We start from the raw sequence: 72,089 nt of genomic DNA, 5'->3' as shown, positions 1-72,089 counted from the left end.
ACTTTCTTTTATTCCTTTAGAAAATAAGCACAATTTGGTACATATAATAATGAATTGGCATAAAAATTGAAGTTCTAAAGAACAAGCCAATAAGAACTCATTAGTAAATTCCAAAAATAGGTTTTCTAAGAGATACTCAAGAACATTCAACACATTATTCTCTCCTTTTGTCATTAAGTTAGAGGCTCTTAAGATCAACTGTTTGAATTGCAATTTGGTTCATGATTTATGCATAAGATATATTAACCAAATAACAAGCCTCAAGGTGTATCATAAAGATTTTCAGATTTAAATTTCAGATGATACATATTGGAGAGTATTAGGATCACTTTTCATTTAGTATTCTTTCTCTCTCCTTTAGTTATAGATTTATGTGATTAAGTTCCATAAGACCTCTCCTTCTGAAATTTTCTTTCTCCCCCTCAATTGATCATTCCATTTAAGAGTTTAGAATTTGAAGATAATGTTCAATAAATTTGTCAATCTCAAAAAAAAATATATTTTCTATAAGTTTCAGCGTATTTTCATAAGACTCAAGGTTTGAGATAAGACAACCTTTATAGAACTCATCTCAAGGTATAAACTTATAATTAAAGCAAGTCTTGCCATATAAGGAGGTTCATCAAAATCAATCCATAAAAATCAAGGTATGCATCAAATTAAAGTAATTTTTAAGATAAGATACTGAATATCTAAAGCTTCCCCTCAAAAGATGCATTCCTCTTTAATCATTCTTTTCTTTTGTTGAATTTCAGATTGTAATGACAAGTGTGAATAAAACTGAAATTCTATGATATCGAGAATGTAGAGTGATCTAGAATTATTCAAGATTTATAGCAATCACTCTTTTTAATCTTTCAAGAACAAGTTATGCTTCCTCTTAATTTTTGAGAAAATGTACTGAAATATTAATTAGAAAATGATTCATTTGAAGCTCAAATTCTTTCAAAAGCATTTACACATTTTTTTTTTTAAGAATTATTTGAGTGAGCTGAAATGTTTCTAGACTTAAGATCATTCACTCTTTTAATAATATATATATATATTTTGATGGAAGTCTTTAATAATATAGGAGAGAGAAAAACATATAGATGATCATTGAAGTATATATAGTTATAGAACTCAATTTCTTAATCATAGTTTTTCAGCAATGTATACATGAAGCACAATAAATCTTTTTAATATCAAAATAAAATCATATATTTAAAAATATTTGTTTGCAATTAAGTTCATTGAAAGACACATCATTTGGACCAATATTAGTACACTTTAAAGATAAGAGATGATATGTTTCGGATGCGTATCGGAGCAATCAACCAAGGCATCAAAATTAATTCTGTTTTTCTTACATTAAGAATTTATTTAGAAATCATATTGAGTTTAAGCTTTTATACAAAATCAGATTCTGAATTACATAAGGATTTTCAATAGAGGCTTTCAAAATCATAATTTGAGATATGTATCTTCCACATTGTAGCTCATCTTAAATCATTACGATTGAAAACACATATTTCAAGCATATAAGCGCATATTCAGAATATTTGTATTTATGTTGAGTTTTGGTATTGTTACGGGGGAACTAAGCCGCCATGCTCCACGTGACCGGCACGCGCGCCCATGAAGACTACGGCTGTCCTTTGATCCAGCAATCCGACCCCGAGTCGGACATCTTCGGCTCCACAGCCCGACCTCGAGTCGGCTGCCCTTCGATCCAGCAGTCCGGCCCCGAGTCGGACATCTTCGGCTTCGCAGCCCGACCCCGAGTCGGCTGCCCCTTAATCTAGCAATCCGACCCCAAGTCGGATATCCTCAGCACCGCAGCCCGACCCCGAGTCGGCTGCCCCCTGATCCAGCACTCCGACCCCGAGTCGGAGATCTCTTGATAACGACAGGCTGCTTCCCAGAGGCACGCCGAGGCCTCCTGCTCCACTACTCCCTGCAACGGCTGTATCCGATGCTGTTCCACGATCTCCTGTATCAGCCGTACAAAGCGGAACTCCACTACGCCCTGTCATGGCCGTACCTAGCGCTGCTCCACGACGCCCTGTAACGGCCATGTCAGTGGCCACTCCATCGCGCCCCACGATGACAAACCCCCCTGAGAGACCCCCCAGCCAGGTATATATGCGGCTGGGGAGAGAAGGGGGGAAGTAAGCAATATCTTCCAGAGCACTCTCTTGCTTGCTATTATCATCTCTCCTCCTCCTCCAATCTCCTCTGACTTGATCGTCGGAGGGCCCCCGCTACCCCAGTGGTGGTGCGAGGCTTGCTCGCAGGTTTTCCGGTGGAAGGTGGAGCGTAACCAACACCAACCAAGACAACTCAGACGGAACCCCGTTCACACCGTTGTGCCAATCGTTCTCGGTTTGGACCACCAGCAACAGTTGGCGCTAGAGGAAGGGACGAATCTTAGAACGATCGTAATGGCACGGCGAGGTGGTCGTGGAGCTTCCAATGCTTCCGGTCGCGGAGCCTCTCGCGCCTCCGGCCGAGAGGCTGCTGCGTCCCCAACGCACTCTCAGCAGCACTCCACCGCCCCTTCTCCCATTCAGACGGTCGAAGCTGCTCAGTTCGACCAGCTAGCCCAGCAGGTTCGCACCCTCGCGGAGGCAGTGCAGAATCTGCAGGGTGTGATCTCTCGGGTACCGCAACGGGCTCAAGAGCCGCTGCCCCCCGAGCACTCGCCTCTTCCTCACAACCCGCGCTCCTTCCTCTCCCATGGAGAGGAGCGCCGGCGCGAGGAGGATTCTCGAGTGCGGTCCATTCTGCCAGGACCTTCTCATCGGAGCTGTGCGGGGTACGAGAGGCGGACCCGGGCGCGTTCTCAGACACCCCAGTCCTCGAGGGGCCCGCACTCCAGTCGGTCCCCCTCGCGCCGCTCCTTGTCCCCCACCCACCGGTCGCGCTCCCTGGACCGGCGGGTGGACGATCTCCACAGACAACTCCAGGTCCTGAAGGGCCACTCCAAAGATCCCTTCGCTGACTTGGAGATCTCCTCCCAGCCGGCGCTTGCCTCGAGGATCCTGCGGACCCCGAACCCGCCGGGGTTCAAAATGCCGGCGATCGAACCCTACGACGGGGCGGCGGACCCGCGGGACCACGTGGAGAGTTTCAGGACTCTTATGCTCCTCCATGGAGCATCGGATCCGCTCCTCTGCAAGGCCTTCCCGGCGACCCTCCGTGGCCCGGCAAGGGCATGGTTCGCCGGCCTGGAGGCTAACTCCATCCAGTCCTTCGACCAGTTCACCCGCTTCTTCATCAGCCATTTCGCCGTCGGTAGCAGGCGGCGACTGGTCTCCGACTCCCTCTTTGATATCCGGCAAAACGAGGGAGAAAGCCTGCGGGATTATCTCACCCGCTTCAACAAGGCTACACTGGAGGTCCGGAACCTGAGCCAGGAAGTGGCTCTCTCAGCCCTGAAGCGTGGCTTCCGGAAGGGCAGACTCACCTTCTCCCTGGACAAACGCCTGCCGCGGAGCTTCCCGGAGCTGTTATCTCGGGCAAACCAGTATGCAGACGCCGAGGAGGCAGCATCCCACCGGAACAAGGAGGCCGCCGAGGCCCCTCTAAAGCCCGGGAAGAAAAGGCGAAAAGAGGCACCCCAGAGGAGGAGCCCGACGCCTCAACGCCGGCGCAGAAGCCCGTCACCAGCAAGGAACCACGGCGCCACACGCCCTCGTTCTCCGCACCGACGCTTCAACCGGTACACCCCACTCCTGGCCCCCCGGGCCCAGATCCTCATGGAGGTCAAGGGGCGGGAGGACCTCCCGGTCCCGAGGCAGATGAAGAAGATCCCTGGGAGGAGGCCTTCTCGGGCGTACTGTGAGTACCACCGAGACCACAGCCACGATACCGAAGACTGCTTCCAGCTTCGGGACGAGATCGAGGCTCTCATTCGCCGAGGGCGTCTCGGTCGATATGTAAACGACCGACGTCCCCCGGCAGACCCGCGTCCGGCCGACCCGGCCCCTCAGGAGCCTCGGGAGCAGAATCGACCCGTTGCGGGAGTGATCCACACCATCACTGGGGGCTGCTCTCGGCCCGTGAGGAACGCAGGGGGCTCGGCGGAAGCATCAGGAGTGGCCGTCGCGAAGAGGCAGCGGGTCGGAAATGTAATCACTTTTTGTGATGAAGATGTAAAGGGGGTTCAGACTCCCCACGATGACGCCATGGTGATCTCTCTCACTATGGCGAACTATGATGTAAGGCGTGTTCTTGTGGATAGTGGAAGCTCAGCTGATATTTTGTATTATGAGGCCTTCCAAAAGATGAGCTTGTCCCGACAATTGTTGCACAAAACATCCACCCCCCTCATAGGATTCACTGGAGACGCTATCTCGGCCGAAGGTGTCATTGAGCTGCCTGTGACTGCGGGCGTTGCACCCGCAGAAGCCACGGTGCGACTCGGGTTCTTGGTCGTCCGTGTCCCCTCGGCCTACAACGCTATCCTCGGACGACCCGGACTGAACGCCCTTCGCGCGGTGGTTTCTACCTACCATTTGCTCATGCGATTCCCCACGGCGGCCGGGATTGGAGAGGTCCGAGGTGACCAACCAACCGCACGGCAGTGTTTCCTAGCAACTCTCAAAGGGAAGAAGCCCATGGAGGCCCTAAGCGTCGAGTCCCTTGACGCCAGAGACGAAGTGGCCTTGCGGCACGGTGAGCCGGCCGAGGGCGTAATCGAAGTTCCCCTCGAAGAAGGCCGCCCGGACCGCACGGTCCGGGTCGGAGCCAACCTCGACTTGGAAGCTCGGCTCCGGTTAGTGGAATTCCTCCGAGCCAATGCTGATGTGTTTGCCTGGTCGGCGGCCGATGTACCTGGGATCGACCCGGAGGTCATTTCTCACGCCCTCAACGTCGACCCGACCCACCGACCAGTAAAGCAAAAGAAGAGACACTGTGCCCCGGATCGGATCCGGGTGGTCGACCAGGAGGTAGACAAACTCTTGGAGGCAGGTTTCATAAGGGAAGTGAGCTACCCCGAGTGGCTGGCAAACGTCGTACTTGTCCGGAAGGCGAGCGGGAAGTGGAGGATGTGCGTCGACTACACCGACCTGAACAAGGCGTGCCCCAAGGATAGCTTTCCGCTCCCGCGAATAGACCAACTGGTCGACGCGACTTTCGGATATCAGCTGCTGTCTTTCATGGACGCCTTCTCCGGCTACAACCAAATAATGATGGCTCCACAGGACGAGGAGAAAACGGCCTTCATAACAGACAGGGGGCTGTACTGTTACAAGGTAATGCCCTTCGGTCTGAAGAACGCTGGCGCTACTTACCAGCGCCTCGTCAATAAAATCTTCAAGGAGCAGATCGGCCGGAACATGGAGGTGTACGTGGACGATATGCTGGTAAAGAGCCGCCATGCGGATCAGCACATTGCGGATCTGGAGGAGACCTTCGCCACCTTGCGGAAGTTTCGTATGAAGCTAAACCCAGCGAAGTGCGCCTTTGGTGCATCGGCCGGGAGGTTCCTCGGCTTCATTGTCAACCAGCGGGGGATCGAGGCCAACCCGGACAAAATCAAGGCCATCCAAGATACGTCCCCTCCGACCAAAGTGAAGGAGGTTCAGGAGCTCGCTGGGAGGGTCGCCGCGCTCGGACGATTTGTGGCAAAATCGGCCGAATGCTGCCAACCGTTCTTCAAGGTGTTGAAGCGCCCGAAAGACTTCCTCTGGACGGCTGAATGTCAAGTGGCGTTCGACCAGCTCAAGGAGTACATGGCGTCTCCTCCCCTGCTGTCCAAGCCGCAAGAGGGGGAGATGCTCTACCTTTACCTGGCGGTCTCCCCAACCGCAGTCAGCGCAGTACTGGTTCGGGAAGAGGCAAAACTTCAGAAGCCCGTGTACTACACCAGCCGAGTCCTCCGGGATGCCGAGACGCGGTACACGAAGGCTGAAAAGATCGCCTTCGCGCTGCTGACTGCGACCAGGAGGCTTCGCCCCTATTTCCAGGCTCATTCTGTCACCCTTTTGACCGATCAACCACTGCGGCAGATCCTCAGCAATCCTGAGAATGCGGGACGGCTGGTGAAGTGGGCAGTAGAACTTGGTGAGTTCGACATCCGCTACCAGCCCCGGCCCGCCATCAAGGCCCAGGTGCTCGCGGACTTTCTCGCTGAGTGCACTGTGCAGGAGGCGGAACCTAGGCCGCCGGAAACACCCAGCCTCGATCTCCCGATCTGGACGCTCCACATTGACGGGTCGTCGAACCCTGAAGGTGGAGGGGCTGGGCTGGTCCTTACCAATCCCGATGGAGTGATAGCCGAGTATGCCTTGAGGTTCGGATTTCCAGTGACCAACAATGAGGCGGAGTACGAGGCCCTAGTCACGGGACTCAAACTCGCCAAGGGGCTCGGCATCCGGCGTCTGAAGGTCTTCACCGACTCCCAGCTGGTGGTCGGGCAGGTTCGAGGGGAGTTCGAGGCACGGAGCCCGACCATGCAGAGCTACGTCCGGAAGGTGCAAGCACTCATTCCCGACCTCGGCAGTATTGACATTCAGCAGGTCCCAAGGAGCGAAAATGCTAGGGCCGACAGGTTGTCCCGCTTGGTGGGCGCTGAGGCACACAACCTGTCAAGGGCGATATACCTGGAGACCCTAGATACCCCGAGCATCGGCGAGGCTGAAGCGGTAATGGCAATTGATCCGAAACCATCTTGGATGGACCCGCTTGTAGCTTACCTCGCCGAAGGGATCCTCCCCGAAGATGAAGATCAAGCTCGGCGACTTGTTATGAAGTCCGCCCACTACGTACTCTACGAAGGGAGGCTGTATCGGACCTCGTTCACCGCCCCCCTCTTAAGGTGCCTCCGCCCTTCGGAAGCGGCTTACGCCCTCAGCGAAGTCCACGAAGGCATCTGCGGATCGCACCTGGGGGCTAGGTCCCTGGCACATAAGATCATGAGGCAAGGCTACTATTGGCCGACCTTATTGGAAGACTCAAAGGATCACGTACGGAAATGCGACGCCTGCCAGCGCCACGCCAACATCCAGAGAGTCCCCTCTGTTCCCTTGGCGCCAATCACCGCCCCCTGGCCCTTTGCACAGTGGGGAATGGATATCCTCGGACCATTCCCCATCGCTTCGGCCCAGCGGAAATTTTTGATTGTCGCCATCGACTACTTCACCAAGTGGGTGGAGGCAGAGCCACTGGCCACCATCACGGAGGCGCAAGTCCGGAAGTTCGTAAAGAAGAACATCATTGTCCGATTTGGGGTACCTCGGGTCCTCATCTCGGATAACGGTCGACAGTTTGATAACAAGCATTTCCGAGACTTCTGCGAGGAGTTCGGGATCGAACATCGGTTCACGTCCGTGTCGCATCCCCAAACCAACGGCGAGGCCGAGGTCACAAATCGGACAATCCTCCAAGGTATCAAAGCGCGGATCGGACGGACGGGGCAAGCTTGGGTCGAGGAACTCGAGAATGTCCTTTGGGCGTATCGGACCACGCATCGGACTCCTACCGGGGAGACGCCTTTCAGCCTAACCTATGGCACGGAAGCCGTTGTCCCCGTAGAGCTCGGACTTCCCTCACCTCGGGTAGCCGCACACCGACCCGAGGCCAACTCGGAGCAACTCCGAGGGAACCTGGATCTCTTGGAAGAAGCAAGGGAAATGGCGCAGGTTCGGATGGCAATGTATCAGCGGAGGGTGGCCCGATATTACAACTCCAAAGTCCGACCGAAGCTTTTCAGAATTGGAGATCTGGTACTGAGGCGAGCTAAGGCATCTCAACCTACGGAAGGTGGGAAGCTAGCGCCGAATTGGGAAGGCCCGTATAAAGTTCGTTGGGTAAACCGACCTGGCTCCTACCAGTTGGAAGCCCTAGATGGCCGAGAAATTCCAAGGGGCTGGAATTCCGCTAACCTGCGGATGTATTACCAGTAGAACAACAAGGCCAGAAAGACAATTTGAAAAGGTGCAACACTTTTCATTTCAATAATTTCTGGTTACAATGGCATGCTCGTGTGATTACAAGGAATTCCCAGAGGGGAATTAGGGAGTAAAGAAAGCAAAGAAGAGGTGGAGAATCCGTGGAGCTGAGGACCGAGGATCCCAAACCCTCAACCCAAAGCAGCTGCAATCCCACCGGAAGTGGGTGCTTCTAACCGGAGGCGCCATCCAGCACCTCACCAAAAAGACGAGGAGCCGCCGCAGAAGAAGCTCCCGCTGCCCCCAGGGGAACGCCGCCTCCAAAGGATATTCCCATCCTCCCCAGTGGTAGGAAAGAGAAGGAATACGAGGGGAAAGAGCATATGGAGGCGCGGTCCCGGACTGAGCGTCTGGTGCAGAGCTCGATCGGGAGGCTGAACTTCAAGGAGGGGAGATGTGATCCCGGATGAAACGCCTAGAGCGGAGTTCCGCCGGAAAGATCCTCCTTGTTGATCCCAGATGAAACGGCTAGTTGGCTGAAGTCGCAAGGGGAGCGTCTCCCCTTTCCTTCAACAGGAGTCTCTCAGTCATATGCCAAGGAGGAGGTCCGCGATCCATGGCAACCTGAACAGCTCCGGCTCGGCAAACTCCATCGTACCTGCACCTGTATTTATAGCCAAACTGCGGCCCCCTGGTCGTTCCGATGCGGGTGGCTCCAATAAATGCAGGCGCATTGAAACCGGAGCCGTTCCGGCTCCCGAGGCGTATCTCCCCGCGATTTCCTAAGCGTCATTCTCCTTAAACCGCATTCTTTGTGCAGGACAATCCGGGTGTCATGTACCCCTAGGTCCACATATCTCCGCTCGCGCCCAGGCCGTATCCTCCTCGAAGAACCCGCGTGTCGCGGCCGCTCAGCTAACACTCCTCGCAAGCAGCAGCTGGCGATCCGATTTCCCAGGTAACGCATTAATTAGCGTTTAATGCCCTTCTCGTGTTCCCCCAGGCAACGCTTAGAGAAAAGGAGAAACATGATCGCGGCTGGCCACGGAGAAACCCCGTCGGGCAGCGAGCGACAAGCGCACGACCAGCGAGCGGAATTTCCCGAGGCTCGGCCCTCGGATGCCTGGCTAGCCCGATGATCGTCCCGGGAGCAGACTAGCCGGAAGCCCCGACCGGTCGCCTCGGCTTGCGCCAGCCTTGGCCGACCAACGAGTGGAATGTCCCGAGGCTCGGCCCTCGGATGCCAGGCTAACCCGATGATCATCCCGGGAGCAGACTAGCCTGAAGCCCCGACCGGTCGCCTCGGCTCGCGCCAGCCTTGGCCGACCAACGAGCGGAAGGTCCCGAGGCTCGGCCCTCGGATGCCAGGCTAACCCGATGACCATCCCGGGAGCAGACTAGCCTGAAGCCCCGACCGGTCGCCTCGGCTTGCGCCAGCCTTGGCCGACCAACGAGCGGAATTTCCTGAGGCTTGACGGCCCTCGGATGCCTGGCTAGCCCGATGATCATCCCGGGAGCAGACTAGCCGGAAGCCCCGACCGGTCGCCTCGGCTTGCGCCAGCCTTGGCCGACCAACGAGTGGAATGTCCCGAGGCTCGGCCCTCGGATGCCAGGCTAACCCGATGATCATCCCGGGAGCAGACTAGCCTGAAGCCCCGACCGGTCGCCTCGGCTCGCGCCAGCCTTGGCCGACCAACGAGCGGAATGTCCCGAGGCTCGGCCCTCGGATGCCAGGCTAACCCGATGATCATCCCGGGAGCAGACTAGCCTGAAGCCCCGACCGGTCGCCTCGGCTCGCGCCAGCCTTGGCCGACCAACGAGCGGAATGTCCCGAGGCTCGGCCCTCGGATGCCAGGCTAACCCGATGATCATCCCGGGAGCAGACTAGCCTGAAGCCCCGACCGGTCGCCTCGGCTCGCGCCAGCCTTGGCCGACCAACGAGTGGAATTTCCTGAGGCTTGACAACCCTCGGATGCCAGGCTAACCCGATGATCATCCCGGGAGCAGACTAGCCTGAAGCCCCGACCGGTCGCCTCAGCTCGCGCCAGCCTTGGCCGACCAACGAGTGGAATTTCCTGAGGCTTGACAACCCTCGGATGCCAGGCTAACCCGACGATCATCCCGGGAGCAGACTAGCCTGAAGCCCCGACCGGTCGCCTCGGCTTGCGCCAGCCTTGGCCGACCAACGAGCGGAATTTCCTAAGGCTTGACGGACCTCGGATGCCTGGCTAGCCCGATGATCATCCCGGGAGCAGACTAGCCGGAAGCCCCGACCGGTCGCCTCGGCTTGCGCCAGCCTTGGCCGACCAACGAGTGGAAGGTCCCGAGGCTCGGCCCTCGGATGCCAGGCTAACCCGATGACCATCCCAGGAGCAGACTAGCCTGAAGCCCCGACCGGTCGCCTCGGCTTGCGCCAGCCTTGGCCGACCAACGAGCGGAATTTCCTGAGGCTTGACAACCCTCGGATGCCAGGCTAACCCGATGACCATCCCGGGAGCAGACTAGCCTGAAGCCCCGACCGGTCGCCTCGGCTTGCGCCAGCCTTGGCCGACCAACGAGCGGAATTTCCTGAGACTTGACAACCCTCGGATGCCAGGCTAACCCGACGATCATCCCGGGAGCAGACTAGCCGGAAGCCCCGACCGGTCGCCTCGGCTTGCGCCAGCCTTGGCCGACCAACGAGCGGAATTTCCTGAGGCTTGACGGCCCTCGGATGCCAGGCTAACCCGATGACCATCCCGGGAGCAGACTAGCCTGAAGCCCCGACCAGTTGCCTCGGCATGCGCCAGCCTTGGTCGACCAACGAGTGGAATTTCCTGAGGCCTAACCCTCGGATGCCTGGCTTGGCGCCGGAAGAATTTCCTGAGGCCTAACCCTCGGATGCCTGGCTTAGCGCCGGAAGAATTTCCCGAGGCCTAACCCTCGGATGCCTGGCTTAGCGCCGGAAGAATTTCCTGAGGCCTGACAACCCTCGGATGCCTGGCTTAGCGCCGGAAGAGTTTCCTGAGGCCTAACCCTCGGATGCCTGGCTTAGCGCCGGAAGAATTTCCTGAGGCCTAACCCTCGGATGCCTGGCTTAGCGCCGGAAGAGTTTCCTGAGGCCTAACCCTCGGATGCCTGGCTTAGCGCCGGAAGAATTTCCTGAGGCCTAACCCTCGGATGCCTGGCTTAGCGCCGGAAGAGTTTCCTGAGGCCTAACCCTCGGATGCCTGGCTTAGCGCCGGAAGAATTTCCTGAGGCCTAACTCTCGGATGCCTGGCTTAGCGCCGGAAGAGTTTCCTGAGGCCTAACCCTCGGATGCCTGGCTTAGCGCCGGAAGAATTTCCCGAGGCCCAACCCTCGGATGCCTGGCTTAGCGCCGGAAAAGTTTCCTGAGGCCTAACCCTCGGATGCCTGGCCTAGCGCCGGAAGAATTTCGGGAGCCAGGAGTCAGCAAGACGCTACCGAGAGTTAAAAGAAAAAGAAGGACGAAGGCGAGATGAAGAAACATTCAACTTGCATTAATTTTCATTGTTTCAGGGCCGAGGCCCATACAATTTGGCAAAACCCCGGTATACAAAAAAAAAAGAGAAGACAACGAAAGGTACAAGAGGTCAGCTTGGAGGAACTCCCGGGTCGGGAACGTCGGGCTCGTCCGCAGGAGGTAGGGAAGCAGCAGGAGAACCAGCAGGCAATGGCGCCGGAGAGGAGTCGAGAAGGGAAATCTCGCTCAGGTCAACTTCGGGGTACTTAGCCGACACCCTTGCCAGGCCCTCCTCGAAGCCTAAGATAAAGGCTTCGGCCCCCGCGTCCGACGCATCACGGACAAACTCGTCGGACTGACGATAGGTCTGTACTGCCTCCGACATATCATGAGCGAACTCGGCGGACTGACGATAAGCCTCTACCGCCTGACGCCCGATTTCCGCACTCCTCTCGGCCAGCGCCGCCTCTGCCCGCTCCATAATCTGGGCTTTCGCCTCCAAGACCTTCGCCACAATCCGGCCTTCCGCCTCGGTGGAGACCCTCAGCAGCTCAGCCCGAGCCTCCTTGTGCTTCGCTTCGGCAGCAATGCGAGCAGCCTCAGCCTCCGTCAGGCGCGAATGAAGCTCCTGATCGCTCGCACGGGACTTCTCCAAGGCCGACTCCAATTCGCCCAGCTTAGCTTCAAGAGACCGGATTCGGTTGCGGGCGTTGTCGGCTGACCGCTGGGCCTTCTCCCACCTCTCCCGGTAGTCGGCAGCCTTCCGGGACTGCTTCTCGGCCCGCTCATCCGCCTTCTTGACCTCGCCCTCGAGACCCGAGGCAACCTTGAGCTGCTCCTGAGCCTCCAACAGTTGCTTCTCGAGGGCAGCAAAGCCGAGTGCCCGCTCTTCGGCCTCCCGGAGCCTCGCCTCGAAGTCCCCGGTCGTCCTGCCTGCCACAGCCTGGCCTCCCTTTTCCACTGCTTTCAGCCGGTCCTCGGCCTTCGCCAGAAGCCCCGCCTGTTCCTTGTAGCACTCCTCCAGACGGATCATGTACTGGGCGAGCTAAGAAATAGGAAAAATAAGGGAGTCAGGCGGAGAACAACAGAGCCAATAAATGGTGAAAAGCGGCCAGAAGAACACTCACCGACATGAGACAGACACAGCTGGCAGCCCCAACGTCAGAGACCTCCAACTCCCGGACCCGCCGACGGTCCTTCTCCAGCAGCACTGTTTCGATGAGATTTCGGGCGCCATCGGTAGTGAAGGCAGACCCCGATTTCTCCCCAGAGCCGGACGGTGGTTCTGCAGCCTTACCCCTATCCATCGCCTGGGGAAGAGTCCGGCCGATCGCACTCGGGGCGGGGGTCACCCCAGGAATTGATAGGGTCCCGCTCGGTCGGGGCCTCGGCGCGTCCCTCCTCGAGTCATCAGGAGCCGACCGAGTCGAAGGCCGGGTCGGGGACCGATCACGCCCGACCCGTCCGTCTCGGGCAGGCTCGGATGATACCTCCGGAGTAGCGGCAATCTTACCACCGGAGGGCTGATGCAGCGTCAGCTGCCGGTCCGTGCCCACGACGTCTCCCTGATCGGTGGGCCCGGACTCGTCGGTCGGCGTCGGAGGCACCTCCTTACGGGACTTCTTCGCCGGTGGGGCCCCGCTCGGAAGAGCTCGTTTCCTCCTCTGGGCTGCTTCCAGCAGGGACGCCCTACCAACAGCCTTTGTCTTCACCGACCGCATGACGTCGTCGATCTCTGCAAAAAGGACGGGATAGTCGGAGACGGAGAAACCAAAGGAAAGAACGGGACGAAAGAAGGGAAAAAGTCAAGAAAGAATCGGTGGCGGACTCACGGTCGGTGGGGACCGAGCTCAGACCGACATTCACCAAAGTATCCTCGGAAATAAGGCGGGCCACCGGGGGGAGCTGGCCCTCGGCAACCAACCCCTTCAAGGCGGCCAAGCCATCGGACTCCTCCCTTGACAGTCTCGATAGGCCGATCGGAGACTTCATCGGGGTCTCCCAGGTCGCCCTGATTTCCCAAGAGGGATCTGCATCAACAAAAAAGAAGCGCTCCTTCCATTTGTGAATGGAGGTAGGAGCCTCCTTGACAAGGCCGCATCCTCGCCGCGCTGCGAAGCACCACCACCCTTTGTCCTGGGGGTGGCCGCTCAGGCTGTAGAACTCCCAAAAAACATTCAGGGTGGCGGGGATCTCGTGCATACGGCAGAGAACCTGGAAGACCGTCAGGGCCCGCCACGAGTTCGGCACCAGTTGCGTCGGTGCCACTCTTAAACCCCGTAGCACCTGCATGACCAAGTCCGAGGGGGGAAAGCGGAACCCGGCCTGGAGAATGCCCTCATTGATGGCGATCTTCCCTGGAGGAGGATGGGACATCCTCTCCTCAGGCCCCGGGAGCATGGCGTTGCAGGCCTCGGGAAGGTGGTACCGAGCCACGAGTCTGTCTAAGTCTGTGGCGACCAGCTCCGACTTAATTTGGTCTGCTCTCACTTCGCCCATTCCTAATGGCCAATAAACCTACGGTCAGGACGGGGACAGGAAGGGGAGAAAGACCGGAGCGACTGGAGTACACTAGTATAAGAGGGGAAAGTATGGAGAGCCCTAAGTAGAAGAATGGGGAAAACTCACCTGAAAAGAGGTAAGAACGGCTCCGAGAGCGCCAAAGGAGAAACAAGTGAACAGTCCGACGGCAGCAACAGCAGCGCAAAGGGGAAACTTGAAAATATCTGTAAAGAAGAAGACGGACGGGGAAAGGCCCCCGATTAAATAGGCGGAAAGGCAAGTGACGCCTCGATGACGCCAGAGGACGCCTGGCTGCCGAAGGGTCGCTCGCGCCCCAAAGGCGAATCGACACCATTAGGGAAGGATGTCCGCCGAAATCCTCAGACTGCCAGGTCGGCAATAACCGCCATACGCCATAAAAAGGGCGGGGAGCTCGAAGCGCGCGCGCCTCTCCGAGGAACGGCGGCAATCCCGAAACATCACTCCCTTCACCTGTTCCCCTTCTGGTTCCAGGCTCGGAAGTGGGGGGCTACTGTTACGGGGAAAATAAGCCGCCATGCCCCACGTGACCGGCACGCGCGCCCAGGAAGACTACGGCTGCCCTTTGATCCAGCAATCCGACCCCGAGTCGGACATCCTCGGCTCCGCAGCCCGACCCCGAGTCGGCTGCCCTTTGATCCAGCAATCCGACCCCGAGTCGGACACCCTCGGCTCCGCAGCCCGACCCCGAGTCGGCTGCCCCTTGATCCAGCGCTCCGACCCCGAGTCGGAGATCTCCTGATAACGACAGGCTATTCCCCAGAGGCACGCCGGGCCTCCTGCTCCACTACTCCCTGCAACGGCTGTATCCGATGCTGCTCCACGATCTCCTGCATCAGCCGTACAAAGCGGAGCCCCACTATGCCCTGACGTGGCCGTACCCGGTGCTGCTCCACGACGCCCTGTAACGGCCATGTCAGTGGCCACACCATCGTGCCCCACGATAACGAACCCCCCTGAGAGACCCCCCCGGTCAGGTATATATGCGGCTGGGGGGAGAAAGGGGGGGAGGTGAGCAATATCTCCCAGAGCACTCTCTTACTTGCGATTATCACCTCTCCTCCTCCTCCAATCTCCTCTGACTTGACCGTCGGAGGGCCATCACCACCCTGGTGGTGGTGCAAGGCTTGTTTGCAGGTTTCTTGGCGGAAGGTGGAGCGCAACCAACACCAACCAAGACAACTCAGACGGAACCCCGTTCACACCGCAGTGCCAATCGTTCTCGGTTTGGACCACCAGCAACAAAAATCAAATCAGATATTTGATTATTAATGAGAGATCGATTTATGCAGGAGATCCATTCACCAATGCATAAAATTAATCCATAAATCTAGATAAAATAATAATTATATATGAAGGATTCTAATCCTAGCATGGAGGCTCTGATACCAATTGTTAAATATAAAAATAATAATATGCTAAGATTTAGAATCACATAATTACCGTATTCAAATTTGAGAGATATACCTGCGGAAGACATATTGAATACGATCTTCAATCACCCGGAATAATAGCGGCTGAATCTTCCCTTCCTTGCTCCTCACAAAAGATAGCCGTCAATGGGGTAGGCTATGAACCACATGGAGAGAAAAGGGGGACCTAGCCTATATATAGGAAACATAGAGGAGCCTTCCCATTAAAGACTCCAAAATTCTAATTGGATTTCCTGGCCTACATACCAAAAGTACCACAATAAATATGACTCAATCCTATACATCCAAGGTGCACCAAAGCCCATAAAACAAAATGATCACACATCATATTGGGCTTAACCATAGTACCATTTTGAGCCATACGTCTCATCCGTTTTATAAAACAAAAATACGCAATCAGTGTTAGCTCATATTTTGAAATTATTCTAACACAAGCATTTAATTGTCCCATCTAGTGTTGGGAATCCATGGCAGCACAAGATGATCAAAAATTATGGTGCAATGGAGATTTTCTTCGCATCAGTATCATCTTCTACTCCCAGTTCATGACTTAATGGAGCCTGGTTGCTCAACAACTCCAAAGTACACGGATGCCATTCTCAATAGACGTCGAATGATTAGCAATAGCTAGAAGTGAAAACACATCCAATTCCAGCAAGGTTCCAAGTATTTATTCTCGGACAACATTATTCGGCAGGCTAGGTTATAATTAACAGCCTTTCCCTATCAAAAAATGTGACGATTCACCATTCTATTCACCATTAAATTTCCAGTCTGATGCGCCTGATGAACGTCCTTACACGCTTTATCATGCTAAGCCCTGTGGATCGCGCCAATCTCCTCTTGGACTCCTCTGATAAGGAATGGAGCGATGCTTTCTTAGCTGGAGGTAGTGAGCTCATATTCTTTCTTACCTCTTGCATGCCTGGATTGGCTGAATAATGATTGTTCTATTTAGATGTTAGCTATCTATTTGTTGTTTATTGTGGACTCCTAAAAATGCTACTTGAGGTAATAATGAGATAGATCTATCTCTAGAATCCTTGGCAAACTGGTAGAATGTTTGAATTGAGATATGAAGGTTTGGGTTCAAACCTTCGTCGTCGACGGTCACAATTCAGTTCCACCAGACTTAGGCAATATATTGACTGCTGATCTATGTGGTGTAACTCATAAGTTTTGAACTTTCTATTACATATCCGTTAAAATCAGTATTTGTGTGTTTCTGCTTGAGCCGTACGAGATGAAATTCTCAAATTTAGTTTAGGCTCAGCCCCTTTCTTGTACCAAACAAAACAAAAAAAAAGAAGCATGCTTTCAGCAAAGAGTTGCCTGTCAATTTGTCGGTTAATAGCTTGCTTGGGTGGGCCTCACTCAGAACGCATCCCGGAACTCACTTCCGACACAAGCTGGACCTCACTTTCATCTCAAGCCCAAGTCCAATTCCAGGCCCAATAATTTTAAGCGACCCGATATTTGTTCCTTGCATGTCCCAACTGCCATCAATTCTAATTCTAAAATCCTAGCAGTCGGGATACAACCATAAGCATTGACGTGTGGTGTATGAATAAACGCTGGCTTAGCCTGAAGTACTTACGACCTGGCCGCCAAGATTGAACTGTCCTAGTTTTCAAAATAGGCCGACCTGTTTGGTGGCACAGTTAATGCTTTACAAAATAGGCCGACCTGTTTGACCATCCTATTTGATGATTGGATCAATAGTACTGTTGATCTTCGTGGGGATTTTGGACTCTTTATAGAACATAACTATTTGACAGCAGCCCTCAGATAATGCTCTTATTGCCCAGAAGTTCATGTATGATCTTGGCAGAGCGTCGAGTAGGAGGAGTCTGATGGGGGTCAAGCTTGATATGGAGAGGGCATATGACAGGATGAGATGGGATTTTGTTCAGCAGTCCTTGCAGGGGTTTGGATTTTCCGAGGTATGGATCAGATGGGTCATGGGATGTATTAGAGGCCCTTCCTTTGCCATTTTGGTAAATGGAACGCCGTCACGGTATTTTGTGTCCTCTGGTGGGTTGCGTCAGGGTTGCCCCCTCTCCCCATTACTGTTTATTATATGTGCAGATGCGCTTTCCAGGACCTTGCGGCATGCAGTGACCACCCAGGAGCTGGAGGTTTATAGGCCTGTGCCGGAGGCGACACCGATTTCTCATCTACTATTTGCGGATGATTGTCTTCTGTTAGCCCATGCGACTAGTCAGGCAGCAGGGATCATCTGGACGATCTTGCGGGATTATTGTTCTATGTCTGATCAGCAATTTGTTTTAGCCCGAAGACCAAACCAGAGGTGAAGACTGCTATACAGGAGATTTTGGGGGTGGGAGAGCAGGAGGGCACGTTAAGGTATTTGGGAGTCCCGATCTCTGGTCAGCGTCTGCGCAGCAGTGATTGCACCTCTCTTGAGATCAGTATCCGGCACAGGCTGGAGGGGTGGCAGATACATTCTCTTTCCATGATGGGCAGGATTATACTGGTACGGTCAGTTCTTTCCTCTATCCCAATTTACCTATTATTTAACTCTCTTAAACCGGTAGCGACAGTTAGGAATATTGAGAAGATCTTCAGGGATTTTATTTGGGGGAGGTCTGGAAGCAGAGGGGGCATCCATCTTATGGCTTGGGAGGTTGTATGTCAGCCGACGAGATATGGTGGTTTGGGTATGCAGTCTTTGGTGGCGAGGCGGGAGGTTCTAGCTGCACGACATGCTGCTAGAGTGGTGTTGGAGCCTGATGGCATGTGGTCTTCACTTATGAGGGCCAAGTATGGCGATCCAGTGCCGGGTGCCCGGTCCGGGCGGCGCCACTCACCGATCTGGAGGGAGATTTGTGCTAGAGCAGGTTTGGTGCTTCCGGCGATTAGATGGGCCATTGGTGATGGTCGATCTGTTGATGTGTTGGAGGACCGGTGGGTGACGGAGCAGCCTATGAGTAGACTTCCGATTACAGCGGATACATCGAGGTTAGCCGGTCTCAGGGTCAGTGACTTGATGGAGCCGGAGGGGGACCGCTGGAGGGTGGAGATGATTAGGGAGGTTTTCGGGGAGCAGCTGGCGGAGAGGATCCTGATCCTACCTATTTTTGCCCAGGGAGGGTCGGATAGATTAGTCTGGATGCCGACAGGGCGATCGCGGGTGTGAGCCAGGGATATCCATACATTATTGAGCCGGGAGCCAGCACGGCAGATAGAGGGAGGATGGATCTGGAGGATGCGGATTCACCCGCGTGTGGCGCTCTTCATCTGGAAGGTAGCGTGGGGCTGCCTACCGACCAGGAGCTTACTGACACGGCGAGGGGTGAGGATCACTCAGTATTGTGACGAGTGTACGGAGACGGAGGAGACGATGGATCATGTTCTTTTGCAGTGCCCCAGAGCTAGGGGCATTTGGAGCCGATCGCCCACATTGCTACCCCATTCAGTTGAGTCGACACAGGATTTGATTCAGTGGTTGAGAGTGGCTATGCGGCGGCCGAGCACGGCTGAGGCCGGGATCCGGGGGGCATATTTGGCTTACTCCATCTGGCTGGATAGGAATGCCGGCATTTTTGAGGGTAGACGGTCACCCCCGCGGCTGGTGATGGACAGAGCCATGCGTCTTGCTAGGGAGGTCTCTACCACTGCTATCACTTTCACTTCTGAGATGGCCAGGGACACCTGGGGTACTTCTTCTGCTGTCACAGCGCCCAGGTTCGCCCTAGTCTCTTGGGTACCCCCACCCCTTGGTTATCTCAAAGTGAATTTTGATGGTAGTAGGTCGGCAGACGGGGTGTCAGGAGGAGTTGGCTTTGTTATCAGGGACCATCTCGGCAGTTTGATAGCAGCCGGTGGCCGCCGTGCACCGGGATTTACCGTAGTTGGTGCAGAGTTGCGGGCAGCCTGGGAGGGGATATCCTATGCGAGGCGGGTACTACGTGCTGAGCATATTTGCCTAGAGGGAGACTCCTCTGTGGTGATAGAGTGGATTCGGGGAGTGGACAGACATGGGGATGATCATCCTCTCATCCGTGAGATTCGGAGATTGGCTCAGGAGTCGAGCGTCTTCCAGGCTTCACATGTTTTTCGGGAGGCGAACAGTGCAGCAGACTGGGTCGCCTCTTATGCGGCTCAGCACTCCGGAGAGGTCATTTGGACTTCGTTAGGAGATACTTCCTCTACGTTGCACTCTTTACTTTATTTTGATTTGGCTGGATGTACTCATCTTAGAGTTATATAAATTACCGTTTTCATAAAAAAAAAAAAAACAAAAAAAAAAAAAAAAAAAACAAAAAAAAAAAACAAAGGCGCGATTTCCGTTTAGATAATTTTGTTGTCCAGAAATTTCTTGGATGCATTTATAAGTGGTATTTGTCAAGTGGAGGATGTGTTTTACTGAGATGCACAAACTTTGATTTATGTGCCGTCCGATCAACCTCTACGTAAAATACCACCAGATGTCACGCGGTTCACAAATGCTGCCAAAGCAAACTCGCATCTTGAAACCAATTAACATTAATATGAGGAGAGTGCTTGGGCGACAACCGTAGTATTACCGTTCGTGAATCGATCATTCAAGCTGAGACACGTCACATCCATAGCAAAGCCACGTCTTGAAGGGCGTACCGGACAAAAGGGATGGAGCCAGATGCGGTGCTGCCGGCGATAACGTTATGCAGCTGGATTCCTAAGTGGTCTTATTTGCACCACATGTTTTCGCGCAAATATCGATGAGGATCACCCAAGATGGGCTTTTGGCAGGTACGGTCCATTTCTTAAGAAGGCTCGTGGTACACGCCCGTTCAAAAATTCCCGATCAAAATTTCATCTTTCTATTAAATAGATTAAAATTCTTAATCCGCATTCAACCAATTCATTAAACAGATAATTCATTCCCATTCACATAATAGATCAAATTAGATTAAACAAATTAAACAGATTAGACAGATTTTTAATAGATTAAATAGATTGAAACAGAGTTGGATTAAATAGTAAAAAACTAGTTAGGCAGGCTTCATCAATTGAATTAAATACAGATTGGAATAAAAATTCACCAATCGAATTTTACCTGTTTATTAAATAGATCAAAATTTTAAATCTAAATCTGGCCTATTTATTAAACCGATAATCCAATCCAATCCATATAACTTATTACTATATATATCAAATTTGGTTAAACAAGTTAAATAGAATAAACGAGTTAGATAGATTTTTAATAAATTAAATAAATTTAACAAATTTAGCGGATTAAATTAAACAAGCTAGAAACTAGTTAAGCAGACTTCAAACAGATAGATCAACCTAGTTATTAAATAGATCAAAATAAGTTAGATAGATCAAAAATTAAAATTTAAATTTAATTTATTTAATAAATAGATTTAGATAAATTGATTCATTTAAGATTCAAATTTCTTTATATCAAACCTAAATTTATTTAAAACAGATCGTTTATGGATTGAATCGCATATATTGCCAACCCTGCTTTTTAATACCGTCGGTCTTGCGCCGGAAACATCTCCATCCACTGTTGGAATTGGCTGTCTCTGTCGGTGCATGGTGCCAAGATGGGCCCACGTCCCGTCCTATCAGCTTGCCCACTGCTGTCGGAATCCATGGACCTAATTTACTAATCCGGACCCCACCAAGAGTTAGCGGAGAGGATCCGGATTCCGGAACTCTCTCTCGGACACCCACGAATATAAATTTTTTTTTTTTATGTACCAAAAAAAAATAATTCTTATTTTTATTGATAAAAAGTTCCCAAGGAGCAACCATACAACAAGCACAGCAAGGGCCAAAACAACATGAACCAACACTGCCAAACCATTTCAAAGCAAAAAAAATAAAACACTGCCAAACCATTAATAGTAAATAATATTTTTAGGCAATTTAACATTTCGCCACTTTGGCCGATCCCTTACGTACGTCCCAAACGAAAACGACACCGCACGCGATCACGGCGCTCTGCTGCACTTCCAGCGGCCGACGACCTCCATCAACGCCGAGTGAGACGAGCCCCCCTCCCTCAGCGCCGCCGCTGCACTCTCCTTTGCCGCCGCCGTTCTCTCCGTCAGCTCCCTTCCCCCCTCCGACTCCATCAGCCATCTCACCTTCGCCTCCACCTCCTCCGCCGTCACCAACTCCTTGTCGTACCCCTCCACCGCCACCGCCAGCCTCATCTCCTCCTCTAAGAAAACTTTGTTCATCCACTGCTCCGCGTACACTGGCCACCCGATCATCGGAATTCCGGCCATGATCGCCTCCAGCACCGAGTTCCACCCGCAGTGAGTCACGAAACCGCCCACCGCCTCGTGGCTCAGCACATCCACCTGAGGCGCCCATGACTTCACCACGAGTCCCCGGCTTTTCGTCCGGTTTAGAAACCCGTCGGGCAACAACACGTCCAGGTCCGGCTCGGGCGGCGGGGCGAACTTCTTCGCCGGGTCGTGACTCGGTGGGCTCCGGACGACCCACAGGAACCGCTGCCCGCTACGCTCCAACCCGGTGGCCATTTCCCTGAGCTGCTCCGCTGAGAAGAGCCCGAGACTCCCGAAGCATAGGAACACAACGCTTCGCTTGGGCTGGGTGCCGAGCCACGAGAGACACTCCTCTCTGCCCCGTTTGCCCCGGCCCTCGGTAGCTATGAGAGGACCGATGGGGTAGATGGGTGGCGTCGGCCGGCCGTCAGTGAGGCAGAGGCCGGCGGAGATGGCTTCGATGGCTCTCGGCTCGAGGGAAGCGAAGGTGTTGATGAGGATCCCCTGGGAGTCGGGTAACCGGCCGGACATGTAGAGGAAGCCCTCGTAGGCCTCGTCGTCCCTGTCGAGCATGGGGACCGGCATGTGGTTCGCAGGCAGCGGCGGGAGGCCGGGGATGTGGAGAGGGGAGCGGCCGAGGTCTTTGAAGCTGGAGGAGGAGGCAGAGTGGAGCGCCGGGAAGTGGAAGAAAGTGGCGAGGACGGCAGCACCGGAGGTGAAGAAGATGTAGGCGGGGAGGCCGAGATCGGCAGCGACGTCTAGGGCGTGGACGCAGAAGAAGTCGACAACGAGGGCGCGGGGAGAGGGGGAGAGGGAAAGGAGGAAGCGGCGGAGATTAGGGTTGGAGAGGCGGAGGAGGTCGAAGGCGAGGGCCTCGAGGTTGGGGGAGGGGTTGGGAGGGAGGGCGACCGGGGGAAGGCGGTGGAATGCGAGGGCGGGTAGGGCGGCGGAGACGGCGGCGATGAAGGGGGCGGTGTCGCCAGTTTTATAGGGGGCGTCGACGATGAGGACGGTGACGGCGAGGCCCTGGCGAAGGAAGAGCTTGCCCAGCTCCACCATTGACACCAGGTGGCCCATCCCCGGCGACGGGTACAGCACCACCGACTCCTTTGGCCCTTCCGCTACTGTCCCCATTTTGGCCTCGTTCCCTCCGGACTCTCTCTCTCTCTCTCCCCCCGCCCCCATTACAGAACCCCCGCTTCTTTATTTAGCGAACCAACGGAAGCACCAGCCTCAACATTATAAAACGAAGACAGCTTCCTTTTTTGCGGTAGATAAAAAACAAAGAACATTTGCAGCTACGAGTTGGACGAGGGACAAAGTCGGTTTAGCTACCCTCAGTGACAAGGCAGATGCTTGGTTTGGGGTTTAGAAAATGGAAATGAATGTCTTCAATCAAGCGTAGTAAGTCTTCCAAAAAATATTTATTTTATAATCGATTCATGGAAAATAGGATTACCTTCCATACAAATTTAGTGTACCTAAGATGCTTTCACCTCGGCATAAAATGTAAGCGATGGATGGTACTGCTTTACAAATGTAAGACAAGATTGCTTCCATGCACATGATTCCAGTATTAAAATGTGTTTTCAAATGTTTCAACATGTGATCTAGGGATTAGTCGCACCTGATTCAAGCTACAAACTAATTCAAATATACACAATACCACTTTTCAATGAAGCCAAGGGGACAAGATCCACCAACCCTGCGATGGACCAATTTAATTAGAAAAGAATGAGAAAGATAAAGAAGAAAGAGTAGGAAAAAAGAGCCGGAAGACATTCTGTTTGCGTTGCTTTCTAATTGAACTAATCCATAGTTTAGATGATGGGTTTGATCCATCTATTAATTTTTTCCTACCACCATCTTTCTACATAATTGATGTTGAGTCTTTGGAAGAGAGACCATGTGTTGGTACCTAATTAGCTGTGCAAGCCTTGCTAGAGCGAGTGACAAGTACAATCCTTAATAGTCCATGCGCCATGCAAATAAGAGCCATAAGGGCATTGATGCGGATAATATTGAACATTTTAACCTCAATTTGAACTATCCTCCATGACTTCGGCCATAACCGAGATGCCACTTTGCACAAAGCGATAAACACCAGTAATTATATCAACGCTACAGTTAGTATATGATCAGCGCGATTGCCGCTGCATGCTACTGGTGCAGAATGGTGGCCACGTTGTTGATGTGCAGCCGACAGTTACTGAAAGTTAACCCTAGGTTCTTCGGTGTTTAGCATGCTGAATTTTTTTTTAAAAACCATGGCTGAACCTGATCGAGTTGCCTACGTACCCCTTCATAAGGGGGATCAAGCCATACATAGTTCTTTTTAAGTTTCAAAAAACGCAGCGGAAAAATCGAATCAAACAATTTAATTCGTGCATACGTATAAGATCAAACCTAGAAATTAGCATTGTAAGAACACATGGGATTATGCCGGAATCGTTTAAACAATTATGCCAAAACTTTATGCATAATTAACTATCAGATCTGAAAGTTAAACACTCTATTCTGATTAATCTTCGAATATCCATCGAATGGATTCTGGAGATATCTCCATGAGGAGCCCCAAAGGAGGATAAAACCTCGGAGAATCGGACCTAGACCTTGACACCAAAATAAAAGATTAATGTAGGATTAATACCTTTTATGATAGATGAAACTTGTGGATCTGATCCTTGACTTCGCAGCCACGCACATGAATGACCTCTACGAGAAGTACACGCGAAGTTTCTGGAGAGATCCAATCCTGCGGAAGTGCTAGCTTGCGTAGAATTTCTTGAAGCTGAAATTTGATCTTTCCAACGCTATCAACTTTTAATCCGCCTTCCTGGAAGAACTTAGAGGAGATGTTTAGAGGGATTGAAGAAGACTTAGATCTAATCTAAAGACTCTTATCAGGGATTCCTAACACTAATGGCGTGAAGGACTTAGTGGAAGATCAAATGGCGAGTTGGAAGATGAACTAGTTTCTTCTTCCTTTCCTTTTTTCCTTTCTTTTTTTTTCTTTTTTCTCTCTTTTTTCCTTAAATTCGACCGCCATCTGATAACCCCCTCTTATACTCTAACTCCACTCCTCTTCACACGCCAACCACCAGGATTTTGTGGAGTTAAGTTATGTTTTGAATTCAAAATTCAAAACATAGCTTCATGCGCCAACACATGATGAAGGATTGATCTAATCTGAACCATTCATCACTTCCCTCTTTCAATTTTGAAATTTCCATGCCCCTAATCAGATTAGAGGGTCACGTGATGATTTTATGGTGATTAAATTCGAAATTCAAGCTAAATTAGAAGTGAAATAAAGATAAGGATGACATATGCCATGAAGAGAGAAAATTTGATCTTATCCAATTCTTTTCATGAATTTATCTCTCCATGTCACCCCATCTGATGATGAAAGAAGTCCCTGATGTTGCCAAGTGTCCCATAGCGCTATTAAATAAATTAAATTAATTTTTAATCACATTAAAAATCAATTTATGGCGCCATGCATGGATATGTGACATGTGGACTTCGAGATCAGAACGGTTTCAGATCAAACCCATTTAGTTTAATTAAATCCTAACAATTAGGATGGTCCAATTACCTTGGGTTGAACCTAATTCAATTTGGTCAATCCCTAATTAAGCACAAATTTAATCTAATTTAATTTGGTCAACCTAAGCCCTCTTTATTCAAACCTAATCCAATCAGGTCAAAAATCTTGATTGAGCCCAAAATTGAATCTAATTCAATTTGGCTCATCCTTAGTCCAATTACTCAATCCAATTGAGTTCATTAACAATCTAATTACTAATTAATCCTTCAATAATTACTTTAATTATTTTATAAGATAATTTGCCAATCGAATTGACCAAATTACCCCTGAATGATTCTTAATCATTCATCAGCCTTCTTGATCAATCAGGAATCTTCTATGCGTGTGACCTCATAGGTTCGAACCTAAGCCGGTAGTATAGGAACGACTTCCTACACTAATCGATGTAACCATCTAGCAATGGTACCCGATGTTTGGATAGGCCGAATATATGCGAAACAAATATTCTGGAATCCTAGACTATGGTTACTGTATAATTCAATCCCTTTGACTTCTAATGCCAGGACGACTTAGGGCTCACTGTCAACTCTATAATTAGTACATCCATTATGTGATTAACTTTAGATATCCCGTGACTCCTCACTTGGATTACCCTGGTCAAAGTTTTGCTAAATTAATCACAAGACATTATCTCTTGTTTCTAAGAGGGGTCAATTCCATCTTAATTCACAACTAACTACGCAAATACTTGACTGCACCCAGTGACCTTCCGTTACTGAATTAGAAATCCAGGTTGTCCGGTACCAAAGTACAGTGAGTTGCTTGCTAGTAACAGGTTGCGGTCTCAGGTCAGAGGGCCAAAAGAATGCTCACACAAGTCTCACAAATGTATGAGCTTAGTAAAATCTTCATATAAATCTTCATTAGTAGAACCAAAAATGATGTCATCAATGTATACTTTGAGCAAATAAGATATCACAAATTTTTCTTTTTGATGCATAGATTTATCATTATTACTTTCTATCAAAAAGGTTACTCAAAACTTTTATATCATGCTTTTGGTGCTTGTTCCAAATCACATATTGCTTTATCATATTTGTAATGAGTGTTTTTAAATAAGGTGATTATTTTACATAGATTTTTTTTAATAAAATAACCACATAGGAGTGTATTCTACACATTCATTTGACAGAATATAAAGCTCATAAAGCAAGCAAATGATAATGGTGATCTTTACTTCTAATCATGCAAGAATTTCATCAAGATCTATTTTATCCTTTTTTTAATTGAATCTTTTAATAGTCACCAATTTTTCTTCATTAAGTGCATTTCTGAAAAAGTCAATTTAGTTCTAACAAGTTTTCAGATTTTATCAGCAAGATTTCAAATTCTATCTCTTTTAAAAATGATTTAGTTTAACTTGACCAATTATAATCTTGTTCATTCTTCTTAAGGTATTTTAGTTTTAGATTGTTATATGTAAGCAAAAAGATTAACCATATAAATATATAATCTGATTTTAGTGGCTTGATGAAAGATCATTAGTCTCATAAAAAATAAAATTGATATTTCTACAACTAGGATCTTTTCATTGAATATTCTATATGCATTGCTTGATGAATGATACCCAAAGATAGGAGTATCTTTATCAGATTTGGCATTATTTTCATAAGAATATATCAAGCATAACATATACGACTGAAAAATATGAAAGATATGCAATAGTTTATTTTCTATTTTTCAGAAGATCAAAAAAAGTTTTCATCAAAAATAGATCTAATAGAAACCATATGTATGACAAGCAATGATGATAGCTTTTAACAAAAATCATTTAAGTAGATGACTATCATACAACATTGTCTTTTTTATTTCTTCAAGGATTCTATTAACCTTATTATACTTATGGTGTTCTTGGTGCAGAAACAATTGTATTCAATATTATTTTCTGTGCACAACTTAATAAGAAATTGATTTTCAAAACTATGCCATGATACCTTTTTATTTTCATAGTTTGCAAACCTTTTTCATTTGAACCCTTTTTGTGAGTTTGTGCCAATGTAGAAAATATTTCAATTTAAGTGCCAAGAACAAAGCCAATGTAAGCTTTTGAAAACTTAATGATGGAAACAACATCTTTAGATTTAGAAATTGATTTTTGTTTGTTTTCTTAGTTAACATGCGTAGCAAACTTTGACTTTGCAAAAATTAATCTAAGTAAGCTAATGACAAGGTCTTTTGAAATTAGGTTCATACTATCATAAGTTAATTTTATATGCCAATAAAACATTCTTTGATATTAGTATTTATAATGCATATTTTTTTTAAGAGCATATTAAGTACATATTCTTATGTCTATGATCAATAGAAGATAATGCCTTGGATAAGAACTCTCAATCAAGCATATAGAAAATTCATAGAGTTATTCTAGGAGAATTAATTTACCAATTATCCATCTATAAGTAAAGCATAATATAAAAAGATGGAGTGATTTGGATATCTTTTCTTTTCATACCAAAAGTATCACTTATATCACAAAAATGATTAAAACTTGCAAATTATGTTTTAATCAACTAATAAAATAATTTCAATATGAGAGGATGCAAGAATTACTTATTTTATTATTTTTTTATTTTAATCACTCTTCTTAATTATATTTTAAATTCAATTCTTTAACACGTGTCTAGAGCACTCATTGTTCAGATAACATCTTTTATTAGAACCTTGGATAGCTAGACACATCTGTTGAAAAATAATCATATTTTCAACTTAGGAACCCAAGCTCTTTTGGGTCCTTGCAGGTTAGCTATAATTGATCCTTTTGGAATCCATATTTTCTTGATAACTATTTTGTTTATTAGTTTGCAGGTTTTAGGATTACAAGGAATGTATTTCTGCATACTCTTGTTAAATTTAACAAACATAGATTTAATATAAGTAGATGATGAATTTTTAATTTTCTGTTTTTGTTCATTAGGTTCATCAGATTTTTGAAAAACTATTTTAGGATGATCAGTGGAGGATTTAACACATGTGTTATTAAAAAATTTTTGTGTGTACCTAGGTTGATATCCTAATTCAGCCTTTTCAAATTCAACTCTTTGATTATTTATCATTAAGTTCAGTTTTTTAGAGATGATAGTAAATTTTTCAACTATAGGCTTAAGTTCGTTAACTTCTTTAGTTAACCTTTCATTGTCTTCTAAAAGCAATTCATTATTTTTCTGAATCTTCTCATGACTTTCAGCAAAAGATAGATTTTTCTGATTTAGTTCTTTATTTTCTTTAATTAAGATTTCAGTTATATTAGTCAGTTTTAGTTTGTCATTTATTAGGATTTGATTTTCATTCTTCAAGTTTTTGTTCCTACAAATAAGTTTCTTATGTTCTAAATACAAATCAGAAAAGGCATCATGAAGTTCATCAAATGTAAAATTATTTTCAGTTTCAGCATGTACCTCATATATATCATCTTCATGTGCCATTAAGCATGAATTTGCAATATGATGCTGCTCTTCTTCTACACATGATGTTTCAAATTTGTTAGTGCATTCATATTTAACTTCAAGCATATTCCATATTTTCTTAGCAGTTGTGCAATAAGATATGCAATTAAGTTCACTATCATCTAATGCACAAAATAGAACATTCATGGCTTTTGCATTTTACTGAGCCATTTTTTTATCATGATTAGTGCCTACGTGTGGCCCATTGACTATGATACTCCATAAATCGTAGTCATGTGCTTGAATAAAAATGCGCATGCGTGCTTTCCAATGTGTGTAGTTTATGCCATTAAATAGTGGAGGTGTATCAATTAATTGTCCTTCTCCTATAAAACTATCTATTTGAGTTGTCATGATCTTTGGCTCTTGATCGTGAGATCAATAATTAATCTTAGAGTACTTGCTCCGATACCATTTGTTGCCCAAGATGATAACCCAAGAAGTAGGGTGAATTGGATTTTCTAAAAATTGTGTTTCCTAATTTTTTACTTTAAATTGAATGCAGCGGAATGATAAGATGTTACTTACTTAAGCTCTAGGCAATTACAAGTTATGTAGTGATAAATTAAGCTAGAGCAATTATACTATGGCTTTAGGGCGCAATTGATTCTAAATTAACTTATAGTTGTATGATCAATTTAATCTATGTGAATGGTAAGAATAGAGTGAAAGCTAAGCAAGTTCTAAACAATCTCTTATAATCAATTAGGAAATAAAGCTAGAGATATTACACAGTCAAGTATGTATGTAAGGCATGAAACGCAAGAAATAAGGCATCACAAACACAAAGATGTATAGTGGTTCAGTGCACCCCAGCACCTACATCCACTTCCCAAGACCTCTTGGGAATTTCACTATAATCCCTCAGATTACAGCCGGTTGTTTTACAAGCTCACAATCCAATTTATTGTTTTGCGAGATCACAACGAACTCGGTCGGTTTTCACAGGCTCACCGACTAGAACCAACCGATTATTTTCACGGGCTCACAATCCAACTGAGTTGGTTTTCCCCAAAGGCTCACCAACCACAACCTTACAACGATTATTTTCCGGGTTCACAATCAACCCAGTTGGTTTTTCCAAAGGCTCACCAACCACAACCTTACAACGTTGGTTTTATACTTGGCTCACCAACAAACCTTAACCCCTTGATTCAATCCCTTGATTGAATCAAGTTACAAGATATTAGAACAAGAGTTTAAAGCAAATACAAGCTTCTTAAACAAGCATATATAGCAATATAAACAAATAGAGTAAAGAGAAGAAGCCTTCAAACAAGTTTTGTAGATGAAGGAACTCGGCTTCTTCTTTACTTGACCCTCTTCTGATTTCACACGAGGTAGAGGATCACTGAGGCAGCACACAGTTGGAGAGGAAGCCTTGGGATTCACTCGGATGCTCTTCTTCACTCTCTTTTGTTTTAAATGGCCCTTTTGTGCTTTTGGGAGTTTTCTCTAGAAATCCCTTTGAAATCTCTTCCCTATGTGTTCTCTCCCACTTCCTTAACTTCTTCCCTAGCTCTCTCCTTGATTTTATAGCTTTGGATGGCGTGGGAATAAAAATCTAGCCGTTAGAGATAAAAATAGAGCCATTGTGCACAGTCTGTACCTTCTGACAATATATCTGTTGGGGTCGGAGTCGACTCGCTCGATCTGGAGTCGACTCGGCTGTTGCTGGAGTCGACTCATGCTTTACTGGAGACGACTCACCAACTGTTGAAAATTTGAATTAAAGTGCTTTCACGACCTGGAGTCGACTCGGGCCAGATCTGGAGTCGACTCGGCAGTTGTCTGGAGATGACTTGGCACTGTTGAGGACGACTTGTTCTCAGGATTTCAGAGATCAAATTTTTCTTTGTTCTTTCGAGTCGACTCGGATCATCTTGGAGTCGACTCGGCTCTCAGAGCCCGAAAACTGATCCTCTGTCTTTCAAGTAGAACTGTCTCGGAGTCGACTCGCACTTTCTTGGAGTCGACTCGGCTGACTTGGGGTCGACTCATTCACAGTGTTACTCTTTGATCTTCTGTCTCTCAATCTGCTTTCCTCTGAGAGTCGACTCTTGCATGCTTAGGAGTCGACTCGCCAAACTTCGGAGTCGACTCGTAGTCTTCTGGAGTCGGCTCGGTTGCAGGGTCTAAAAATCAGGATTCTGTCTTTCTTCTGTTACCCTTTGAAGTCGATTCAAAAACGTGGGGAGTCGACTCGGCTCACATCGGAGTCGACTCGAAGTTTCCAGGAGTCGACTCGAGGACTATTCTTTTGAATTTTTTTTTAGAATTTGCTCCTCTAGCTTGAATACTTTAAACTTGAAACTTGGGCCAATGAAGTGTGGCTTTCTTCCAACTCTTCTTGAGAGCTTTTGAGGCCTTCTTGTGTTTTTCCAACTTGCTATGTTCCTTGCAAAACAAATTATCTTTCTTCTTGCAACACAAACATTAGTATTTATACTGCAAGATTTTGTGATCATCAAAATCAATCTTTAAATCAATCTTTGGGTCATCAACTACACGCCACAAGCAAGCTCTGGCTGCGCGCCACTCCCACTCATGATGGGAACGGGCCATACCTCTGCCACCTAAGTGCTTCTACAGGGATTATAAAAAATCCCAACAGGTAACGCCTAAGGGACTTTTGGCTAGACCAACTAAGTTCTACACTAACTTGAGCGTCGGAGGGCCCTTATCGGAAACACTGGCGAGGCTTTGTGCAGGTACATCGCTGATCGCAGGAGGCGGCTTTCATCCTCTTCTTCCACACTCCGACAGCTCCTCCAACTCCTCCGGCGTGGTCACCCTCAGGCCAGATTTGAACCACAACATTTTTGACGCTAGAGGAAGGGACCGAGTCATGATCATGAGGTTAAGGAGTCATGAAGCTCCAAACGCATCGAGCAGCCGGGTATCAGAGCCCGGTCACTCTCTTCAAAGTCCACCCCCTGCAGCGCCCGCACTAGCGGACCAGATCCCTCAGTTCCAGCCAGAGCAGTTTTACCTGCTCACTCAGCAAGTCCAAGCTCTTACCGCGGCTGTTGAAAGCCTTCAGCCGGTAGGAGCCTCATCACTCGTCGAGCTCGACAGAAAAGTCGAGGAAGTGCGGCGACAAGTCCAGAAGTCCTGGGATCAAGTTGCGGAGCGCCACATGGAGCGCCACCGATCGAGAAGCAGATCCCCCCGGAGGTCCGGTAAATATGCCCCCCTTGGTTTTGCGGAGTACACTTCCCTCACGTCCTCCTAGATAGAGATCCTTATGGAAATTGAGGGTCGTGGCTACCTCCGACCTCCACCGAAAATACGACCGTCAGGGTCGCAGAAACGCTCAGACAGATACTGCCGCTTCCACAAAGACCACGGTCATGACACGGAGGCTGTTACCAGCTTCGTGATAAGATTAAAGCGATTGTCCACCAAGGCCTGCTGAGTCGGTTTGTCCGTGGTCAAGTCGACGAAATGGAGCTTGACGGACAGAGCCCGGAGCCACCCAACAGGCCCGACGACAATTGCCCCAGCACGGGCACCATCAATACTGCCCCTCCGCATCCCGCACATTAGCGGCTTCTTGATTTTGGAGGGCAGGGACGAGGCTGCACCCCCATTAGTCTGGGTCCGACAATTCGGGATGTAAGCTACAACCCCCGGACGGGACCTTAGCCCCTCTAGGTCAGGGTTCTTAAATTTTAGAATGTGTCAATTAATAAAGTTACCTTTTGGGATTTCCCCAAGGCGTCGACGGAACTCTCTAATGGGCTCGACGCTCTCCGGTTGCCCCCGCAACACAAGTTATATATTGACAATCTATCAACAAAGTCATCCCTTGAGCTCGGCTCGGGATGCCCTATAGCATCGATTGAGAGCCAAAAGGCCTCGCAACTGCAGGTCAATTCAGTGAACTCATTCATCTAATAAGCACCCACATCTTTATATTAATATCTCCACACAAGTGATTGTGAGATCAATCACCCTCTGCATCGAGCATACATAAGATGTGTCAGTCTTTTCAGTAATAGTGATCCCCGACTCAATGTACCAACGACTGAAAATACTTAAGATTAGAGTTTTAGAATTTTAGGTCTCACTAGTATGATCTCATCATATCCCTAAAACCATTGCCCTAATCTAAGGGGTTCATCACAAATATAATTAACGGCGTATGATGAAACACAATGCCTTTATTCATAATTAAATATCATGTACATGATTTGAAAAATCAAAAGAAAATTCTTCGCAATACATATTGCGAATGGCTTGTAGGGCATCTATTCTTTCAGTCTCCCACTTGCACTAAAGCCAATTGCCTTTATATTTCATCTCCATACAATCGAGGTGGCGATCGAACTGCTGCTGTGGTAGAGCTTTAGGAAATGGGTCTGCTAGGTTGTTTTTTGTGTCTACTCGTTCAATGACTATGTCTTGTCTCTCGACAATCTCTCGAACGAGGTGGAAGCGTCTTAGAATGTGCTTGGATTTGTGATGAGATCTTGGTTCCTTCGCTTGAGCAATAGCTCCAGTGTTATCACAATAAACTGGAACTGGTCCAGCAATCTCAGGAACTACTTCCAACTCAGAGATGAACTTCTTCATCTAGACAGCTTCTTTAGCGGCTTTACTCACAGCAATGTATTTTGCCTCAGTAGTTGAGTCAGCTACAGTTTGCTGTTTGGAACTCTTCCAGCTCACTGCACCACCATTTAGGGTAAAGACATACTCTGAAGTGGTTTGCTATTATCTGGGTCTGACTGAAAACTAGAATCAGAAAATTTTTCTAGTTTCAACTCAAAACCTCCATAAACTAGAAAAATATCTTTAGTCCTTCTCAAGTACTTAAGAATATTTTTCACAGCTATCCAATGCCCCTGGATTAGCCTGGAATCTACTTGTTATGCCTAAGACATAAGCAACATCAAGCCTGGTACATAGCATAGCATACATAATCGATCCTACCGCCGAAGCATAGGGAATAGAATTCATTCTATTCCTCTTTTCAGATGTCTTAGGAGACATCTTCTTAGAGAGACGTATGCCATGACCCATAGGCAAGTAACCTCTTTTGCTTGCTTCCATGCTGAATCTTTTCAACACATGATCTATGTACCTAGACTGGGACAAGCCTAGCATCCTTTTAGATCTATCTCTATAGATATTTATACCAAGTATATAGGATATTTCTTCTAAGTCTTTCATGAAAAAGCTTTTTGATAGCCAAATCTTGACCGATTGTAACATAAGAATGTCATTTTCTATAATTAGTATGTCATCTACATACAATATTAAGAAGACAATGACACTCCCACTAGTCTTCTTATACATACATGGTTCATTCACATTTTTGATAAAACCAAACTCTTTGACTGTTGTATCAAAACGGATGTTCCAACTCCTCGATGCTTACTTTAATCCATAAATGGATCTCTTTAGCTTGTATACTTGATTTACTCTTCTACTTGAGACAAATCCTTCTGGCTGTGTCATGTAAACCTCTTCCTTAAGATAACTATTAAGGAAGGCGGTTTTGACATCCATTTGCCAGATTTCATAATCATAGTATGCAGTTATTGCAAGCAAAATCCAAATAGATTTAAACATGGCAACTGGTGAAAAAGTTTCATCGTAGTCAATTCTTTGCTTTTGCCTGAAACCTTTTGCTACCAGTCTAACCTTGTAAGTTTCTACTTGGCCATCTGCTCCAATCTTTTTCTTATAGATCCATTTGTAACCTATAGGGTTCACACCCTCAGGTGCATCAATCAAAGTCCATACTTGGTTGGTATACATAGAGTCTATTTCGGATTTCATGGCCTCTAGCCATTTGTCAGAGTCACTACTCATGACAGCTTCCGAATAGGTCAGAGGATCATCGTTCTCAACGATGTGGGCTTTATCATTCTCAATGATAAACCCATACCTCTTATATGTATTTCGCACTCTATCTGACCTTCGGAGAGGAGATGTGTGTTGTGGTTGTACTTCATCAATGGGTACATCTGGTTGAGGAATATCTTGTATATCTATTTGTAGTTCTTGAACTTCTTCAAGTTTAATTCTTCTATCCTTGCACTTTTCAAGGAAAAACTCTTTCTCCATGAAAGTGGCATGCCTACCTACAAAGATCTTTTGTTCGGTAAGTTAATAGAAGATGTATCCTATACTATCTTTAGGATAACCTACAAAAATACACTTATCTGATCTAGCACTTAGCTTGTGTCCAAAATTTCTTTTAACATAAGCTTGACAGCCCCATATTTTAAGATACTTAAGATTTGGCTTCTTTCCTCTCCATATCTCATATGGAGTGCTAGGTACAGACTTAGAAGGTACCCTGTTTAATATTAGTGCACCAGTCTCTAGGACAAAACCCTAGAATGAAATAGGAAGATCCGTAAAGCACATTATGGACCGGAGGTATCCGTTCGGCTACACCATTTAATTGTGGCGTATACGGAGGTGTTCATTCAGAGAGAATATCATTTTCTTTAAGATGATTTAAAAATTCACTAGAAAGGTATTCACCTCCTCGATCAGATCGAAGAATTTTAATACGCTTTCCAATTTGTTTTTCAACCATACTTTGATACTTTTTAAACTTATCAAAGGCTTCGAATTTATGTTTCATAAGATACACATATCCAAACCTTGATAAATCATCAGTGAATGTGATGAAATAAGAGTATCCACCTCTAGCAGGAGTTGTCATAAGACCATATACATCTGTATGCACAAGTCCTAATAACTCACTTGCCCTTTCTCCATGTCCAGTGAATAGAGACTTGGTCATTTTACCCATAAGACAATATTCACAAGTTCCTAATGATTCAAAATCATAAGGATCAAAGAACTTTTCTTTGTATAACTTGTGGATTCTTGACTCATTAATATGACCTAGTCGGCAATGCCAAAGGAGGGTATTATTTACCTCTTCTCTCTTTTTTTTATTAATTTCATCAATATGATAGATTTTGTCATTAAGTGATAAAACTAGAAGACCATTTTCCATAATACCATTACAAAGATGTTTATTAGAAAAAGAAATAGAGCTACCATTGCCCTTTCCATTAATTTCAAATCATTTCTTTAACAACAAAGGAATGAAAATTACATTTCTAATAATCTTGGGCATATAATAACAATTTTCTAATTTTAGGAACTCTTCCGAAGGCAATTCCAAGTAGTAGGTTCCAACAGCTTCAGCTTGGATGGACTCTCCTCCAGCGCCATAAAGCTCGAAGTCACCTTTCTTCAAACTTCTATTTTTCTGTAGTCTATGCAAAGATTTGCAAAATTGAGAACCACAGCCGGTATCCAATACCCATGAATTTGAATTTGAAGAACTTAATGACAAATTGGCATGTAACATAAACATACCTTTTGATGCAACTCTTGCATCAGGCTTTACAGTTGCAAGAAAACTCTTGCAATTTCTCTTCTAGTGGCCTTCCTTGCCGCAATGGAAACAGGTACTTGATCCGGAGATTTTCTTTCCTTTCTTCTTCTTGATGCTACTCATAGGGTTCAACTTTTTCTTAGAATCCTTATTGCCTGATTTCTTCCTTGGGCCCTTATAAACAAGAAGGATCGGACCCTTTTCCTTCTTGATATGGGTCTCAGCTGTCTTTAACATATTTAACAGCTTAGGCAGGAAGGCGTTCAGCTTGTTCATGTAAAAATTCACAACAAACTGAGAGAATGATTCAGGTAGTGATTGCAGGATCAAATTCTGACTAAGCTCACTGTCCATAGCAAAACCTAACTGACTTAATCTGGTGTTCAAGTCTGTAACCATAAGAACATGGTTTTGCACTGGAGTTCCTTCATTCATTCTAGCATGGAACAACTGCTTGGATATCTTATATCTAGCAGTCCTGCTTTGCTTTCCATACAACTCTTTTAAATTTAGAAGTATGGATAGAGTGTCCATGCTTTTATGTTGCCTTTGTAACTCATTACTCATAGAGGCAAGCATCATACATTTGACAGTCAAACTGTCATTCTTCCACATCTTATGTGTGGCAACCTCCTCTTCAATAGCATTATCTCCTATATCTCCAAGATCAGGGGTTTCAAGTATATAGAAAATTTTCTCCTGAGTGAGTACAATTTTTAGATTCCTCAACCAGTCCACATAGTTTGGACCGGTCAACTTATTGGCATCTAAGATGCTTCTTAGTGAAAGTTAAGAAGCCATTTAATGCAGGATGATTCTACATAAACAAGAACAAAACTAACATAAGCAGACTAATTATGATGACATATATACAATTAGACAATGATTTTATCTAATTGTTGCTCCTACTATTTTATCGAATATCATAGCCCTCTCCTATGATAAACGAGAAAACCTAATTTTTCTTAGTAGGATTGAGATCCTAATTCATCATAAAAGCCTTGTAGTTGCACAACAAACCTTTATGAGTTCAGAGGTAGGAAACTCTTTCCAATTGCATCTCATGCAATTCTCAACTTTATCCTGTCCTCTTAAAATACTTATAGCATTGTGGTTACACAATAAATTATAATATTTTAGTTAAGTCAAACTCTTCATTTTCATATAGTCATATTCGAATAATATTATCCTTGTGGTTGCACAACAAAGCAACATATTAAAATATGCCATAAGCATCTCTATGCACCAAGACAATATAACATCAGCCCCTATTGCAAGCCTTGTGGTCGCACAACAAACTAGCATGGATCGTGACATAATAATGTCGAGGCATGAAGGAAGGCTAAGATTAGTGTTTTATCAACAGTAAGCTTATCCATAATAGGCAATCAAATAATTGGCCAGGTAAGCAGGTGGGAGGCTTCCCTTACTCAGAGAGTAAGATCCTAATTAGATAACCATCTTTAGTGCTTTCCTAGACACCAATTAGATTAATTATTCTAGAATGAGTCAACTCAAAGTTTTTCAATACTGACTTAATATAATTTTTATTGAGGGCATACTAGTTTCATGCACATTCTATAATTGCAACATTTTTAACATGTTAATGTATATGCCATAATAAACTATATATCTATCTCAGAGCATATATAAATCATAACTAATTGATTGAATCAATTAACATGCTTCAACATATCTTCATATGAAAAATTCAGATCATGACATTTTATCATATATCATATCATATATGAATCATACAATTTAGAATTTCTATAAATATGTGACATTACTATCTCATAGTAAATTAACAATCATACATCATGCATAATCATTTGATTGAATCAATTAAGGGTGGCTCTGATACCACTGTAGGGTTTTATCATGTCATAAGGGGCAGGAAGCTAGAGATTTTAAAAATTTCTTAATAAAGTCCCTACATGAAATCCTATTAAGCCAAGATTATCGTAATGGTAACAATCAAAAATATAATATAAATACAGAAATAGAAGAATACCTCTAATGCTAATCCAATGTGCATAATTTTTACTAGGTGCCCAAATGTTCACCCTCCAACGTTGATCCACACGAAAACTTGATTCAAGACTATAGCTCCAAAGACTTTGATTCTTGATGCAGAATTCTTCTAAAGAACTCTAATGGCTTGCTTTCCTTCCTTTCTATTTTTCTTTCACCTTCTAAAATCACTTCTAATCCTTTTGTCCTAAAGAAGGCCACCTTGTTTTGGCTTAGGACACACTAGATGTAATGCTAGAAAGAAAAAAACTGATGTAAGAAGAAAGGGATAAGAGGATACAGTGAGTTGGGATGGAATGAAACCCGGGAGTAGAGTTGGGTCACGGGTTTCTGGCCCGCGGGCCGAGCCCGGCACGGCCCGCTTCGGGCCTGGGCTGGCACGACCCATAAGGGCCTGGGCCGGGCTGGCCCGCGGGCCTGGCCCGGTCCGGGCCTGGGCCGGGCCAGGCACGGCCCGTCTCCATAAAAATTAATGCTTCATAAATTTTTTTAATAAATTAATACATATTGAAAACTAAGGATTTATTAATATAAAGCCACCTTAATGGTGGGGGGTTTGGCATAGACCCCTACCAGTTTATTAATTTAAATTAAAATGGTACATGAAGGAAGGTTTGGACCTTGGTCTGACCTCCAGAATACAATAAGAAAGGGCCGAGGTTTGGATCTTGGTCTGACCTCCAAAATACAATAAAAATGTACAATTATAAAAAATTAAGAAATCTTACTAATCATCAGTGATTCAGTGAATCAGTATTCACTCTTCAGTAGTGTTTGTATCATCATCATCAGAGGATGTTGTATTATGTCTACCTTTATCTTGAAGTCTTGCCTCAGCATCCAACCAATCTTTGAAGCAGAGAAGCATCTCCACCATTTCGCCCGTCATCCTACTTCTCTTTTCGTCAAGAACACGCCGACCTGCACTAAAAGCGGATTCCGATGCTACCGTGGACATCGGCACAGCTAAAATATCGCGTGCAATTGCAGACATAACAGGATATTGATTTCTAACACTCTTCCACTAAGATAATACATCTAGATTCTCTATTTGATTTTCATCATATGTAGACTGTAGATCATTTCGTAAATAAAATTCTAGTTCACTACTTAAAGATGAAGAAGATGAAGATAAACTTGAAGCATGTGTGTGTTTTCTCTGTGCAATGAATGAAAAAATAGATGACGAACGAGAACTACTAGAAGAAGAAATAGAGGTTTGTACGGAAAATCTAGATCCACGAATTTTTTCATCATATATAGCATAAATATCATAAAGAAGTTGTTTTACCTCATTTTTAGCAGGTTCAGGATCTTGATTCATATTTTCACAGTATGCATCAAGTAAAATTAGCACGCCATTTAATTTAACTCTAGGATCAAATACAGCAGCTAAGTTATGCATAGGACATATCTTGTCCCAATACTCATTCCATTTAGATTCCATTAGGTCAATAATAGGCATTAAAACATCATCATATTTATGTTTTGCAAATTTTTGACTAATTATATATGCTTGTTGTAAAAATGAATATGAAGTTGGATAATAAATACCAGAAAGAACATTGGTAGCATTATAAAAACTAAGCAAAAAATCTTCCAAAATTTTTCCTTTATTCCAATCAGTTTCAGTCAATGTAAAGCCTAATCCACGATCATTAATATATGCACTTGATAAGTTTTTATATGGGTATGCATCATGTATCATGCTATATGTTGAGTTCCAACGAGTAATTACATCAAGTTTAAATTTTTTAAAACATTTACCATGATTTATACATAGTTCCTTAAATTCTTGAAGTCTTGATCTTGAAGCATGAATAAAAGAAACTGCATTTCTAATTTTTGAAATCACATCTTGAATCATGCCCATGCCAGCTTGAACAGAAAGATTTAAGATATGACATGCACATCTAATATGCAATAAATTTCTATCTAACATGAGATGCAATGAGTCTTTTAATAATGCAACAACAGAATTATTATTAGATGCATTATCAAAAGTAATAGACATAATTTTATCATTAATATTATATGAACATGCAGTTTGATAAATGACATTTGAAATTTGTTGCCCAGAATGTGGAAAATCAAAAGCACGAAAAGCAAGAATACGTTTATTTAATTGCCAATCATTATCAATATAATGAGCAGTAATGGCAATAAAATAATTACTACCTACAGATGCTGACCAAATATCAGAAGTTAATGAAATTTTTACATTTAAAGTAGAAAGTGTTTCAATTAAACTTTGTTTCATTGCTAAAAAGTTAGTCATAGCTACTCTTCTAAATGTACGCCTACTAGTTCTTTTGTAAGCAGGTTGTAGGTTTAATTGAACATATTCTTCAAAATTAAAAGATTCACATAAACTAAAAGGTAATTCATCCTTAACTATCCATTTTACAAGTGCTTTTCTTTGATTTTCATGATTATATGCAAAATTACCTACAAGTAATCCCCTTTGTATATTAAGGGTACTTTGAGTTTGAGCATGAGAATCATGCATCCTATGACTCTCTTGATGTCTTTTTAAATGCCCTGTTCCCCCACTACTACTACAACTATAAAGTTTGGCATATTTTTTACATTTAGCTTTCCAGACTCCATCAACCATAACTCTATCAAATTCATTCCATACAGTACTAGTCCTCTTACGAGAAGAGGTTTGATCTTCACTCGGTTCACTAGTTCTAGAGGAACTAGGAACATGGGGTTGGGGATTAGTTTTTTCTCCCTCAGAAACAGGAGGAATGCCAAACTGACTTTCCTCAAAAGATGACATATCTAAATTGATGAATTCAAAAAATAAAAACTAACCACAAGGAGGAATTGAGTAGAAGGTCGGAGGGCAGAGGCAGAGCCGAGATTCTGAGCTTCCTCTTGTGCTCTCAATAGGAGTGACCTTCTCTTCTCAACAGGAACCTCCTCTTGTGTAGCACTTGAACACTTGCTAAATGCAAACTAAAAATTAAATTGCTAGAAGAGCACTTTAGAAGAGAGAAATAATAGTAGTAGAGAAGGAGAGAATAGTTGGTTTGGTGTGGTGAGAATGAGGGAGGAAAGGGCTATTTATAGAAGCCCAAAATTTTTTTCCCAAAATATCCCTCAATTTAGCCGTTTTTGGACTGTTGGGAGGGGCAAAATTGGAATTTTTCCAAAATAGCCGTTGGAAACGGCAATTTTTCTCCCCCCTTCTCCAGACGGGCCGTGCCAGGCACGGCCCGTTTGGAACCGTTGCGGGCCGTGCCAGGCACGACCCGTATCGTGCCGTGCCCGGCCCGGCCCGCCAATAGACGGGCCTGGGGCCGGGCCGGGCACCTGTTCTGTGCTGAACGGGCCGTGCCCGGCACGGCCCGTTTAGACCTCGGGCCCGGTGGGCCTGGGCCGGCCCGGCCCGGCACGGCCCGACGCCCAACTCTACCCGGGAGCACTTCTATTTATAGATGGCGTACGGATGCTTTGCCAAGGATGGATCCCATCCATTCATGCACCAAGGGGGGCATGGGATCCAAGGGATGTGTCTCCTGATGAGAGGGCATATCATGATAGGGAGGTTATGGAGAGATGAGATGTAATCCTTATCTGATAAAGAGATAAGGACGCCTTATCCGTAACTAATCAAGAAAGCGCCTCTTCATGTTACGCTCTTTCCCTTCATGCGCTCTACTCCTCTTCACGCCATCATCATCACACCACCAGCCCATGTGAGGGTCCATCACGCCATGAATCCCATTTTTAAAGCATCATCATATGATCCAAGGGCTATAAATCAAGGCGCCATAAGGAGAGGGAATTATGTCATCATCCAACGGTTCTAGGATGATCCAATGTTCCCATTGCAAGGCACCATCATCATGATCCATTATGTCTTCATCTAATGGCTTATGAAGATCAAATGGTCATGATTAAAGGCCCTATCTAACCCAATCTAATTGAGTTCAAACCAACTCACCATTATGTCTTCATCCAACGGTAGACGAAGATCTAACGGTCCAAAATGAATGATTTATCAAATCTAATCCAATTAGATTCAAACCAAGCCAATTAGGTACCAACTCTTGGCTAACCCATATTAGGATATCATCTAATCTAATTAAATCAATTAAGAATCAGATTCGAATCCAATTCGAATTAGGAGCTAAGGTTTGTAACATCCGCTAGGATGTTTATCTTGCAAATATGATCTAATCTAATTAGACTCTTGATCAGTTCCCTTGTGTGTGACCCATTACGTTCCATACTTAGCCAGCAGTAGGTGTGGGTTCGAGTTGACCTAACCTGATAGAACTCTTCTAATCGATTTAGGTCCAAACTGCGCAAATCCGATCTTAACAATTAGAATCCTTTCTAATTGGTGATCGAATTAAATTCTTTAATTCGATCAAACCTACAAGACAAGATTGACGTCTAGCGACGTGTCACGTGTACCCGAAAAATATGAAATTTGGTAGAAATACCAAAAATACCCTTCAGTGGCAAGTTACCATGCAATTCAATTCTTCAATCAAACTGCATCCCGAATATGTATATGAGCATGAATCTATGTCAAACTCAATTATATATTCATGTTTCTCTTAATCTTCTAATAATAATTCGAATCATGAAATATTAGAAACTCTTTCTAATTTTCATTCTGCTTTGATCAAAGGCTCCTTGAATTATCATATGATTAGAATAAATGGGATGCGATCTTCTCTTACTAGAAGTGATTGATTCCATGTTGACCTACTCATAATCTTCGTACACAATCCACCATATCCAGAAGACCTCGTACGCAACTTATTGTCATGAATGAGTGTAAACCAAAATATGGATTTATGTGCACAAGATACCATGGTGATCTCAGGTCAAAGGATCAGTTGCACAACTTCCACTAAGAGAATCATCTTTTGACATGTAAGTAAGACTTCATAAGATATTCTCTTGGCAGGTCAATTCAGTGAACTCATTCCTCTAATGAGCTTCCACATCTTTATATTAGTGTCTCCACACAAGTGATTATGAGGTCAATCACCCTCTGCATCGAGCATACATAAGATGTGTCAGTCTTTTCGGTAACATTGATCCCCGACTCAATGTATCAACGACTGGAAATACTTAAGATTAGAGTTTAGGATTTTACGTCTCACTAGTATGATCTCATCATAGCCCTAAAATCATTGCCCCAATCTAAGAGGTTCATCACAAATATAATAAACAGCGTATGATGAAACACAATGCCTTTATTCATAATTAAATGTCATGTACATGATTTAAAAAATCAAAAGAAAATCCTTCGCAATGCATATTGCGATTGGCTTGTAGGGCATCTATTCTTTCAGCGACTGCAGGATCTATCGACAAAGTCGTCCCTCAAGCTCGGCTCGGGATGCCCTGCTGCATCGATCGAGAGCCAAAGGGCCTCGCGACTGCAAGATCAATCGACAAAGTCGTCCCTCGAGCTCGGCTCGGGACGACCTGTAGCATCGACCGAGAGCCAAAGGGCCTCATAATTGCAAGATCTATTGACAACGTTGTCCCTTGAGCTCGGCTCGGGACGCCCTGCAGCATCGATGGAGAGCCAAAGGGCCTCGCGACTGCAGGATCTATTGACAAAGCCGTCCCTCCAACTCGGCTCGAAAAACCCTGCAGCATCGATCGAGAGCCAAAGGGCCTCGCGACTATAGGATCTATCGACAAAGTTGTCCCTTCAGCTCGGCTCGGGACGCCCTGCAGCATCGATCGGGAGCCAAAGGGCCTCGCGGCCGTAGGGTCTATCTACAAGTGCGCCCCCGATCTGAGTGGGTGGCGCCCTGCGACGTCAATAGAGAGCCGTTGAAGAGCACCCCCATCCACGGTATTCTATAAGTGCGCCCTCGATCTGAGTGGGGGGCGCCCTGCGGCGTCAACGGAAAGCCGTTGAAGAGCACCTCCATCCGTAGTATTCTACAAGTGCGCCTCCGATCTGAGTGGGGGGCGTCCTGCGGCGTCAACGGGGAGCCGTTGAAGAGCACCCCCGATCGCAGTATTCTACAAGTGTACCTCCGATCTGAGTGGGGGGCGCCCTGCGGCGTCAACGGGAAGCTGTTGAAGAGCACCCCCGTCCGCAGTATTCTACAAGTGAGTATTCTATTGGTACGCCCCGATTCCGGCAGGAGGCCCCTTTGCGGTATCTACAAAATCGTCCCTTAAACTCGGCTCGAGACACCCTACATTGTGTCAATCGTAAGCCGAAGAGGTTCCGCGACCGCAGGTATCTATGACAACTCCTCTTGAGTTAAGATCAGAGCGTCCGACGTTATATCAATCGCGAGCCAAAAGAATCTCCCCCGGCTGCTGCTACATTAAGGAATGTATCATCCAAGCCCGATCCGGAAAACTCGGCAACTGTGGGATCTATCTACAAAGTCGTCCCTTGAGCTTGGCTCAGGATGCTCTGCGGTTTCGACTGGAACCCGAATACCTATGCGATTGCAGGGCTCATCTATAAAGTCTTCGCCGGCTCCGCAGGTGTTGCATGGCAACACAGAAACCGAGATAATCCCTAAGCTACGCAGTGCGGGTCTTACTAGTTAAGCACAAAGACTCAAGTCGACAGGGCCATCGAATAATCTCCATTGGCGAAGCCAAATCATAGCCGTACTGAGAATACATACATATGAGATAAATTTCATAATTTAACCACTCATATTTTCTGAATTTTATAACATAAAAAAATTACTATTTTAACAAAAACATTCGTGACCCATTTCAATCATATTCAATAAACTAATTATTATTTTATCAAAATTCGAAAAACATACTTTGAAGCATTATGTTATTTACCTCTACTTGCTTCAGAATCCCACTTATGTTAGACGCGCTACATTTTTCTATTTTAATATTATTAAAATAATATTAATTTATCATTATTTTAGTAATCAGGCAAAGTTATAAATTAAAATGCTATTAGGGAATACGGCCTTATGCCCAAATCAGCAAGAAGGAAAGGCAAGATCAAACAGGGGCGATGCATGGGTTGGTTTGAACGGGGTGAGCTAAACTGATCAAGAACTAATAGTTTTTCTTTAATGGAGATGCATTTCAAAGTAAATCAAGAACTAATATGCAACCTGAGATAATCTTATACATTTTTTCATGGAGCAATAGAGTTTTGTAATAAAAAGAGATATATCATTTATTACTGCTAAATCTTAGTTCAGATGACATAATATTTTGCCACTTAAGCAAAAGGCAGAGGTTTGATTTCAAATATCGCCGAAACTTCCTTGGACCCTTCATTTTGCTAAGCCCTACTCTTATAAACGTGGCTCGATTTATCTAAGCTTTGGGCTCTTTCCTGAAGGGGACATGGTGGGTATAGAGTAGTGGATTGGAAATATAGCCCATCATAGAATCAAAAAAGAAAAATAGAGAGGGATAATGCTTTTCTCCAAAAGGTTATATCATAATCATCATTACCACCATGCAGTCGTATAATAATACCTTTTATGAAATGGAGCACCTGCAGTTACTCGTTACACTAATTATTTATTAAAAGATTGACAAAGCAAAATTATTAAACTTGGATAGTCACCCAAACCCCACCAAATGCTGATGGAGCATCCGCTCTCGTGTGACATGCGACGAATGTTACGAAAGTGCCAGATCAGATATGTCTTTCAAAAAACGAACCAAACTGTTGACTGGATCAGCTCGTTTGTTTCTCATCATTCTGAAGAATTTTTTTGAACTCAGCCGTCCCTGTTTTTTTTACTTTGTATAGGCTTATTGCTTCTCATGTAGCGGGTAGTGCTGATGTTAGAGCAGCATAAGCCGCGGACGCACCCCCAAAAAAAAAAAAAAAAAAAAAGAGAAGAAAAGTTAAGTCACTGGCTCATTGGCGCAACCACCAAATGAAGCGGTCAGACTAAATTAAGCTTAAAAATATAATAAATATATATGCCGCTGCCTTGAAAAGAGTGAAAGTGTGGAGAAAAAATATCTCTATTTATTATTTTACTGACAGGGGCAACGTAAGCGATGACGAACTCCACGAGGTCAGTGGATACAACTGGACAAGCAAAAACACTGTTTGAATAATAAGCACAAAAAATCCAGTTATCCACGTACTTCGCTGCCACCGTCCTTGATAACCTTCGCCAGCTCCACCCACGCCGCCTCGGACGACCCTCCATCCTTCCACGCCTCCTTGGCCTTCTCTGCCATCGCCGCCGCTCGCTTCCTCAACTCGCTCCCTCCCTCCGACTCCATCACCCACCTCACCTTCGCCTCCACCTCCTCCGCTCTGACCAACTCTTTATCGTATCCCTCCACCGCAACCGCCAGACCAATATCCTGCACCAGCGTCACTTTATTCATCCTCTGCTCCGCGTACAGAGGCCACCCAATCAACGGCACCCCGGCGCACACCCCCTCCAGCGTCGAGTTCCACCCGCAGTGGGTCACGAACGCCCCCACCGCCTCGTGGGCCAGCACTTCCACCTGCGGGGCCCACGACTTCACCACCAGACCCCTGTCCTTGGCCCGTTCCAGAAACCCCACGGGCAAAATCGCCTCCAGATCCGGTTCAAGCCGTGGCCCGGGAAACTTGGCTGCCTGGTCTCCGTTCCGTGGGGCCCGCACCACCCACAGAAACCTGTGTCCGCTTCTCTCTAATCCGGTGGCCATTTCCTTGAGCTGCTCCGCGGCAAAGGAACCCATGCTCCCGAAGCACAAGAACACCACGCTCGCCTTCGGCTGCGAGTCCAGCCACTTGATGCACTCGTGCTTTTCTGATGGTTTCCTTTCGGCAATCAACGGCCCGATGCAGTAGGTGGGAGGCATCGGACGGCCAGGAAGGCAGACGCCGTCTCGGAGAGCCGTCACCGCCCGCGGCTCCAACGACTCGAAGGTGTTGATCAGGATGCCGTCGAATCTCGGTAAGCGCTCGAAGTGGAAGAGGAGACGTTTGTAGGACTCTTCGTTCCGGTCTTGGAGTTGAGCCGGCAAATCGGACGCCGGAATCGGCCAGAGGCCGGGGAAGTTGATCGGGGCGTTGCCGAGATCTTTTATGTTGCCGGGAGTGGCGGAGTGGAGGAGTGGAAGGTAGAGGAAGGCGGCGAGGTTGGAGGCGCCGGTGGAGAAGAAGATATAGGAGGGGAGACCTACCTCGGCGGCGACGTCCAGGGCCTCGGTGCAGAAGAAGTCGACGACGAGGGCGCGGACGGCGGAGGTCTCGGACAGGGAGGTGAGTACGGGGCGGAGGTGGGTCGTGGCCTGGCGGAGCATGTCGAACATGAGGACCACAGGGTCGGTGGGGGGGTTGGGGGGTAGGGAGACGGGAGGGAGGTGGTGGAAGGAGAGGGAGGGGTGAGCGGAGGCGGCGGCGGCGATGAATGAGTCGTCGGAGCCTTGCTTGAATGGGGTGTTGATGACGAGGACGGTGACGGCCATGCCGTCGCGGAGGAATAGCTTGGCCAGCTCCACCATGGGCACCAGGTGGCCCATGCCCACCGCCGGGTAGAGCACCACCCTTTCCTTCATCGCTAGCTAGCTTTTTTTTGGCCTCCGAACTGCCGGAATTAGTGGCTGACAGGGCTCTGTGAGAAAGATAAGCGAGAGGTGGAGAAGGGATTTTAAAGAGGCGTTCTGCTTCCTTGAGCTGAAAGCCTTCTGAACACTTCAGACAATTTGTTAATTAATCATGTCTGATCTCCGGTCAAAGGTGTATTATTTATTAGGTTATCCTATGTCCGTAAAGTATTTTATCCTTATCTCATTAATTATTTCACTCTATTGCTGAATTCTTGCTCTTAATCTTGATTTAAAGAATTAGATTATTTTACTTCTTCCTTAGGTAAGCCTATTATTACAATACTATTTTTGCAATTGGATAAATAAATAAGTTTATTTAAAGCAGCAATTTAGAAGAAAAAGGAATAATGTCTAACCCTTGTAATGTCCCTTATCATTGCGTTTTGATTCTTCCCCATCTATCCCCTCTCTTCTATTGAAAACAATTCCAACTAGGGTGCAATTTTTACACCATAAACAGACAAACTACAGTACCATTATGGATAGATGTTATTGTTGCTGGAAATTGGACCCAGGGGCTGCCGCGAAGCCGGGGAAGGAGGAGCTTCGCTGCAGGGACGGTGGTCGGCGGCGCGCCGACTGGTGACGTCCTCCTGAAGGGGTGTAAGTCCTGCAAAAAGCCGGTGGCCGGGCTCCCCGGCGCCGGCCCTCCGATGCTTAAGTCAGAGGGGGCAGATATGTGGAGAGAGCAAGGAAGAGAGTATATGGAGAAGACAGCAGGAATATTTTTATAAGATGAAGAAGATGAAGAGGGTGATATCCTCTATTGTGTCTGTGCTGTTTGCTTCTTTTCACCCGGTCCAGGAGGGTTCTGTCCGGGGCCCTCCATCCTTTTTCCCCCAGGTTTCCTTTTATAGAAGGATTTTTGTTACCTGGGAGGTGACAGGAGGTTTGTCCTCTTTTGTAATAATTGGGCACGATTTGGCCCATTAATGGCGTAGTGGAGAACGGAACCGAATCGGACCGGAATCAGGGAGTTGTCACGGTCGATCGGACCTGTTGGAGTGGTTGAACCGCCGGCTGTGGTGGGCCTGGGGTCCGTGAATGGTAAGTGCATTTATTACCGAATGAACCAGCAGTCAGGAAGAGCCATACGCTCTGATGGTTCAGTGATCCGGAGATCGTCTTGGGCCGTGCTCATTAAATGACTGGGTGCATCGGAGACTTGAGGGAGTCTCATGCATTAATGGCAGGTCGTGCCAAATACATGCAGAGATCTTATGCCTTGATGGCTTGGAGATAGTGGCAGGCTATAGTAGAGTCGCGTGTATAGCCACCGGACCTTTCGAGAAAGCTTGGCGGGGAGGAGTATTAGTTAAGGCATCGGCTCGGCAAGGGTGTCGAGCCGAGCTGGTCGCCCAGAGGGGCGCCCTGTGGCGGGGTTGCTTCGAGTACTCCTGGTCGGCGCCCTTTGGGCGAACACCTTCTAGCCGAGCGCCTCTATTTGGCGCTGTCTCTAGTCAGCGCTTTCTAGTTGAGCGCTTCTCTGGTCGGCGTCCGCTGGTCGGCTCTTCCTATCCGAGCATCTCTACTTGGTTATTTTGATTGGGCGCCTCTTGGCGCTCTCTCTCTGGTCGGCGCCCTTTAGTCGAGCGTCCTCCTGGTCGGCATTCTTTGGCCGAGCATCCTTCTGGTCGGCGCTCTTTGGCCGAGCGCCTTTCCGGTCGGCGCTCTCTAGCCGAGCGCCTCCGTGGCGGTATGACTTGGGGTTTTTCCCCCAACACTACTCCCGACTTCCGAGTTCCAGTTGGCTACCAGCTGGAGCGTGGGAAGTAGCTTTAGTTGGGGCATTACAGATTCCGAAAATCCTAATTTATTAAATAAACGGGTACCTGGTACCGTATGCGTCCTTGCGCCGAGGCGACTAAAACATTCTGCTCAGAGTCCACTCTTTGAGGACGTCGGCAGAGAAATCCAAAACATAATGTAGAAACATTAAATGAATGGGTACCTTGTACCGTGTGCGTCCTTGCGCCTAGGCGACTGAAGATGCTTCTCTGCTCGGACTCCGTTCGTCGGCAGAGATCCAAGAATAGAATAGACAATAGAGACATTAATGTAGGAACATTAAGTAAACGGGTACCTTGTACCGTGTGCGTCCTTGCGCCAAGGCTACTGAAGACGCTTCTCTGCTCGGACTCCGTTCTTCGGGACGTCGGCAGAGATCCAAGAATAGAATAGACAATAGAGACATTAATGTAGGAACATTAAGTAAACGGGTACCTTGTACCGTGTGCGTCCTTGCGCCGAGGCGACTGAAGACGCTTCTCTGCTCGGACTCCGTTCTTGTACCGTATGCGTCCTTGCGCCGAGGCGACTGAAGACGCTTCTCTGCTCGGGGTCCGTTCTTCGAGGACATAGGCAGAGAAATCCGGCGATGGAGAACGAGCCGAGCTCGTCGGCTAAAGCCGGCGGGCAACGAGCCGAGCTCGTCTTGGTCAATGAAGACCGCATCCCAACGCATCGGGGCATCCCGATAAACCGGGGCATCTCGACGTCTCGAGGCATCCCGGCCGAGGTCGGGGTAGGAGCACGAGCCGAGCTCGTCCGGTCAGAGAGGGCCGCTACTCATAGTCGATGGAGCACGAGCCGAGCTCGTCCGGTCAGAGAGGACCGCTACTCATAGTCGATGGAGCACGAGCCGAGCTCGTCCGGTCAGAGAGGACCGCTACTCATATCTCGACGTCTCGAGCTTTCCGGTAACCGGGGCATCCCGACGTCTCGGGGCATCCCGATAAACCGGGGCATCTCGACATCTCGAGGCATCCCGGCCGAGGTCGGGGTATGTCGATGGAGCACGAGCCGAGCTCGTCCGGTCAGAGAGGACCGCTACTCATAGTCGGTGGAGCACGAGCCGAGCTCGTTCGGTCAGAGAGGACCGCTACTCATAGTCGGTGGAGCACGAGCCGAGCTCGTCCGGTCAGAGAGGACCGCTACTCATATCTCGACGTCTCGAGCTTCCCGGTAACCAGGGCATCCCGACGTCTCGGGGCATCCCGATAAATCGGGGCATCTCGACGTCTCGAGGCATCCCGGCCGAGGTCGGGGTATGTCGATGGAGCACGAGCCGAGCTCGTCCGGTCAGAGAGGACCGCTACTCATAGTCGATGGAGCACGAGCCGAGCTCGTCCGGTCAGAGAGGACCGCTACTCATAGTCGATGGAGCACGAGCCGAGCTCGTCCGGTCAGAGAGGACCGCTACTCATATCTCGACGTCTCGAGCTTCCCGGTAACCGGGGCATCCCGACGTCTCGGGGCATCTCGATAAACCGGGGCATCTCGACGTCTCGAGCTTCCCGGTAACCGGGGCATCCCGACGTCTCGGGGCATCCCGACCGAGGTCGAGGTAGGAGCACGAGCCGAGCTCGTTGGTTGATGGAGAGCGCACCACGAACTCACGGACATCTTCAGGGAGTCCACGCAGGTACTCCATCATCCCGAGGCATCGGGGCATCCCAACCGTGGTCAGGGAAGAAGAATAAACCTGATGCCATGAGATAATCAAGAAAATTGGTGAGCTCGGAGTAAGTTCGCAAACCGTCAGTTTATTGTGAAATGAAATTCATAGAATGAAATTCAATGGTTGAATAATGGAGAACCCCTTAGGGTTCTACTGGTGGTACACGCGGAGATTTTCAGAGCTCCAGCTCCGCGGAATGGGATTCCCATCTAGAGACTCCAATTGATAAATTCCGGGTCGGCGAATGCGCGTGACTCGGTATGGTCCTTCCCAATTCGGGGCCAGCTTCCCTTGCTCAGTTGGTCGGGAGGCTTCGGCTCTTCTGAGGACTAGGTCCCCTGGTCTGAAAGATTTGACTTTGACCCTGGCGTTGTAGTACTGAGCTGTCTTTTGCTGGTACCTCGCCATACGCACTCGGGCGACCTCCCTTATTTCCTCGATCAGGTCGAGGTTGCCTCTGAGCTGCGAAGAGTTGGAGCTGGCATCGTAGTGCTCGACTCTTGGAGAGGGGAGCCCAATCTCTAGTGGAATGACGGCCTCCGTTCCATATGTTAGGTTGAAGGGAGTCTCGCCGGTGGGGACGCGGAACGTAGTTCGGTAAGCCCACAGGACATTGTATAGGTCTTCGACCCATTGTCCTTTGGATTTGTCGAGCCTGGCTTTGAGACCCTGCAAAATAGTACGATTTGTTACCTCGGTTTCTCCGTTCGTTTGAGGGTGTGCGACCGAGGTGAAGCGATGGTCAATGCCAAGCTCGGAGCAGAACTCTCTGAAATGGATGTTGTCGAACTGGCGACCGTTGTCAGAGATAAGGATGCGGGGAAGCCCGAATCTGCAGATAATGGACTTCCAGACGAAATCCCGCATCTTCTGCTCGGTGATCCGGGCGAGGGGCTCAGCTTCCACCCACTTTGTGAAATAGTCGATGGAGACGACCAGGAACTTCCTTTGCCCGGTGGCCAGTGGAAATGGCCCGAGGATGTCAATTCCCCACTGGGCAAAAGGCCAAGGGGAGCTGATAGAAGTCAGAGGAGCTGAGGGCCGGCGCTGAACATTGGCGTTCCTTTGGCACCGGTCACATCTTTGGACGAAGTCCATAGCATCCTTCTGGAGTGTCGGCCAATAATATCCTTGGCGCAGAATTTTATGGGCCAATGCTCGCCCTCCCAGATGGTTTCCACAAATCCCTTCGTGGACTTCGCGCAGGGCATAATTAGCTTCCGTTGGGCGAAGACATCTGAGGAGGGAAGAGGTGAAGGATCTCCGATAGAGCTTTCCCTCGTATAGTATGTACCGGGTGGCGAGGCGCTTGATTCGGCGAGCCTCTCGTTCATCAGCGGGGAGGGTTTCGTCTTGCAGATAGCTGATGAGTTCATCCATCCAGCTTGGCTCGAGCTCGGTGCAGAGGGTCTGCTCGGGCTCGTCTGTGCTGGGCTTTTGGAGATATTCCAGTACTGCCTCTTTAGGAAGCTCGCTCATGCGAGAGAACGCCAGCTTTGATAGCTGGTCGGCCCTGAGATTCTCCGACCTGGCAATATGTTGAATGTGGAAAGAGTTCAAGGTCGAGGCGAGATCCCGTACCTTCTGGAGATACTTCTGCATGGTTGGGTCTCTGGCTTCGAAGTCGCCCACAATTTGGTTGACGACGAGCTGAGAATCACTGAAGGCCCTCAAGTCCTTCACTCCTAGCTCTTTGGCTAGCTTAAGCCCGGCGACGAGCGCTTCATACTCCGCCATGTTATTGGAAGCAGGAAACTCGAGGCGCAGGGCCTACTCGGCGATCACCCCCTCCGGGCTGGTGAGAATGAATCCTGCTCCGCTACCCCCCGAGTTTGAAGAGCCATCGACATGTAGAGTCCATGTCAAACTCGGGGTCTGCTCCAGCGGTGGCTCAGGTTCAAGCTCGACCTCATCCGGTATGGTGCACTCGACTATAAAGTCTGCGAGTGCTTGTGCTTTGATCGCCGGTCTGGGTCGGTACTCGATGTCGAATTTCTCGAGCTCAATGGCCCATTTAGTGATCCGACCCGCACGATCTGATCTCTGCAGGATCTGCTTGACCGGCTGGTCAGTCAGCACAGCCACTGTATGAGCTTGGAAGTAGGGTCGGAGCCTCCGAGCCGAGATGACCAAAGCATAGGCGGTCTTCTCAAGCTTGGAGTATCGGGTCTCAGCGTCCCTTAAGACCCGGCTGGTGTAATACACTGGTTTCTGGAGTTTCCCCTCCTCTCGGACCAGGACCGAGCTTACTGCTACAGGGGAGACAGCTAGATACAAGTAGAGGAGCTCACCCTGTTGAGGCTTCGTGAGCAGGGGAGGGGAAGCCAGCAGGTGCTTAAGCTCTTCGAAAGATTGCTGGCACTCATCCGACCACAAAAAGTTCTTCGGCTTCTTGAGGGCTGCAAAGAATGGAAGGCAGCGCTCGGCCGAGCGGGAGATAAATCTCCCGAGGGCTGCCACTCGGCCCGTGAGCCGCTGTACCTCCTTGACCGTCCTGGGAGGCGTCATCCCTTGGAGGGCTCGGATCTTCTCTGGATTGGCCTCAATTCCTCGTTGTGTAATGATGAAGCCAAGGAATTTGCCGGAGGTGACCCCGAATGCACATTTAGCTGGGTTGAGCTTCATCTGGTACTTTCGGAGTGTGGAGAATGCTTCATTGAGGCCGGCTATGTGGTCTTGCGCCGCCTTGCTTTTCACCAGCATGTCATCCACGTAGACCTCCATGTTTCGGCCTATTTGGTCTTTGAAGATCCGGCTGACCAGCCTTTGATAAGTTGCCCCGGCATTTTTTAGACCGAACGGCATCACTTTATAGCAGTAGGTTCTTCCGTCGGTGATGAAGGCTGTCTTTTCCTCATCTTCTGGCGCCATGCGGATCTGGTTGTATTCGGAAAAGGCATCCATGAATGCCAGCAGCTCGTGACCCGAGGTGGAGTCCACGAGTTGGTCGATGCTGGGAAGCGGAAAGCTGTCCTTCGGGCAGGCTTTATTCAGGTCGGTGTAGTCCACGCACATACGCCACTTCCCGCTAGCTTTCTTGACGAGGACCACATTGGCGAGCCATTCCGAGTAGGATATCTCCCGGATGAAGCCGGCTTCAAGGAGCTTGCCGACCTCCTCGGCTGCTGCTCGTTGTCGTTCAGGGGCGGCGCCTCGTTTCTTTTGTCGCACGGGCTTGCAGGTCGGCTTCACCTGAAGCCGGTGGACCATGACCTCCGGATCTATCCCCGGCATGTCTGCAGGCGACCATGCGAAGACATCCATATTGTCCCGTAGGAAGTTGATGAGGCGACTCCTCTCGTGTTCGCCAAGGCCAGAGCCGACCTGCACGGTTAGCTCGGGAAAGTTCTCTCGTAAGGGAACTTGAATTAACAACTCACCAGGCTCTACCCGCTCTTTCTGGGGGTTGACCCGTGCCTCCATAACTTCAGTTGAGGGCTGGTCAGTCGTTGGGGCAGGCACCTCGGCTGGTCGTCTTGCCTCGTGGGTCGCTAGGTAGCATCGTCTTGCCACCATTTGGTCCCCTCGGACTTCACCGACTCCCTGGCTGGTAGGGAATCGCATCAGCAGGTGGTGAGTTGAGACCACTGCTCGGAGGGCGTTGAGTCCTGGTCTTCCGAGGATGGCATTGTAAACCGAGGGCAGGCGTATTACAAGGAAGCTCATACCCACGGTACTTTCACGAGGGGCGAGCCCGGCTGTGACCAGAAGGTCGATCTCGCCCTCTACTGGGACTGAATCCCCAGTAAATCCAATTAACGGAGCATTCATCCTCCGCAGCTGTTCTTTTGTCATCCCCATTTTACAATAAGCACCAAAATACAAAACATTCGCCGAGCTTCCATTATCAACCAGGATGCGTTTTACATCAAATTTATTTATGATCATGGAGATGACCACGGCATCATCATGGGGAGTTTCGACTCCCTCTAGATCATCATCTGAGAAGGAGATGGCTTCAGAGGTGCGCGGGCGCTTTGAGGAAGCTTCTTCCCCTGAGGCTTCCCCAGCCGAGGTCTCGCCTCGGATAGTGTTGATGACGCCGGCGATGGGCCTGTTGGCATTTGAACCTTCAGGCTGTGCTGCTCCTTCGGCTGGCTTCTTCCCTTCACGCCGGCCTTGCACAAACCGATCGAGCACCCCTCGGCGAATGAGTGCTTCGATCTCATTTCGGAGCTGATAACAATCCTCGGTATCATGGCCGTGATCCCGATGGAAACGGCAATACTTCCGGATATCACGCCGGATTCTGGTGTCTGGCTTCGGAGGTGGGAGCCGGATGCAATCCCGACTCTCAATCTCCATGAGGATTTCAGCCCGAGGAGCATTGAGGGGAGTATACTTTTCATACCTCCCTTCAGGTGCACGGGCCTGCAGTGGGAACCTCGGGCGGAGTGGTGACCTCTGCTGCGGCGGTCCTCTCAACCGGGGTGGACTCTTCGGGCGGGGCAGATTCTTAGCTCGTCGCGGAGACGGGCTTCTGGGCCGGCCGCGCTCCTCGCGGCGTCTTTTCTTGGGGTTCTGCTCGGTCCCACCCCGCCTAACTGCCACGGCCTCTTCTGCCTTGGCATACTTCCGCGCCCGAGCGAACATTTCGGTGAGGTCCGTGGGGAAATTCTTCTCGACCGAGAAGAGGAATCTGTAGGACCGGGCTCCAGTCTTCAATGCCGACATGGCGATTGACTGGTCAAGCTCCCGGACCTCCCATGTTGCGGCGGTGAACCGGTCCAAGTACTCCTTGAAGGATTCTCCCTCCGTTTGTTTGATATCAAGGAGGGAGTCGGATGTCCGCCGCTGGGGCTGGCTGGCGGCAAAGTTGCCAGCAAATTGTCTGCCGAGCTGCTCAAAGGAAGAGACAGTACTCGGCTTCAGCCCGGTGAACCAAAGCCGGGCTGGTCCTCGGAGTGTCGCCGGGAAAGCTTTGCACATCATGGCCTCCGAGGCTCCTTGTAGGGCCATTAAGACCCGGTAACTCTCCAGGTGGTCAAGGGGATCGGCCTTGCCGTTGTAGGGCTCCACCTCGGGCATCTTGAACCGTAACGGAACCGGTTCATCTTCAATCTCCGGGGAGAAGGGCGACTTCGTAGTAAACTCAAAGTCGCCATCGCGCCCCGATTTCCTGCCATGGAGTGCCTGGATTTGGCGCTCCAGCTTCTCGACCTTCCTGTCGAGTTCATCGTTCTGGAGGATTGCTGCAGCGGTTCGCTCGGGTGCGGGTTGCCCTGGAACCGACTCAGCTTCTGAAGGTTGTGGCCAGCCTCCATGGCCTCTGACGGGGTGCTCTCTCCAGAGGGAGGCCTGGACTTGAGAGTCCTGACCTCGAAGGGGAAGTCCGCTTGCAGGAGGCTCCGGTTGGACTGGAGCCGGAGGAGGCGGTGCCGTTGGGATGCCCCTGGGTTGCAAGCTTTGGACAGCGGTAGCCAAGGCTTGCACTTGTTGCACCAGGGCATCAAACTGCTCCGGCCGAACTTGAGGGGTTGACTCGGCCGGAGGTGGTGAGTTCCGGACGGAATGCCCAGGACTGGGTGGAGGACGTCGAGAGGCGTTGGAAGCCCCTTTGCTTCTTAGCTTCATGGCAGCGAACTCGGGCCCTTCCTCTAGCGCCAACTGTTGCTGGAAATTGGACCCGGGGGCTGCCGCAAAGCCGGGGAAGGAGGAGCTTCGCTGCAGGGACGGTGGTCGGCGGCGCGCCGACTGGTGACGTCCTCCTGGAGGGGTGTAAGTCCTGCAAAAAGCCGGTGGCCGGGCTCCCCGGCGCCGGCCCTCCGATGCTTAAGTCAGAGGGGGCAGATATGTGGAGAGAGCAAGGAAGAGAGTATATGGAGAAGACAGCAGGAATATTTTTATAAGATGAAGAAGATGAAGAGGGTGATATCCTCTATTGTGTCTGTGCTATTTGCTTCTTTTCACCCGGTCCAGGAGGGTTATGTCCGGGGCCCCCCATCCTTTTCCTCCCAGGTTTCCTTTTATAGAAGGATTTTTGTTACTTGGGAGGTGACAGGAGGTTTGTCCTCTTTTGTAATAATTGGGCACGATTTGGCCCATTAATGGCGTAGTGGAGAACGGGACCGAATCGGACCGGAATCAGGGAGTTGTCACGGTCGATCGGACCTGTTGGAGTGGTTGAACCGCCGGCTGTGGTGGGCCTGGGGTCCGTGGATGGTAAGTGCATTTATTACCGAATGAACCGGCGGTCAGGGAGAGCCATACGCTCTGATGGTTCAGTGATCCGGAGATCGTCTTGGGCCGTGCTCATTAAATGACTGGGTGCATCGGAGACTTGAGGGAGTCTCATGCATTAATGGCAGGTCGTGCCAAATACATGCAGAGATCTTATGCCTTGATGGCTTGGAGATAGTGGCAGGCTATAGTAGAGTCGCGTGTATAGCCGCCGGACCTTTCGAGAAAGCTTGGCGGGGAGGAGTATTAGTTAAGGCATCGGCTCGGCAAGGGTGTCGAGCCGAGCTGGTCGCCCAGAGGGGCGCCCTGTGGCGGGGTTGCTTTGTTGCCCAGATAGACAACCCAAGAGGGGGGGGTGAATTGGGTTTTAAACTAATTTGAATAATTAAAACGATGTGGTTGACTAATTAAAAACTATTGCAAGTTATTTAATTAATGCTAAGTGCTGTGAGTGATGTGAGGGGAAGAAGAAGAGAGACAACCCAACACAAACACAAGGTTTTATAGTGGTTCGGAGCTAACCCTTGCTCCTACGTCCACTCCCCAAGTCTCACTTGGGAATTCACTATAACCCCCTTGGATTACAGCCGGTTGTTTTCCAAGCTCACAACCAAACTTGTTGTTTTACGAGCTCACAACGAACTCGGTCGGTTTTCCCAGGCTCACCGACTAGAACCGCCCCGATTGTTTTTCCAGGATCACAATCAAACCCTTACACACGTTGGTTTTAACTCGGCTCACCAACCAACCTCAATCCCCTTGATTCAATCCCCGATTGAACCAAGTAAATACAAGTTGTAGAAAGAAACAGAAAATGAGCTTCTCAAAAAGCAGATGAAAACAATATGAACAATAAATGAAGTTAAGAAGCCTCAAACGCTTTTAGATTGGAGATGAGGAATGGCTTCTTAAACTTCTGGTCTCCTCTTGAAAGAGTAGTCGACTTGAATGCAGGAGAAGGAGGCTTTAATTGCTGGGAAGATGTAGTTGGAAGCAGTAAATGCAGATCTTCCTCTTTTTCGTTGAAGAGCACGTTGCAGAGCTTGAATGCTTGATTAGATGGAGTGGAATGGTTGTTCTCTGCCTTGCTACAGTCCTCTGTGGCTATTTAAGCCAACCCTCACGGAAACTAGCCGTTAGAGTGCTTTTTCTGCCCGTTCTGAACACTCTGCGCAGCCTGACAATATGACCGTTGGTGGGTTGGAGTCGACTCGCGCGATCAGGAGTCGACTCGGCTGTAGCGGGAGTCGACTCAAGCTTTTCCGGAGTCGACTCGGCAACTGTTCCAAATTTGAATTAAAGTTGCCTTCACGACTGGGAGTCGACTCGTCTTGACCTGGAGTCGACTCGTCAACTTCTGGAGCTGACTTGGCAATTTTGGAGTCGGCTCATCCACTGAAGTCCGTGGATCCAATTTTGAATTTTGTCCACTCGAGTCGACTCGACTGTCCTGGGAGTCGACTCGAATCTCAGAGCCCGAACTCCCGATCCTCTGTCTTTTGGCTCGTCCAGTCTTGGAGTCGACTCGAACTTCCTTGGAGTCGACTCGGCTCTCAGTTTCCGAAAGATGGTCTTCTGCCTTTTGACGTGAAGCTGTCTTGGAGTCGACTCGAGCTGTCTGGGAGTCGACTCGAATCTCAGAGGCAGTAACTTGGTTTTCTGTCTGTCTTGGGGTCGCGGTGTCTTGGAGTCGACTCGCGTATTGCGGGAGTCGACTCGAATCTCAGAGTTCATAAAATGCTCTCTGACTTTTTCTTTGTGTACCGCTGAGAGTCGACTCTTGCTTTCTCTGGAGTCGACTTGCCACCTATCGGAGTCGACTCGCGTTCCACTGGAGTCGACTCGAATCTCAGACCCGAAAACTGTTCTCTGACTTTTCTGCCTGTGACTGCTTGGAGTCGACTCTTACTTCCTTGGAGTCGACTCGGTGAACATCGGAGTCGACTCGCTGACAGGTTCTGAGTTGAAGCTTTCTGTCCTTCTGTCTGTTCTCAGTCGGAGTCGACTCGTACTTATCTGGAGTCGACTCGAGCTCGTCCCAGTGAACTTGATACGCTTGGAGTCGACTCGTGATACTCGGGAGTCGACTCGAGTCTCAGACATTGGTTCAAACAGACTCCTTAACTTATCCAAAAATTATGAACCAAGTCTTGGGACACTTAGACAGGATTTTCACTGAAACACTCAATTGAATTCATTAGTAATCAAAAGATATACTCAAATGCTTTGAGCTCATCAAAATCAAATGGGATTTTAATCAATCACTCCACAATCTCCCCCTTTTTGATGATGACAAAACTTTGAGTATATGTAAAATGAATTGCTCAATAAATAATGAAATAAAATCCATAAATGAATTCAAATGTCTGGTAATTCAATTTATCCAAGCTTGAAAGGAGTGAAACAATAAATTTCGGAGTTAAAGCTCCCCCTTTCATTTGGAATTATATAAGCCTTCATACTATGCAATCAATTGTTTGGCTTATATGTCATTAATGATTTAGTTTGATTAAAATTCAGATTCTTCCCCTCAACATATGCATTCAACTATGTTTTGATTCTCTGAATTTTCTTTTAATGCTTTGAAGTTTTTGAACTGAATTTTTTTGTATTTAGAGGGAAAATCTGTCAATTTGTTCTTGTGTAGGATTCAGCTAATCTCCGAATATCCCTTGAATAGATTCTGGAGATTACTCCATTAGGAGCCCCAAAAGAGAGATAATGAGCCTCGAGGTACCGAATCCACTTAGAACAAATTTGTGTGTTTTTAAGAGTTTTATGTTTTTATTGATTTCCATTGATTTCTTTTACATATTTCGCCCCTTTTACATACTTTATACATATTTCTCCCCTTTTTTTTTTACATATTTTATTTCTCCCCCTTTTTGTCATCATATCAAAAAGGAGGTAATCACACACAATCAATGGCACAACCAATCATCAAATGGCACATAATTGAAGATAAAATGTCTACTCATTGTATTGATATGAATGTGAATACATGTGAGAATACAATAAGTAAAGTAAAACAAGACAAAACACAAAAACATCTATGGCCTCCTCGAGGATGAGGCACCTCCTCTCGAGGATGTGGGTCCTCCTCTCGTGGATGTGGCTCCTCCTCTCAATCGGCTCTGCTCCATGAGGAGGGTGACTGTATCTGTAACATGGCCAAGCTGCGTGATAATAGACGTAGTGGCTCTGCTATGTGTAGTGGAGAGCTCAGTCACCGACGTCTGAAGCCCAGTCACCGACGTCTGAAGTGCGTCCAGCTTGTCGATGAGTACATTCGACAAGCGCTCGGCCCCCTCGGTTGTGGTGTGCATGTCACGACCTATGTCCTCTCGCATCTGTCGAGTGGTGCTCGTGACCTCACTCATGCTGTGGAACTGCGCCTGGACCAAACTCCGGACATTGTAGATCTCTTCCCGTACATGAGCCGTCATGTCAGTCACAGCTGTCAAGGAAGGGACCAACTGAGAAGATACGGGTGCAGGAGTGGGAGCAGGCACCGCACCTCGGAGCTCCCGAAGCAGCTCATCCCTCACATCTCTGACTATCTCCTGTCGCAGCTCCCGGAGCTGCTCAGGATCAATCCGGACTTCCATGGATGGTGGAGCCGAGGAGGAAGGTCCGGCGGAGGTGGTAGGAGCAGGAGGAGTGGATGGAAGGTCTGGATGGTCTGGAAGGTCTGGGTAGTCTGAATCGGGCTCAGAACTGGGTGAAGGTCTGGTGGTCTGAGCGGTGAGGGTAGACTTCCTAACCCATACCCCCTCTCTCTTCCGAAACCCCATCCTGTGTAGGGTCCCCGCACGCGTGCGATCAGTCCATCGCAAAGCGCGAAAGGGCTCCCCCTCAGGAATGGGAACCTCGTACTCCCTAAAAAGAAGGGTGAAAATCATGCCATATGGGAGGGTGAGCCTAGGTCTATCTAGGGGCTCACACATATACCTATAGATGAGCTTAGGAAAGTTGATTGGGGTGTCCTGAAGGATATAGAACATAAGAGCTAGGTCTCTCTCATTTACAAAATCAAATCTCCCTGTCTTAGGGAAGATGGACCTAGACAAAATACTCAAGAGGATCCGCACCTCAATCGGTAGTGAGCTCGCGGATACCTCGTCTAGAGGTGACTGGGGTGGATGTCCTAGAACGGCCGTAAGGGCCTCAACCCTATCCTCAGGGTGTGCAAGAGCCACCCCTGCTAATGGAAGGTGGAGGATGTGGGCAATAAGATCCTCCGTGACACGCAAAGGGACACCGGCTACTGTGCCCTCGATGCCTCCATCTCCCCGATGGACGGTACCATAGAACTCTCTAATAAGGCCCGGGTATGTGGGGAGGTCCAGTGTAAGAAAGTACTCTAGGCCCTGGGCCCTAAGTCTATCACCTATGGTGAACCCTTCCCGGGAGAGGAAGTCGAAATCGACATACCTCCCGGTGGAGACGACCTTCCCGGCCAATGGCCTCGCGGGAACCGCCCTAGGCGGGGAACGAGCCGGAGGTGGTTGCCTCGCGGGATCGTGCCGCGCCTTGGAGCGCCGCTCGGGACCGGCCTCGGGTCGGGACCTCTTCCTAACTACGGTCTTACGCGGCATTTTGACCTAAACTGAGAGGAAAAACCTAGAGGACGGTGAAGGACCGACGGAAAAGACTCGGAACTGACCGGGAATGACCTAGGAAGGGAGGAGAACTCAATGTCCGGCGAAGAATCGACGGGAAAATGGCTTGGAGACGATCGGGGATGACCTAGGAGTCGGCTCTAGGGCTTTTTGAACAGTGGCGGCTTGAAAGAAAAGTGTTTTCGAAACGACAAATCTAGGGTTAAAAAGTCGGATCCCGACTGCGAGTCGACTCCACTGAGTCGCGAGTCGACTCGACCTCGAGTCGACTCCAGAATATGCGCGAGTCGACTCTCCTTATGCGCCTGTGGACCTCGAGTCGACTCCCCCTCTGCTGCCATCTTTGCGAGTCGACTCCCGCCAATGCGCGAGTCGACTCCCCCTTAGGAGCCGGCTCTGAAACTTACTCGAGTCGTCTCTAACTTTGGCACGTACCTAAAACTCATGCTATAATCGTGCCGAATGACGGAAAATCACTTAATTAAGATCTAATTTGATGATCATTGGAAAGAAACTCTATTTTTAACCATATTGTAATCATCAAAATCAATGTATCTAGTGGAACCACTAGGATGGATCAATCACTCCTAATCCCCTCCTAAGCACACTAAACCTCTCTTCACTTAGGGGTTTTGTAAAAATATCTGCTAATTGATTATCAGTACAAACAAATTGGAGTGTCACATCACCATTCAATACATGATCTCCTATGAAGTGATGTCTTATCTCAATGTGTTTAGTTCTTGAATATTGAATTGGATTTTTAGTTAGATTTATGGCACTTGTATTATCACAATTAATGGGAATTTTATCTTATTTAATGCCATAATCTTCTAATTGTTGTTTAATGCATAAGATTTGAGCACAGCAACTCTCGGCTGCAACATATTCAGCTTCAGCAGTAGACAATGCAACCGAGTTTTGTTTCTTGCTAAACCAAGAGATAAGATTTTCTCCTAGAAATTGACACGACCCGCTGGTACTTTTTCTATCAAGCTTACATCCAGCGAAGTCTGAATCTGTGTATCCTATTAAGTTTAGGCTAGATTCTTTAGAGTACCATAGCCCTATGTTCTTAGTTCCTATTAGGTATTTAAAAATTCTCTTAACTGCAGCTAGGTGTGATTCTTTAGGATTAGCCTGATATCTAGCACACATGCACACACTAAACATAATATCAGGTCTACTTGCAGTAAGATACAGTAAAGATCCTATCATACCTCTATAAAGTTTTTGATCTACAGATTTACCTGATTCATCTTGGTCTAACTTGCATGATGAGCTCATGGGGGTGCTGATTGATTTGTTTCCCTCCATATCAAACTTCTTGAGCATCTCCTTGATATATTTGGCTTGATTGATGAAGATGCCTCCTTCTGACTGTTTGATTTGTAGCCCGAGGAAGTAGTTCAGCTCTCCCATCATGCTCATCTCAAACTCACTCTGCATCAAATCAGCAAACTCTTCGCAGAGGCGATTGTTAGTAGCACCGAAAATGATATCATCAACATAAATCTGTACTAATAACATATCTTTATTTTGCTTTTTCAGAAATAATGTTGTGTCTACATTTCCCCTAGAGAATTCATGTTCTAATAGAAATTTGCTAAGCCTCTCATACCATGCTCTAGGTGCTTGTTTTAAGCCATAAAGTGCTTTGTTCAGTTTATATACATGATTAGGGTATTGATGATTTTCAAAACCAGGAGGTTGTTCTACATATACCTCCTCATTAATATACCCATTTAAAAATGCACTTTTTACATCCATTTGAAATAGTTTGAAGTCCTTAGAGCATGCATATGCTAATAGTAGTCTAATCGCCTCAAGTCTAGCTACGGGAGCAAAGGTTTCATCAAAATCTATACCTTCTTCTTGATTATACCCCTTTGCTACTAGTCTAGCCTTATTCCTTATAACAATTCCATTTTCATCAAGTTTATTTTTATAAATCCATTTAGTACCAATAATTGGATATTCAGAAGGTCTCTCTACTAGATTCCACACTTTGTTTCTAGTAAATTGGTTTAGTTCTTCTTGCATTGCATTTATCCAATTTACATCATTTTCGGCTTCTTCTATATGTTTGGGCTCAAAGTGTGAAACAAAAGCTAGATGGTTATTCAAATTCCTAAGGGATGCTCTAGTCCTAACGGGTTGAGATGGATCATCTAGGATTAGTTCCTTAGGATGCCCATGAGCATACCTCCAAGCTTTAGTTAGCCCATGATCCATAATAGCCTCTTGGCTTGATGATTCTCCTTCAATCAACTTTTGATTATCATCTTGTAATCCCATCTCATCTATCTTTTCTTCAAGTATTTCAACATCATCATCAAAATTAACCTTCTTACTAGACGAGATGTCACTAGAGTCATCAAAAACAACATGTATAGATTCTTCTATAACTAAGGTTCTTTTATTAAAGACTCTATAGGCTTTACTAGTTGTAGAATAACCTAAGAATATTCCTTCATCAGATTTAGGGTCAAATTTCCCTAGATTATCTTTCCCATTATTATGCACAAAACACCTACATCCAAAAACATGAAAATAATTAACCTTTGGTTTTCTGTTTTTCCACAGTTCATAAGGTGTTTTCTTTATAATGGGTCTCAATAGAACTCTATTTAGTATGTGACAAGAGGTATTAATGGCTTCTCTCCAAAAGTACTTAGGGAGGTTACTTTCACATAACATAGTTCTAGCCATTTCCTCTAGTGTTCTATTCTTCCTTTCCACCACTCCATTTTGTTGTGGTGTCCTAGGTGCTGAGAAATTATGGGTTATCCCTTTCTTACTACAAAATTCATTAAATGACTGATTTTCGAATTCGGTACCATGGTCACTTCTAATGGCTATGACTGAAGACTCTCTAGCATTTGTTACTTCCTTATGGAACTTCTTAAACATAGAAAATGCTTGATCCTTATGCATTAGGAACATGACCCATGTGTACCTAGAGTAATCATCTACTATAACTAGACCATATTTATTTCCACCTATGCTTGTTGTTCTAGTTGGACCAAATAGGTCCATGTGTAATAATTCTAGAGGCCTAGAGGTAGAGACACATTTTATGGATTTAAAAGAGTTCCTAGATTGTTTGCCAAATTGACATGCTTCACATATTTTGTTCTTTTCAAATTTTAATTTTGGCAAACCTATTACGGAGTCTCTTTTAACTAGTTTAGTTATTGTGTCCATGCTTGCATGACCTAACTTACGGTGCCATAACCAACTAGCATCATTATCTTTAGTTTCATTTACAACTAAACATTGGTTATGTTTTGCAAGATCTTCTAGGTCTACAACATATACATTTCCACGTCTAATCCCTTTAAAAACTAAACTATTATCATTAGGGTTTGTTATAATGCATAGTGATGGCTTAAACATAACATCATACCCTTTATCACATAATTGACTAATGCTTTATAAGTTATGCTTAAGACCATCAACATATCTAACATTATCAATAAAAGTAGAAGGGGTGATTTGAACTTTACCAATACCAATGATGTGACCTTGGTTGTTGTCTCCAAAAGTCACAGCACCTTCCTTCTTAGCTTCAAGGGTGAAAAATTGATCTTTGTCACCCGTCATGTGCCTTGAGCAGCCACTATCCAAGTACCAGCAGTTTTTGTTGACCTTGGCTGCAAGACACTCCTACACAAGCAAATCATGTCATCTTAGGTACCCAAGTTTTCTTAGGTCCTTCATGGTTAGTCAAGTTGGTTCCTTTTGGAACCCATACCCTTTTAATTTTTCTTTTTGTTTTATTTTTCCTAAAATTACACACATTTGCTTTATGACCTATAGTACCACAGCAAAAGCAAGTTATTTTCTTAGTTTTAGTTTTTCCAGTTTTAACAAAGAAGTTACTAAGAAGTTTTTGTTTATTTCTTGGTTTATACCCCAAACCCGCTTTATTAAATACGGCTCGTTGACTATTAAGTATCATGTTTAATTTTTCAGAACTATATGTAAATTTTTCAACTAAGGGTTTGTATTTGTTAAGTTCTTTAGTTAGAGTTTGATTTTCTGCTTTTAGGTCATTAAGTTCTTTTGTGAGATCCTTATTTAAGATTTGTTTATGATTTTTAAGTTCTGAAAATTTCTTAGTTAGTTTTTCATTATCTTTAGTTAAGGTACTATTCTTTTGAGTTAGAAGTTGGTTGCTTGTCTTAAGTTCTATATTTTCTTTGATGATTAAGTCCTTATCCTTAACTAATTTATCGTATTTATGTAGGTATGATTGATTAGCTATTTTTAGTTCTTTATTCTTAAGATTTATGGCCTTATATTCTACCATTAATTCATTAAATGCATCATAAAGTTCATCAAAAGAAAAATCAAGATGCGTATCGGAAGTTACCTCGTTTTCGTTGGCCATGAAGCAGAAATTGGCCTTCTCTTCTTGTTCATCATCTGATGAGGAGGATGATGAGTCGGAGTCGGATAGTGTAGTGACAAGAGCCTTCTTCTTCTTGTACTTACTCCCCTTCTTCAGTAGGGGGCACTCTGCTCTTATGTGACCCGGCTTCTTGCACTCGTAACACCCAATCCCCTCATTTTCCCTTTCCTTACCTTTGTCCTTGCGGTAGAAATTTGAGGGGCCTCTCCTTTGATGATACGCCTTCTTGTGGTTGATAAATTTCTTGAACTTGCGCACAAGAAGTGCCTCACCATCATCTTCCTCATTCTCTTCTTCGTCACTGCTGCTACTGCAAGATAAGTCCTTGTTAGATGAAGTAGACTTAAGAGCTATTACCTTTTTCTTGTGGGAGGACTCCTCTTCGCTGTGTTGCTTCATGGTTAGCTCGTGAGTCATTAGGGATCCAAGGAGCTCTTCAAGTGGAAGCTTGTTCAAGTCTTTAGCTTCTTGGATTGCCGTCACCTTGGCTTCCCATGACCTTGGTAGGCAGCGAAGTATTTTCCTGACAAGATCACTGTTAGTATAGCTCTTGCCAAGGCTTTTTAGGCCATTGACAATGTCAGTAAACCTAGTGAACATGCTAGTGATTGTCTCATTAGAATCCATTTTAAATAGTTCATACTTATGAACCAATATATTAATTTTGGATTCTTTAACTTGATTCGTGCCCTCATGGGTCACTTCAAGTCTATCCCAAATCTCTTTTGCAGAGTTGCAAGTAGAGACCCTATTGAATTCATTTCTATCCAAGGCACAATAAAACACATTCATAGCTTTAGAGTTTAGTTGTGCCTTCCTCATGTCATGTTCATCCCAATCCTTTTCTAGTTTGGGTACCTTAACACCCTCTACATATATGGATGGGATGTATGGGCCATTTACTACAATGGTCCACATCTCATAGTCTTGGGCTTGGATGAATATTCTTGTTGCCCAGTAGATACAACCCAAGAGGGGGGGGGGGTGAATTGGGTCTTTTAAAACTTTTAAGCTACTTCTAGTACTTTTTGATTAATTATGCTAAGTTGTAAATATGCGCAGTGAAAGTTAAACTTAGCAACAGTTTGATGTATAGAATGTGACTTGATTAAATATGCTTGCAACTAAAGGATGTGCAGATAAGAGTTAAGCAAGCAGTTTATCTAAGTAAGTGAGTGTGTTGGTTAGACAATAAGCAGAAGCATTACAAACACAAACAAACATATAGTGGTTCGGTGCACCCCAGCACCTACATCCACTCCCCAAGACTTCTTGGGAATTTCACTATAATCCTACAGATTACAGCCGGTTGTTTTACAAGCTCACAACCCAACTTGTTGTTTTACGAGGTCACAACGAACTCGGTCGGTTTTTCCAGGCTCACCGACTAGAACCACTCCGATTGTTTTCCCGGGATCACAATCAAACCCTTACACGTTGGTTTTACCCTCGGCTCACCAACAAACCTATCTCCGTTGGTTTTCCCTTTGGCTCACCAACAAACCTTACACCGTTGGTTTTCCCTTTGGCTCACCAACAAACCTTAACCCCTTGATTCAATCCCGTGATTGAATCAAGTTACAAGATAATAAAACAAAGTTTAAAACAAATCAAAGCTTCTTAAACAAGCAAATGTAACAATATAAACAAATAGAGTAAAGTGAAGTCCTCAAACGAGTTTTGAAGATGAAGGAGCTCGACTTCTTCTTTACTTGACCCTCTTCTGATTTGGCACGAAGTAGAGGATCACTGAGGCAGCACACTGATGGAGAGGAAGCTTTGGGATTCACTTGGAAGCTCTTCTTCTCTCTATTTCTCTTTGGATGGCCCTTTTTGTGCTTATGGGAGATTTCCCTTGTAATCTCTTTCCTAAATATTTTCTCCCACTTCCATACCTTCTCCCCTAGCTCTCCTCTTGTTTTTATAGCTTTTGATGGCGTGGAAACAAGAATCTAGCCGTTAGAGACAAAAATAGAGCCGTTGGACACAGTCTGCACTTCCTGACAATATTACCGTTGGGATCGGAGTCGACTCGCGCGATCAGGAGTCGACTCGCGCGATCAGAAGTCGACTCGCCTGTTGCAGGAGTCGACTCGTGCTTTTACTGGAGACGACTCGGCCACTGTTCCAAATTTGAATTATGGTGCATCCTCGACTGGGAGTCGACTCGTCTTAACCCGGAGTCGACTCGTCAACTTCTGGAGCTGACTTGGCAATTTCGGAGTCGGCTCATCCACTGAAGTTCGTGGATCCAATTTTGAATTTTGTCCTCTCGAGTCGACTCGACTGTCCTGGGAGTCGACTCGAATCTCAGAGCCCGAACTCCCGATCCTCTGTCTTCTGGCTCGTCCAGTCTTGGAGTCGACTCGAACTTCCTTGGAGTCGACTCGGCTCTCAGTTTGCGAAACTTGGTCTTCTGCCTTTTGACGTGAAGCTTGTCTTGGAGTCGACTCGAGCTGTCTGGGAGTCGACTCGAATCTCAGAGGCAGTAACATGGTTTTCTGTCTGTCGATGGTCGCACAGTCTCGGAGTCGACTCGTGCAATGCGGGAGTCGACTCGAATCTCAGAGTCCCAAAAATGCTCTCTGACTTTTTCTTTGTGTTCCGCTGAGAGTCGACTCTTGCTTTCTTTGGAGTCGACCTACCAACCATCGGAGTCGACTCGCGTTCCACTGGAGTCGACTCGAATCTCAGACCCGAAAACTGCTCTCTGACTTTTCTGCCTGTGACTCCTAGGAGTCGACTCATACTTCTCCGGAGTCGACTCATACTTCTCCGGAGTCGACTCGAATTCCACTGGAGTCGACTCGAAGACTGTTCTTTTGAATTTTTCTTTTGATTTTACTCCTCCAATTTGAATCCTTTAAACTTTAAACTTTGGGCCAATAAATTGTAGCTTTCTTCCAACTTGAGAGCTTTGGAGGCCTTCTTGTGTTCTTCCAACTTGCTATGTTCCTTGCAAAATAAATATCTTTCTCCTTGCAACATAAACATTAGTATCTATACTTCAAGATTTTGTGATCATCAAAATCAATCTATGAATCAATCTTTGGGTCATCAATCTCCCCCTTTTTGATGATGACAAAACTTGGAGTATATGCAATATAAAAGATATTGATCTCTAGAAGTAATACATAGCTAAGTTGCATGAAGTAGAAAATATATATATTTAAAAACATACTTCATGATAATGCTTTAGATTTAATCAGCTTAACACAATCAACATATTTAAATTTTAAGCTGATTTGTATTCAATTCAAAGTAATAAAGCATTCTGAGTATATAGCATATACCTAGATATTTCTCCCCCTTTTTGACAACATCAAAAAGATAGTGAAACATTAAGTATAAAGATCAGAGCAGAACACATCGAGTGTGAATTCAAGAGGTTTTTTTTTTAATTTGATAGCACAGATAGTTTTCTAATCAAGTGTAGGTGGAATCTTCCTTAGGTTAATTCAAGAAGTACCACAAATGATATTCAAGGAAAAATATGAGTGGAAATCTAACCTCTCTTCACTAAGTATGAAAGCTTGTTCATTTAAGACCTTTTGCCCAATCTATTAAGTATTTTATCAACATGAGAGCAATTTAATTAATTTTCAGAGTAAAAGATCAAAACTTATATATTTGGAAAAACCTATCATCATGTTGGATCATTAATTCTTAATGACTTCAAAGTTCTTTTATGATAATAAGAGCATTGGGGCACAAATACCAAAATATGAGTTTATGCAATTTTTGATACATCTTAGAGCTCTTTTAAAGACTTTCTTTTATTTCTTTAGAAAATAAGCACAATTTGATACATAAAATAATGAATTTGCACAAAATTGAAGTTCCAAAGAGCAAGCCAATTAGGACTCATTAGTGAGGTTCAAAATAGATTTTCTAAGAGATACTCAAGAAAATTTAATACATTGTTCTCCCCCTGTTTTATTAAATTAGAGGCTCTTAAGATTTGTAATTTGGTTCATGAGTGATGCATAAGATATACTAACCAAATAACACACCTCAAGGTGTATCATAAAGATTTTCAGATTTAAATTTCAGATGATACATATTGGAGAGTATTAGGATCACTTTTCATTTAGTATTCTTTCCCTCTCCTATAGATTTATGTAATTAAGTTCCATAAGACCTCTCCTTCTGAAATTTTCTTTCTCCCCCTCAATTGATCATTCCATTTAAGAGTTTAGAATCCTAAGATAATGTTCAATAAGATTGTCAATCTCAAAAATATATTTCAGCTTATTTTCATAAGACTCAAGGTTTGAGACAAGACAACCTTTATAGAACTCATCTCAAGGTATAAACTTATAATTAAAGCAAGTATTGTAACATAAGGAGGTTCATCAAAATCAATCCATAAAAATCAAGGTATGCATCAAAATAAAGTGTCTTTGGGATAGGATACTGAATATCTAAAGCTCCCCCTCAAAAGATGCATTCTTCTTTAATCATTTTAACTTGTTGAATTTCAGATTATAGTGATAAACGTGAATAACACTGAAATCCTGTAATATCGAGAATGTAGAGTAATCTAGTATTATTCCAAAATTTGTAGTAATTACTCTTTCTAATCCTTTACGAACAAGTTATGCTTCCTCTTAATTTTTGAGAAAATGTACTGAAATATTAATCAGAAAATGATTCATTTGAAGCTCAAATTCTTTCAAAAGCATTTACATTTTCTTTCTTTTAAGAATCATTTGAGTGAGCTGAAATATTTCTAGTTTTAAGATCATTCACTCTATTGATGGAAGTTTTTAATAATGTAGGGGAGAAAAACATATAGATGATCATTGAGGTATATATATTTATAGAACTCAATTTCTTAATCATAGTTTTTCAGCAATGTATACATGAAACACAATAAATCCTTTTAATATCAAAATAAAATCATATATTTAGAAATTTTTGTTTGCAATCAAGATCATCGAAAGACACATCATTTGAACCAATATTAGTATACTTTGAAGATAAGAAATGATATGTTTCTGATGCGTATCAGAGCAATCAACCAAGGCATCAAAATTAATTCTGTTTTTCTTACATTAAGAATTTATTTAAAAATCATATTGAGTTTAAGCTTTTATATAAAATCAGATTCTGAATTACATAAGGATTTTCAATAGAGGCTTTCAAAATCATAATTTGAGATATGTATCTTCCACATTGTAGCTCATCTTAAATCATTACAATTGAAAACACATATTTCAAATATATAAGAGCATATTCAGAATATTTGTATTTATGTTGAATTTTGGTACGAATTAGAACATTATATACCAAATTTAAGCAAGTTGAAGGATCAATAGAGATATCCTTCTCTTCTCCTTTTTACAGATTTATTTAACTTTCAGATTTTAACGATGATTGTGAATGACAAATCTGAAATTTCTTTTTAATAAGACCAAACAAAAGATGTTATGTAGCATTTCAAACATTCAATCAAATTATTCAATCATGGAACATTACAACACATTGAGAACCCATAGTTTAAAGCATCATGCCACATGCAAAATATATTGTGTGTTAAGTCATGCATGAAAATATTAAGAACAAGCATGTCAATGATCAAAATCAATTCTTTTCAAAGAAACTCCCCCTATTTAAATGTTATCTTGCACTGATTTCATCCTTAAAGTGTGTTTTCAAGTGATTAAAAAATTTGACTTGATTCTTCTTATATACTTTCATTTACTTTGTCTTTCATTTTTAACTTTCCTATGTTCTATACTCTACTTGCTCCCTATCCGGTGGAGTTGGGAAGGGGCACGAGGTACTACCACTAGCCTCCCTCTTGTGCCGTCCCTAATATG

The 72,089-nt window shown here is 46.3% G+C and overlaps 1 protein-coding gene and 1 pseudogene across 2 annotated transcripts; both read right to left on the bottom strand.

Annotated features, from left to right (window-relative positions):
* Nucleotides 1-21,035: 21,035 nt before the first annotated feature.
* Nucleotides 21,036-22,905, bottom strand: LOC103696425 (UDP-glycosyltransferase 88B1-like). The gene has a single exon (XM_008778045.6). It carries the CDS (start codon nt 22,748-22,750, stop codon nt 21,263-21,265), a length of 1,488 nt encoding a protein of 495 aa, XP_008776267.4. The 5' UTR covers nt 22,751-22,905; the 3' UTR covers nt 21,036-21,262.
* A 23,074-nt stretch (nt 22,906-45,979) lies between these two features.
* LOC103697408 (UDP-glycosyltransferase 88F3 pseudogene) lies at nt 45,980-47,691 on the bottom strand (annotated as a pseudogene). The gene has a single exon (XR_015971862.2). The product of XR_015971862.2 is annotated as a UDP-glycosyltransferase 88F3 pseudogene (transcript).
* Nucleotides 47,692-72,089: the final 24,398 nt, after the last annotated feature.

This window comes from Phoenix dactylifera, chromosome 1 (assembly GCF_051530095.1).
Source record: "Phoenix dactylifera cultivar Ajwa chromosome 1, Ajwa_hap1_PhDact_Kaust_v1.1, whole genome shotgun sequence".
In the NCBI taxonomy this organism is placed as follows: Eukaryota; Viridiplantae; Streptophyta; class Magnoliopsida; order Arecales; family Arecaceae; genus Phoenix; species Phoenix dactylifera.
Note: the sequence above shows the minus strand (reverse complement) of the source record. Positions and strands in the feature narration are given on the sequence as shown.

Coding starts and splice junctions, on each gene's coding strand:
- LOC103696425 (XM_008778045.6), bottom strand. CDS start 22,750: ATGGGGGCGGGGGGAGAGAGAGAGAGAGAGTCCGGAGGGAACGAGGCC.